General features: G+C 47.5%; 1 protein-coding gene and 1 non-coding gene across 3 annotated transcripts; one reads left to right on the top strand and one right to left on the bottom strand.

Moving 5' to 3' along the window:
- Window positions 1–9,312: 9,312 nt before the first annotated feature.
- LOC142870349 (small nucleolar RNA SNORD43) lies at window positions 9,313–9,375 on the top strand. The gene has a single exon (XR_012918760.1). It is a non-coding gene; the product is annotated as a small nucleolar RNA SNORD43 (small nucleolar RNA).
- A 3,699-nt stretch (window positions 9,376–13,074) lies between these two features.
- LBH (LBH regulator of Wnt signaling pathway) lies at window positions 13,075–52,506 on the bottom strand. 2 transcript variants are annotated; one of them, XM_076000644.1, is made up of 4 exons: window positions 52,395–52,506; window positions 44,922–45,042; window positions 33,314–33,416; window positions 13,075–13,405 (listed from the first exon to the last, which is right to left on the bottom strand). In XM_076000644.1, exons 3-4 carry the CDS (start codon window positions 33,389–33,391, stop codon window positions 13,217–13,219), a joined length of 267 nt encoding a protein of 88 aa, XP_075856759.1. In that variant the 5' UTR covers window positions 33,392–33,416; window positions 44,922–45,042; window positions 52,395–52,506; the 3' UTR covers window positions 13,075–13,216. The 2 variants fall into 2 exon arrangements, with proteins under 2 accessions (XP_075856759.1, XP_012643802.1); XM_012788348.3 differs by lacking the exons at window positions 44,922–45,042; window positions 52,395–52,506 and adding an exon at window positions 36,060–36,282.
- Window positions 52,507–71,166: the final 18,660 nt, after the last annotated feature.

Below are 71,166 nucleotides of genomic sequence, written 5' to 3'. Positions count from 1 at the left end.
GGGGACCGCTGAATCCTCCTACCTCTTCTCCTAAGTGTATTGATTCATTTTTAATCAAGCAAACTGTGATGGTCGAGCTGCTCTTTCATATCTGTGCAAAAACGCTGGCCCCACGTGACAGCAAAGTATCCTTGTTGACAGTGATTCCTCCTGATTCAGTTGGGCTTTGGGACGTGTGTAAACGACACACCCAAGTCACCAGTTCAGAACTGAGTGCAGCACGACTGGCCAGAAAGGAATGGCCCTCCAGTCCCCGCTGCCCCTTTACGAGCTTACTGTGGTCTGTCGTGAGCCCCCAAGCAGAGCTTTTGTCCAGGCCAGCAGATGCCGGGCAATGGCAGCTCTCGTGGCCCTGCACTTCCCTGTGCAGGGCAGAAACGTGGCAAGGAGAAGGATCATAATCAACGAGTAATTTAAAGGCTCTCCAGAGTGACTCAGACATTCCACTGGGACTTTTATTTTTTTTCTTTTTGTTGATGTGTGAGATGTAACTGTAGTCATCTTTTCCAGCAAGTTGATAAACAGTGATTATCCATGGCAGCTTGTGAGCTGGGACCATGAGAACCAGTCCATGTGCTGGTGTTTTCTCTCTCCCACCCCCAACACCTAAGATAACTTCCCCAATCCTGAGGTTGGAAGTTTCTTGATCCCAGGAATTCTAGCAAATGTGTAGGCTGCAAGTGGTTAGAGAGGCTGTCGGGGAAGGGTGGCTGTCTGGAGGTTGGAAGTTGTGAGCTCTGGCCCCCAGCCCCACCCCACACTGGTTTGCTACCTGGGATGAAGGTAAAGAAGTCACTTATTTGGCATCAGAAAAACGGTCATCAAGAAAGGGATGGAAGACAGTGTTTGGTGAGCACCTTCTATGGCCCAGGTGCTGTGCTAACCAACCCTTTCCACGGGTATCATTTCATGTAATCCTCACCATAGTAGAAAAGTGGATAAACCTGAGTGCAAACTCATACCTGATCTTCACAATAATTCCTCTAATGAGTTATTGCCTCCCCCAGTTCACAGATGAGAAAACTGAAGCACAGAGAATTAAATCACACGGTCAGTGAGTGACTGGCAGGGGAGTCAGGATTTGAACCCAGGTCTGTCTAATTCCCAAATCTGTTCTCTCACCCCCACATGAGGCTGCCTCCCATCAGAGATCTGGCCTCACTGGCCCCTATGACCCTGTGAGAAGAATGATCCTGTGTCCCCAGTTGTGGCAATGTGGTGGGACCCCCAGGCTGCGGAAGAGAACCTGCTTCCCCATGCACTGGCCGCTGGTTAACAGATGTGCTAGGGAATGACAGTGGACAAAGCCGGCTTGGAAGTCAGGCTGTGTGTCACTCTATGCAAGAAGACAGGAAGGCAGCTCCTTAGATTGTCATTGCCATTGTATTTGAGTTCTCCAGAGAGACAGAACCAATAGAGTACATTTAATACACACATACACACACACACACACACACATACACACACACACACACACACGCATGTATGAGCAGATTAGTGCAGGAACTGACTTATGTGGGTACGGGGGCCAAGACGTCCCACAGTCTGCCCTCTGCGAGCTGGGGAGCAGGTGTGATTTGGTGGTGTACCTCAGCCCCCAGCCTGAAGGCCTGAGGAGGCATTAATAGTGGTGAGAGATAGAAAGGGCTTTGGGGAAGAAAGTTTTGGTGAAGATTTGATGGGGCAGGGCAAGGAATCAGGGAAAGCAGAAGTGAACAAGAGATCGGAGGTGGAGATTAGAAACATGAAGGACCTTTTTCAATTAGGTTTGTGCTAAAGACTAGGTGGGGTTTGGACCTCCAGGCTAAAATTTTGATTAGATCCAAAAGAGATCCAAGAGCTTAATACAATTTTAAAAAGAGAGTGGAGTGAGTATGGGGCAGGTCATTAGTCAAAAGAGCCTTTGGAACCTTGGAGTTAGAACTGCCCCTAACACCACGGACCCGGAGCAACTGTTTCTCATCATTAATATGGAGTCCACAACTCCTGTAGGTTGTGGAGGACAATATTGGGCACATAGAAAGCACACGATCAGTCATTTTACCTTTTCTGGTCAAGGTGTGTAAATCTAAAATTATTTGTGTGGGTTGGGGAGCCTTATGTTTAAAAGACAAACTAAAAAATAAATCATTGCAAAATGTATTTATATGACGAAGAACTGTGACACAGGAAGAAAGGGATGGAATGGACACTGTATCTTTTCTGCTCAACGTTATCGTTCTTGGACAGGTAACATCAGCATCACCTGGAAGCTTGTTAGAAAGACAGAATTTCAGGCCCCACCCAGATCTGCTGAAACAGAATCTGTATTTTAACAAGAATCCCAGAAAAGCCACGTGCACTGTAAAGTTTAGGAAGTGCTTCTGCGTTACAAAGTTGGCTACGAATATTGCAGTTTTTACAAATGCTGCCACCTGGGTCTCATGCCCAGAGCTAGGGAGTTCTCTGGCCTGGGATAAGGCCTGGCATCCAGAGTTTCGTGAAGCTCCCTGATGATTTTAATGTGTAGCAAGGACTGGGAACTGCTCCTCTGTAGCTTTCTCAAGCTGAGGGGCAGAGGGAGAAGAGGAGACAGGGTGGCAAAAACCCCCTCGCCAGCAGAAGTCAGGCCTGGCTTTTGACCAGAGGGCACCTTGGGGCTAAGGGGAAGGAGGTTGCCCTGGGGTTCTGAGGTCTTGTCTCGATTCTGCCTCCCCGGCTGGCCCTGTGTCCCTGAGCTCAGTTAATGCGATCAAACGAAGGAAGGAGTAAGGGACCTGTCCCTCGCTGAGTCCTCAGTGTTCTCACTTGAAAACCAGGCAGGTTATTTCCTCCAGCCAAAACATCCTGTTTCCCCCACTTCTCTGTTCCTTTCCTGTGTCATGGTCCTGCTGAAGTGGAGTCACTGGCGGCTTCCTGTGGGTGTGCTCCTGAGGGTCCGCAGGGCGCACTTCCATTTGCCTGAAGGTCAGACGGGGCTCTGGCGGGGTCAGAGCAGTGGTGGTGACCTTTGGAGGAGGAGCTGAAAGTGAGACTTCTGGAACGTGACAGCATTCTGTGTCTTGACCTGGGTGTTGGTTTTATGGGTATATAAATGTTGGCTGAGCTAGTCACCAGGAATTGGGAATCGAGCACTTTGTGTAAATTAGACTTCGGTTATAAACAAATAGTGAGAAGTGCTCCGCAGGCCCCCAGGAGAGAGAAACGTCCCACAGCACTTGGCAGACAGGAGGTGGGGACACTGGCAAGTTTGGGAGCTTAAGCAGAAATTGGGTGGGTGGGGGGAGAGTGAGAGCCAGACAGAGACCCGGAGAGACAGGTGTGGACAGAGATGGAAAAGCAGATAGTGAAGGTGCTTATGGGAATAACTTGACCCAAATTCCAGGCAGTTGAATTAGTTCTAGATGAAAAGGGTCAGTTTGGCTTCCAAGTAGGGTGACTGACTGCACTGGTTTGCCCTGGGACAGTCCAGGGAAACCTCTAGGCCAAGGTAAGTGGGGGCCATTCAGCACCCTGCTCCCCGGCCTGGGGCTGTGGGTGGCATTGGACTGCTGGAGGGGCATGGAGTAGGCCCAGGGGGAAGCTGCTCCCCAGCCCCCAACAGGACCACAGAGCTGTTCAGGAGGGGCCCATGTCAGTTTAGGTGGATGGGCTCTCTCCTGTTGGGCCAGAGGTGGGCCGTGGACCCACAGAGAGTCTGAAATGGGGCAGTGACCCAGCTTCTTGGCCCTCCCATCCCCCTTCAGCCCTCCCAGGCTTCCCCAGCCACGCCATCCGTCCTGACGGTCTCTGCCTTCGCAGCACCCACAGGTTAGTGTGCACTTGCTTATTTGCTTGTGGGTGTTTCTGTCTTGCCCCAAGCCCCTGGGGGGCATGGTTGAGTCTCCCTCCTCTCTGCACACTGCAGGAGCTCTGCTCAGGGCCACAGCACCAGCTCCTCAGGGGACTCTTAACCTTTCTGTGTTATGAAGCTTTTTGGCGGGTGGAAGAAGTTTTGATTTCCTTCTCAGAATAGTGCTTTAAATGTGTAACATAAAACACAGAGGGTTGCAAAGAAGATCAAGTATGCTGAGATACAGCTATCAAAAGATTTTTTAAAAACACATTCGTAAAAAAAGTAATGTCTTTTTTTTTTTTTTTTTTGCGACAGTCTCGCTCAGTTGCTGGGCTAGAGTGCAGAGGTGTCATTGTAGCTCACCACAACCTCAAACTCCCGGCCCGAGCAATCCTCCTGCCTCAGCCACCAAGTAGCTAGGACCATAGATGCACCACCATGCCTGGCTAGTTTTTCTATTTTTTGTAGAGACGGGGTCTCGCTCTTGCTCAGGCTGGTCTTGAACTCCTGAACTCAAGCAATCCTCCCACCTCGGCCACCCAGAGTGCTGGGATTACAGGCGTGAGCCACTGCACCTGGCCAAAAATATCTTTTATTACAGCTTTGCCTAATGAGATCCAGCAGCAGGTGTACTTGTGAGGTCACCATGACCACAAATAATATTTCATGATACCTGCAACAATTGTACTGTGACAATGAAAATACCTATGATTTCTATTGGTGACAGATCTCAGGTGCTGCTGATACTACTGTGGTTTATTGCCTACATCCCTAATAATAGGAAATGCTAATTTCGCTTAGTAGTTAATGAAAATATGTAGATACAGTCCTATTCAATTTCACATGCTCCCCTGAATTCTAGGGACGTCAGGGTAAGAAATGCTGCATAAGTGAATGAAAGATAAGAAATGTGCTTTGCAAACTGCTGAGTGAAGTGTCCTTGTGAATACTCTTAGTCCTTGAGGGATGTGGGTGCTCTTGAGCTAGGTAAGAGAGGTTAAGAACAAGGTTCAAACTGCGTGAGAACCCTGTGCGAGACAATGCTTTGGGTGACAACTGCTGGGGCCCTCTTCTAAGATAAGGGTCCACCTGGGAGAGATGGTGCATTCAGACCTTAAGATCTTGGTATGAGTGACTTTCATATCACCCTGTGCAAGCAGGGGGAGCAGAAACCCTGCAGGCAAGTGGCCCCATTCCTGGCACCAGCCCCAGTGACCTTGGGCAGGAAAACTGCCCTCCAATTAGCAATCAGGAAATCAAGGCACAGCTCAGCGCCAAGCAGCATGACCCCAGCCCTAGCCTGGTAACTTTTCAGCCCTGTAGATGGCATGCCCTCACCCCTGCATGGCAAGGCTGAGACCTTGTGGTTTATTTTTATCTGATGGCACTGCTGTTGATTGTCTACTAGTTGCTGCAATGGGTTCCAGCACCAGCGAGCATGCAGTGAGGGTTTCCTGTGCAGCTTCCTCCTCCTTCTTGTGTGGTTCCCTCCCTTCTCTGGGGCTCAGATGGCAATCTGAGGGCTGCCTAGAGCCCACCCCTGGCCTTGGAAGAGACCACGGGCATAGTGGCCCTCCCAAGCTTGCCCCCTACACACCGGCCACACAGGCTCTGTCCGTGGGTGCCCTAGCGCCATTTCCTCTGCAGAGAGGCATCAAGCAACTTTTTCTAGTTGTTTCTCTCCCACCCCACAACTCTATGATGTAAAAGTACTGCTTTCTAGAAAGCTGATTCACAAGCTCAGTGGCTCTCAAACTGCCTTGACAGTGACCCACAGCAATAAAAATATTTTTTTTCATGACCCAGTACTCACACATTGAACCATATGTAGGGATGAAGAAAAATTGTAGGGAATAATATTTATTCTTCCTGTATCTGCTATACCCTATATATCTGCTGTTTTTTTCTGTTCTATTCCAGTCTTTCATAGTTTCTTTCTTTTTTTTTTTTTTTTTAATTCTGGTTGAAACCCACAAATAAATTGATTTCACAACCTAATAATGAGTCATGATTCAGTTTGAAAAATACTGTGCCAGATAACTTTCTGGAGCTATGTCTCTTTTCTAAATGAAGGAAAGGCACTCGAGTTTACAGAATCCCTCTGAACTAGGCACTGCTTTGTTTTCGAATTATACCCATTTTGCTGAAAAGGAAGCTGAGGCTCAGAGAAGCTGAGCCCATGTTCTCATAGCTTAGAAGTGGAGGATAGGGATTCTAGAGGTATGCTGGAACAGGCATATACTGGCTCCCATCTCATTCCAATTCCACAAAATCACCCATGGCGGGAGCATTTACACCATGGAAATTGCCAGATGCTACAAATCGTCAACCCCTCCCAAGAGCTGGTTGTTATGCATTTATCAGCACACCATTGATTCTAATTCTCTTTCTGGTTCCAAAGTCAGTATACTTTGAAGCCCTCTGACCCAGCTTCCCCATCTATAAAACAACATTAAAAATGCCCACTTCATAGGAAAAAATTATATTCATTGAGTGCATTCTGGTAAGTATAGAGAAAAACGCCTGGAAGAAAACCAAAATGCAAATAATTGATTTGCTATTGTGATGAGATTTGAAAGATGAAGTCCCCAAATTCCACCATCTTTGATAATTTCCATCCTTGCTAAATGTAGTTTATGCAAAAACAAAAACATCTTCTATATGAAAACCCACACATTGCAGAAGTCTTGTGAGAAATAGAAGAAATAGAGGTAAACCAGTGCTCTACAAATGGCAGCCAACAACATAAAAGAGTGAATTCACATTTTTCTGACTGGAAATGGCAAAGGAAATATTGCAAATGCATTGCATTTCAAAGTAGGACCTTCTGTTTATGTGAACAGATTTTGAAGGAAGTAGCCTAAAGAATATTCTGATTCAGAGACTATGCTGATGAATGTATCATACACGAATCAGTAGAATAAATGCTTTACAGCCTCAAATTTATCTGATCCCGGAGCAGAGGTGCGCCCTCCAACTGACAGATCGCCCTGCCTGTTGACACCCAGAGAAGACGCTGAGCCTTAGGAAGGAGTGGGTGCTGACTGCTGGCCCATGGCCTCCCCCCGCAGCCCCTTCCGTTCATTACCACCCTCGCAGAGGCCATGTGGACTAAGTCTGTGTCACCATTGTTAGCATAGTTATAATAGTGGCTGTGTTAGTTTCCTATCGTAGCTGGAACAAATTGCCACAAACTTAGTGGCTTAAAACAAATTTATTATCTTAAAGTTCAGGAGGTCAGAAGTCCAAAATGGGTGTCCCTAGGCCAAAGTCAAGGTGCTGGCAAGGCTGCGCTCCTTGTGGAGGCTCTGGAGAGTCATTCCCTTGCCTTTTCTAGCTCCCGGAGCTGCCTGCTTTCCCTGGCTGGCAGCCCCTTTCCCTGTCTTCAAAGTCAACGGCATTTCGTCTTCAAATCTCTGACTCTCACACTCACTCTCCTGCCTCCTCTATTACAAGGAGGCTTTGCCATTCAGTGGGGCTCTCCTGGATAATCCAGGCTCTCCCGGGGCCAGGGGCAGCTGATTAGCAACCTTAAATCCCCCTTGCTGGGTAACTTATAGTCAAAGGTCCCTAAGATTCAGACGTGGACATCTGTTGGGGGGTGGGGGAGCATTATTTTGTCTCCCACAATGGCTCACATTTCTTGAGCACTTATGTGGCTGGTACAGTTCTAAGCATGTTACTTGTAATGATACATTTAGATGTCACCACAACCCTATAAGGTAGGAACTCATTTTACAGATGAGGAAAGTGAGGGCAGCAAAGTCACTTGCCCAAGGTCACACAGGTAGCAAGAGAGGCAGGCTGAGCTACAGACCAGGAGTCCAGCCTCACAGCCATGCTCTTACCTACCATCACCCCTCAGGAATCTGAGGACAGAGGTACAAACTGAATTCTACCTAATTTAATCCCTCTCTGATGATCTAGAAGCCCCTTCAAGATGTGACAGGGCCTCAGGTCCATCCATACCGGCTGCCACACGCCCCCAGCCAGGCAACTCTGGAGGGGCTGGGATGTGTGGTGGGCAGTCGTGATTCTAAAACCCATCCTCCTCTCTAGGACCCACAAGGTATCTGGTCTCTGCTGCTTCTTTTTCTTTCTACTCTAGACATGCTAGCTTTGTAGACATTACTCAAAAAGGCTGAGCCAATGTCTACCACAGGGCCTTTGCACTTGCTCTCTCCCCGACCGGGAATCTCTTCCCAATCTACACAAAACTCAATCATCTTTTCAAATAGATCTCTACCCTAGGATCACCTCTTTAAAGAGGAGCCTGGCAGAGCTACCGTGTTTCCCAAAAATAAGACAGGGTCTTATATTTATTTTTCCTCAAGAAGACACCCTAGGGCTTATTTTCAGGGGATATGTTATTTTCCTCTCAAAGCCTCAGCTTGCCGCATGCACAGGATGGCTGGGACCTGACAGGGGAGGCTGCCTGCACCTTTCCAGTCACCTCTGGGAAAGTAGCTGTCACCAGGGGGCAGATAAAAAGGGCTGTTCGTCTTCTTTACCACTCTACTATAAAATGCTTGGGTTGTGCAGATACGCTGCGTAGCCACACCCATCACTAGGTCTTATTTTTGGGGTAGGGCTTATATTGCGCAAATGCTTAGAAATCCTGCTTGGGCTTATTTTATAGGTAGGAATTATTTTCGGGGAAACACGGTATATACCCATCTTGATGAGAGACATCTTTCTCTTCCCTTGCCAATAATTTGTTGGGCAGAAGGCATTAAAGTTCCCTTCTCCTTGCACTTCCTCTTTCAGGGTGAGCAAAAGGGGGTGACTAAGGGAGCTGCATTTGAGGGTAGGAGGAGGTCTTCACCTTGAAGCGACCTTTGAATCTGGTGTGTGCAAGGGACCTGGAGCAAAAAGCAGAGGGGCGAAGCAGAGGCTAGTTCCTAGTCCCTAGATCTTCAAGGGGGAGATAGAAAAAACCCTGACCTGTGAAGTCCCTACTGAGTGCTCAATCTTCACACCCCTATGCAGGAGGTACTAGTCTTGTCTCCATTTTACAGACAAGAACGCTGAGGATCCTGACATTGAGAAACTGGCTCCAACGCACAGGGATGCACAGGACTGGAATGCAAGTCAGTCTGAACAACACACCAGGGAAAGGGGAGGACTTGGAGTGAAGTGGGGCGGTATTGAAGCAATTGGCCAACCATGAAAAAGGTTGAAGGAATTCTTTTCCAAGCAAATAATTATTTTGTTTAGAAAGTCACACGGGGACAGTGGGAGACTAAAGTGAAGACTAGTGTTTCCATCCCCAGGGACTATTTGCCTATGGATATCCAGTTGTTCCAGGTCATTTGTTGGCAAGACTAACCTTTCTCCACTGAATTGCCTTGACAACTTTGTCAAAACTCAGTCAACCCCACATGTGGGCCTATTTCTGGACTCAATTCGTTCCATTGACCTATTTGTCTATGTTGATGCTAACACCATATTGTTTTGATTACTATAGCTTCATAATAAGTTTTAAAATTGAGAATTGCACAGGTGATGAACTTATTGATGGGTAGACAGAGACACTGTGCTGATTGTCAAGTTCTGACTCAGAAGAAAACAATAGGAAAAAAATTGAGAATTGCAAGCCCTTCATTTTTCTTTTTCAAACCTGTTTTGGCTGTTCTAGGTCCTTTTCATTTCAATACGCAGTTCAGCATCAGGTTATCAATGTCAACAAAAAAGCTTGCTGAGATTTTGATTGTGTTGAATCTATCAATCAATTTGGGGAGAACTGAAATCTTAACATCAGCAGGTTCAGATCCATGAACATGGTAGACCTCTCGTTTATGTGGGTTTTCTTTAATTTCTCTCAGCAGATTTTATAGTTTTCATGGAATAGATTCTATATGTCTTTTGTCAGATTTATTCCTAAGTAGTTTATATTTTTTGATGCTTGTGTAAGTGGTATTTTAAATTTCAATTTCCATTTGTTCATTACTAGTACATAGAAATATAATCAACTTTCAAATAATGAGCTTAGATCCTGCAACCATGCTAAACTCATATATTAGTTCTAGTAGTTTTGTGTGTGTGTGTGAAATTCTATTTCATAGAATTTTCTGCAAATAAGACTGTTTTCTGAGGGGCTGTGTTCGAGAAGGCTGCATTCTGGGAAACTCCATCCTCAGGCTGTTGCAGGGAAATAGAGGAACGACCTAACACGTGGTGGTCAAGTCCTGCCAGTTATCCTCAGCACAGCAGATCCATAGATCTAGTTGCTTCGCTAAAACAACTGTTAAAACGGACTGATATTCTATTAATATTGGGGGCCACCCTCAGCACAGACCACTTGATTTTCTACTCTCACCACAGTTAGACCCCAGATGAGGGCTGAGTGAAGGCAAAAATAAACAGCCTTGGGTTAGAAAGATGTCCCAAAATAACCTTCTACAAAGCACCACCTTCTCTCATGCTGACCTCAATGAAACCTCCTTCTTGGTCTCTGGGCTCTGTCTTGCCCCCCCTCCGTAGGAGTGGGGGGTGGCAGGCAAGTGTCATGAGATCCAGGACCACTGCCATTCTGTCTCCCCTGGCCTCTCACCAATGCCTGCCAAGTAGTGGGCGCTCATTAAATGCTTCAAGTGATGGCTTGAACTCTCTATGTGCCCAGTCATTGTCCCACAGCCTTTGTGAATGACCTTACAATGCCTCTCGGGTTTCTCTTCCTTTGAAAAGGCAGTTCAAACCTTGGCTGCAGGTTAAAATCTCCCCAGGTGATTCTAGAATACTAATGCCTGGACTGCACCCCAGATCCCCGAAATCCAAGTCTCTGGATCTAAGTCCCCAATGGCGGTGGTGTTTTGTTTTCAAAGCTCTGGAGGCGATTGTGATATGTATCCAGAATTGATAACCACTGACACAGAAGAAAAGAAAGGCTGCTTTCATCCAGCCAGGTGACCAAAAATCATGGACAGGCTCACCTTGAAGGGCCAGCAGGCAAGCCACATAAGGAAGCTCCCTTGGGACTGCCCCAGTGCAGCCCGGGCAAGAGTTCCCCAGGCTCCTCAGCTCACTCCATTCCAGTGGAGCTGGAAGAAAGGAAACCAGACCAGAGTGGAAAGCATTTTCAAACTTTATTTACAACTGTCACAGTGACAAAAAGTAGTTTGGAAAAAAAAAATGCTAGTTTCTCCCTGAGCCTCAAAAAAGAACAGATAGAAGTTACAGGAGGTTCATTTCACAACAGGCGTTTTTACTGAAATACTAGGATTTTTTTTTCAATACGATCAGTTAGAAATACACACAAATTACTTTAAAAAAAAAGAGGAGGCCAGATAGGAGCTCAGCCACTTATCCCAGAGCAGCTGGGTGCCCCCAGCAAGCTCAGCCTCGGGGGTTCCTGACTTGCGCGTCAGCCCCGGGCCTGCTCAGACTGCACACGGTCGTACAGAGGGGTCTAGTGACTGGCAAAAACAAACCACCCCATAAACATACATATACACAAAGTAGATTTGTTACGCGGTTTACAAGCACGTTCCCATCACACGGCAAGACCGGGACAGATGATCCAGGGAAGCAGATGAGGGGAGACACCGAAACACGGGAATTTGAAAGGCAAGCCCCCCCGTCCACGAAGGGGGCCGAGGGGATGAGAGTAAGGACCAACCACTCTCCGCAGCCAGGACAGAAGGGAGCGGGAGCCGAGAGAACCTCCCCTCGGCGCAGGCTGCAGGCCTCTCCCACTCCTGCGAGGAGCTGGAAGAAGTTATTGCCATCATCGGTGTGTGTCACACAGGCAGACAACAGAGGGAGGAAGCAGGGGTGAGGGCGACAGTCGTTCCCAGAACTGACTCCTGCTGACTGCTGACGCTGTGTGAACAGCACCCCTTGTCCCCCGCCCCAATCCGCCCCAGAGCCACACTGCCCTTGAGGTATTAGATACAGCTATACACACAAGTCCAAACTGGTGTCAACCGGACCAACTGGGGACCTGAGGGGTCGCAGTGGGTGCCCTGGCTGGCTCACGGCTCTAAATCCACCTCCTGGCCACACAGTCCCGCTTTGAGATGGACTTTAGATTTTTTCCTGCAACCTGCTGCTCCAGAAGGTTGTTAACTACAGTAAGAAGCTCTCAGTCCAAAGGCCAACGTTCGTGTCCAGCAGGTGGGAGGGGGAGGACCACCGTTCAGTGGGGACAGCAGGATCCCCTCGCCACACCTTCCTTAGAACACCAGTGGCCAGGAACAACATGGGGGCAGCGGGGGGAGGGGGGCTCGTGACACCCTTCAGTCTCAAACTTGATCCCAGGGCTGCTACACGAGCTTTGCCGCCCCCACGAAGTCACACTCAGGCCGCGCAGCTCTTGGGACCTGGGTGAAAGCTCACCTCCCCAACTAGAAACAGAAAAGGGCGCCTCCGCTTTCATAAGAAACACAGAGCAAGAACGGGCGGGAGCACAGCTGGCCAGGCTGGCGGGACTTACGGTGGGATCCATCTGCCTGGCTGCGGGCTGGGAAGCTGGGGGCACGGGGAAGGGAGGCGAGCCCGCCTGCTCCCAGCCTCCCTCTGACTCTCAGAGCAAGGCCTGGGCAGGCGCGATGGAGGGAGGGACCTCCACATGCAGGTGTCTGCCTTGGGGCCTCCAACAAGGGCAGGAAGTGCTCTGCTACTCCCCAGCGTGCAGGAGGCAAAAAGGACACGTCAGGGAGAAAAGCTCAAAAGCACTGCCTCTTACAAACCTCCTGATCTGGGGGCTGCTGAGCCCACCACAGCTGGGGGCAGAGAGGCCCTGGGGAGGGGCGGTGGCCTTTCTTTCCTGCACATCCCTCCAGCTGGCTGTGCGAGCAGCCAGTCGCTTGGCTGTCCTTCACCCTCCTCCCCAACGCAGACCAACACACCTGAAATAGGAGCAAAGGGTGGGTGGGTGAGACTGGAGAGAGATGAAGATGGTTATCCCATGGCCAGAGCGGGTGGTTGCTGAGCACTTCCTGGCTGCAGCTCTCTGCTCAATGTTTTCTTAAAACTGTGTATTTTCTCTTTTGCCTCGAGTTTGTTTTCTTATCCCAAATGTTCCTTGCTGGTTTTGTACCTCCCCCATACCCCCTGCCCCAGGGCCCACTGGAATCCCGCCACTGCCTCTGCCCGCTGGAGTTCAGATAATGATCTCAAAAACAGCACCCTCTCCCCCGTCCCCACCCCCAGCCCCAAGCAGCTCCCTTTCTCGGAAGGCCTTGCGAGTCGTCAGAGGGCTCCACTGCTCGGCAGATTTCAAGAAAAGACAAGCAAAGAAAAGAAAACCAACTCGGTGATTTGCAGGTGCAAAACGGAAGCCTCGTTTGACATTTTCAGAACTACTGTGGCTCACTCTCTTCTTCCACCATGATGGGAAAAACACAGTTCAGGAACAGATGCTGGCTGGTGTGACCCCACAGGGGCCTGTCCGCAGGGACTCTACTGCTCCTTGTTTTCTTTCGCTGTCTCTTCGCAGTTGTCTTGCTCATCCTCCTGGACCAAGAACTCCTCAGGGGGCCACCGGAGCTCCCCACTCTCCACCTCGCCCTCCGTGGGCTCCACCACTATGGAGGGCAGGCGGTCCTTCAGTTTGCAGCAGCGGTCAAAGTCTGACGGGTCGGGGAAGATCTGAAATAAAAGCAGAGCAGGCACCCAGTCACGCACCTATTTGAAAAGAGAAATTCAGTTTCTTCTTTTCACACCCATGTGGCATTCGGAGCACCCGCTGCATGGCAGGGACGGTGCCACGCTCTTGGAGTGCCGTGGGCTGGAAGGCAGGAGCCGGGCAGTCAGTTCTGGGGCAGCATGGGAAACCGTCCCTCAGTCAGACTTTGATTCCAATCCCGAAGCTGAAGGTTTTGGGGTAGCGCCTCTGAGTCTAAACATTCGTATGACTCTGTTTGTACTCTGTTTTGTTTTATTTTCAGGTAAAAGAATTCAAAGTCATGCCAGCCACACTAGGTCTCATCTCTTTCTGCAGTGAGCATTTTACACCAATGCAAAGCATACAGCAGGTGCCATAACATTAAGTTCCTCCCAGAGTAATCACTGGCACTGAGTACGAGCAGGCTCCCAGGTGCTTTATATACATAATTTCCAGCCCACACGGTCATGCTGAAAAGAAGGTGATGCTAACGCTATCTTAAAGAACCTCAGGCTTCGGGGGTAGGGGGGATAGGTTGTCCCAGACCAGACAGCCTGGAAATGAGTGAGGGGTGGAATGACATCCAAGCCCAGGTCTGTGCGACTCCCTGGCCCCAATGCCAGCCTACCCTCAAGCAGATGGGTCTGGATCCCTTTGCAACTGTAAAGTCAAAGCCAATTCCAAGTTGAAGGCCCACCGATGAAGCCTAGACAGGCTGGGAACAAAATCCAAGGCCCCTTCCTTTTTCACCTGTGGGCAATTCCTGGCTTCTCCCCAACTCTACACCTGGAGGAGTCCCCTTCTCTTCCCAGAGTCCTGTCAACGAGGCTTTGTTTTTTTAATGCCTACTGTGTGTCCTGCCCAGAGCTGGCAGAAACCCCAAGCCAGGCTATAAAATCAAGGGCCAAGCCTGGCTCTGTGGATTCCCTTCACACACACTGCCCTGTGACTACGGCTGACCCAATTCTTTGCCCAGCAGCTTAAGCACTTAATCCTCGGGACTGCTGGGTCCCTTGCCATTCACAGCCCTCCGTGATATGCCCGAGAGCCGGACTGAAGAGCCTCTGTCTGGGATGCTGGGACTCACGCAGTCATGACACTCAGCACCTACTCTTCCAACCTCTCCACTTGATAAATTCGGAAACGGAGGAGGCCCAGGGCGTAAGGAGACTTGCTCAAGTTCACACAGTTTGTTCCCAGCAAAAGAAAGGAAAGCAAACCCTGGAGCATGTGGAGACACATTTGAAGAGATCTTTGGGCCTGCCTGCTCCTGGTCCGGATGGACAGAGGCCCACAGCCACAGACAGGTGTCCTCCGTTCCTAGCAGGGAGAAGGAATGCCCTCCTATGAGCCCAGGCCTCCCCCACATCTGTGGTGCCCTGAGGGTGCATGTCCCACTGCACCCCAACCCCAGGCAGTGGGGCCCAGGCCACGTCACAGACCACGTGGGGCTCCCGGGGATCATGGGCCTCAGCGAAGCTGCCCCAATCCCTGCAGACAAGTGATTATTAGCCATTTATCCAATAAAGGCCTATTGCTGGGGATTAAGCCCTAAGCCAGCTGCACAACCAGGCATCATTAAAGACTTAACGAGGCTCATAAAAGGTACGGTAATGGCAGCAGGAGGAAAGTGAGTCGGGAGGGGCTGGGCCCTGTGGGTCAGGGCAGGCACAGGGAGCTGACCCCAACCCAGGCTCTTTTCCCGCCGTGGCCTGTCCTCCAGTTCTGCCCTTGGATGGTTCCGTGCACGGCTCACAGGTGCAGAGCAGGGAGTGGCTATCTGGGGCCTTCCTCACTTCTCATGAGGAGTTAGGGGTCCTCATGGGGTGGGGGGCAGGAGATGGGGCCCTCAGTGCCCACAAATCATGAGCTTTGGGAGTGGGCTGGGGGAACCCCAATGGGGGAAGCGTGCAACAGTTCACAGAGCTCTTTCAGACATCACCTTGTTAAGGTCTCGCTGCCGCTCTGGGAGAAGTAAGACCCCAGACTCTGTGGGTCAAATGGCAGAGCCAGGATTCAAATTTACATCTGCTGTTTTCATTGTCTGTGCCCTTTGAAATATGAACTAGGGTGCCATTGGGTCAACGCCCCATTTCACAGATGGAAAACTGACCATCTGTGGGAGGGTGAGCAAGACTCTGGGCCTTGCCTGTTCCGCCATGGGTGGGGCCCCTGCTCAGGCGCCAGGGATGACCACCACCTGGGCAGCCAGGTCCAGAAGATGAGCTTCCCAGTCCGGATGCTGTTCTAAGCCTTCAGGACCCGAGACAGAGCTGTGAGCTGTCAAAAGGAGATGGACAGCTGCCCCATGCAGAGCCCGCCCCCACCTCTACCCTGTGACCTCCCCGCCCAGGGCTGTGCCTACGGCACCCTGGCCACGCTCTCCCTGGAAGAGTGAACCGCCAACTCTAACCATGATTGCCCAAGCTAAGGAAGAGCAAGGGACCGCAAGCAGGGCAGGCCCATCAGGAGGAGGAGGAGGAGGAGGAAAGCAAGAGGGGAGTGAAGCATCACATTTCATTTCACCCTATTTGGGCTGGGATTAGATCTTTCACTAAAATGAGGGGAAAAAATGTCTAAATGATGATGATGATGGTGATGGATGACATTTTTTGCTGAGCAGAATCTCGTCTTCACAATAACCCTCTGAATTATGTAGTGGTATACAGCACTCTTCCCATCCATGATCTCAGTTACCTACAGTCAACCGTGGTCTGAAAATAGGTGAGTACAGTATAACAAGACATTGGAGAGAGAGATCACACTCACATAACTTTTATTACAGTATATTGTTGTTCTATTTTGTTATTCTTATTGTTAATATCTTACTGTATCTAATTTATAAATTAAGCTTCATGGGTATATATACATAGGAAAAAACAGCATATATAGGGTTTGCTGCTATCTGCGATTTCGGTCATCTACTGTGCCTCTTGGAACATATTCCCCGTGGATAAGTGGGGTTACGTGTGAGCTCTGTTTTATATGACAAAACTGAAGCACAGATAGAGCATGTGACTTGCTCATGGCCACATACCTAGGAAGTGGCTGAACTGGGACCCAAACCCATCAGGTGAAGTGTTCATGTGATGACATACTAGGTGAAGCTACGGGAGCCCAGGTGCTCACTATGTCCTTGCCATCAACTGTGTAACCCCAGAAGCCTCAGTTTCTCCTTTTAAAAAGTAGATTTATCTTTTTGTCTCACTAGATAGGTACAAGTTCTTGGCAAATGATAAAGATGATAAAATGCTTTGAGGACATAAGCTAAATTCAAATTGTAATGTCCTCTTTGGAGCAGTTTCAACAGGACTACAGTAAGTATCCAATCTCCAAGCAAGGGGCAGTAATACTAGCACAGTAATTAAAAATAATTCCAAACAATGCTGTTCATACCAAGAGCCGTACAATTAAGTCTTTTAATTCCTCGGGGGAAGTCTGAGCATTGAACTTCTGATACTGCTTAGCTGCCAGAGAACTTTGCTCCCTGAATTGCAAAAGCAGGCACCATTAAAAAAAGTTTTTTTTTTTTACAAAGCCTTTTAATTGGATTTTTAAAAATCACTTTAATAATTAATCTGACCCTTCCATCAGAGATTCTGTTTTATCATCAGATTATGCCAATGTGTCTCTGGAAATTGAGGCCCTCTCCAAAAACAAATAAAAAGTACCCAGAACCAAACAGCTTCTTGTTTCCTTACAGACAGACAAGAAAGCCTTGCAAAGCATTGCTGAGTATTTTCCAGCCAATCTTATCTCCGACAGCTGCTTAAGAGGCTGACCCCAAGGAGGTCAACATTTTTCCACTAAGTCATGCTTTTTAATCATCTAGGCAGCAGAAAAATGAGAGGTTGCAACTGCAATTTGATGGGGTGGGGAAGGCAGTGGAAAAAAGGACTCAAGTCAGACTTGCCAAGCACATGACAGGTAGGGCTGAGGTGGCAGGCTGGCCTGGCATGCGTTTGCCTGCAGGGACTGGCAGGAAATAAAGAACTGCCCCTGTTCCAGAAAGAAACTGTTTCTGGTTAAACCTCTTACCCCAAAGTTGGACTTCTCTCTGGACTGCAGACAGGCAAATAAATAAATAAATAAATAAAATCCTTTTCTCTCCTTCCCTCTGCAGCAAAGGCTCATCTCTAAGAGGGCAAGACAGAAAGCAGGGAATGCTCTCAGAGGCATTTCCCACCCTTACCCCAGGGCAGGGCTGGTCTAGGAGCCTCCATCTGCAGCCCTGATCTCCCAGCCCTGCACCTTCCTCCCTCCCGCCACCACTGGACTCCACGTCCAGTCACACCAGGCTGCCAAGGCCGATGGCTGGGATGAAATGAAGGGACACCAAGTTCTCTCCTTTGCAATGGGATGAAGTCCTGAGGATCACACACATCAAAGATGTCCTGCACGCCCCCCTGTGTAGGAATAGCCGGCATTCAAACTTGGTGACGGTGAATTTTATAGGAGATGGCTCTCCAGGGGCATCCTTTGCTAGGTGGGCTCTCATCCCAACAGGCCCCGACAGAACTTTTTGGAACTCAAATGGATTCACTTGAAAGGTCAAGGAAGCTTGACCTAGGAGGAAGAAACAGTCTGAGATGTGGCTTAGATGCCGATATACTGGAGTTCCTGGCTATACAGAGCAGCGCCATCCAAGAGAATGTCCTGCAACGATGGAAATGTTCTCTGTCTGCTGTCCAATACAGTGGCCACCTGCCAAATGTGGAAGTTGGGCACTTGAAAGGTATCTAAATGTTTATTTAATTTTTATTAATATACATTTATATGTAATACAAGAAAATATAAACATAAATTTAATAGAACGTTAAAGTTACATGTGGCTAGTGGCTGCTGCATTAGATAGATGATTAAGCACGAGGACAATAAAAGCAGGACCATCCAGGGACACTCAGGATGTTTGGTTGACCGTCCAACACAGGCGGCCTCAGAGCAGAGAACCATGGGCTCCAGCGCAAGCTGCTGGAGGTGGGGGATTAGCCCGCAGGCTTTTTGCTTGGGCGTGAGAGTGGCCAGCGAGGTGGCTCCCGTTTCACCCATAGAGGGGAACTGAAAGGCAACACCAGGGCTCCAAAGGCCTCAAATTTGGGGGCCTAGCTATCAACTGTCCGCCTCTAAGCCAGGTGACCTAAACCTGGCTGCCTCTGGGGTAGGGAGAGGAGAGAGATGTCTGGCACCTAACACGGAAAATGTGAGCAATTCTGGTCTGGTCGGAGCCGCCTCCCCTGTGTGTGTGCATCCCTCAGCCATCCTCTCTGACAAACAACCCGAGCTGGCCACAGAGAGGGTGGAGGGCTGGGCACAGAGCTGAGGGATGCTAATAGGGAAAGCGGACACCAGCAGGTGGAGGAGATGAAAGGTGGTTAACTGGACACAAAGGGCTAATTACCAGCTCTGCAAGCTGAGACCTCAGGAGCCTGGACATCCTGCTCCCTGTGCTTGGGTGGAACAGACGAAAGAGGAGTCCAGGGGGTAGGGAGGGTGGGGAGGGCAGAGAGCCTCAGATAATAACCAGGCTAGCTCCCTACTGCACTGTGGACAACACCACACCGCATGCCTCTATCCTCTCTACCTGCAGAGAGGGAAAATACACCAACCCAAACCTACTCTGGAAAATCACTATTCCCGTAGGCAGACCAGGAATCCAAAAGATCTGGTTTTTACCCTGCCCCTGTCTCTTATTATCTCTATGATCGTGGCCAAGTCATTTAACTTCTCTCAGCCTTAGTGTCCTCATGAGCAAAATGGGGACATCATTTCCACTCTACGATGTTGTTGGGATGGTCACACGACTGATCTGTAAATTTGGATTCATGCTCATTTTGATCTTAGAGGGCTTAGGGGGCGGGGATCAAATACAGGAACGTAAGAACGTGCTCTGGGAACCCTAGATTCCTAATGATGGTTCTTATTAGGCAAAGCTGGGGTTCCCTAGGAGCACTCAGAAGGACGGAGCTGTAGCCTGGGACAGCAGCAAAAGCGCAACCTCCTGGGCTTGTGCTCACCAATCCTAGGCTCTTTGGAGAGAGAAACAGTGGAGACTTCAACACTTCCCCACCCAGTGCCTCTGTTTCCCCAGGGCACGGGTTAGGCCAGCAGGAATGGAAACCATCTCCTTGTCCAGATCCTGCTCACTCAGTGGAAGGCCCTGCAGCTACGGGTCTTCCCATGAGGCACTTCCTGCCTCAGCCTACTCCAGGGCCCTGTCTCCTGAGCAAATCAGATCCCCCTCCCCATCCTGCCCCCGCTTCTCAAGTCTGGATTAATTATTTCTCCTGGAGAATGACAAGGAATTGGCGTGTGTGTTTACTCCTTCCTAGGAGGGGCTGGTTTATGACAATGGGCAGGTCTCTACCAGCATCCTGCTCTGCCATGGGCTGAATGAATGAACAGTAGATAATCCAACTGAAAAATACATCCTGCACTCTGCCCTCTGACAATATGTGAAGGCAAAGGAATAAGGTCTTTGAAATACTTGCCTCCTGCTATTTTATCATTATTATTATAATCCACATTTTACTGGCGTTTCGATGTGAAATATGGCTGGTAAGAACAGAAAGAGCTGCAGCAAAGGGGCGAGGGGTTGCCGACTAGATTCACGGGGTGAAGAACATTCTCCAAACTCCACTCAGAGGCTAGTCTGTCCCTGCCCATCTTTGAGACTCTCACCTCGCTCATACATCCTCCAGACTGGGGCTATGAAATATGCCCCTTACCCTGTCCTGCCCTTCCTTGGTGCCTCTAATCCTACAAAGGACTTGAGCAGAGATTTGGAGCTTTATGACAACTGCTGGACCTCCTTCCTTTGGATCAAAGATGCTTAAGCCTCCAGCCTTGAAACTTGAAAGAAAAGGAAATCCTTTGGATAAACACCATCTTTCATAAACATCTCTCAAACACACACCCATCCTGCAAGTCAGGAGTTCCAAATTCCAGTTAATTATCACTAATTGCTACTGATAACTCTGAGCCCAGCAAAATGATGAAGCTTTTGGAATGTTAGAGAATTTTCTCCAAGTCCTCTGAGAAAGGACTGCAGCTATCTGGCATAGATGACTTCAAATACCCGCATTTTACACCATATGGTCATTAGGCCTCTTGAAAGAAGACAGGCTCCCCAAGTCACCTCCAGGCCTCTAGGTGTGGCAGATCCCTCTCTATCCTCCTCCACTGGTACTACTGAGATGTCCTACGGCCATACCTTCTTTCTCTCAGAGAGCCTATACTGTCCTGTCTGCCATTTCTAACCATCTCCTCATTCTTTGTTTTGGATACAAAAATCTTGACTATTTAGCCTGGCCCCACAGCCTTCCTTCCCTTCCTTGTCTGGAGGTCCCTTCCTAACCTCTACCATGTGGCTTCCAAGCCCATCCCTGTATAGAAACAAGTCTCTAAGAACTTCCTTGCAGCCCTGCCCCAGGACTTTTGCTTGGCTTTCAGCCACTATCACTTCTACAGCACACTACCAGGATAACTCATCTTGTCCCCAAAGTGGGGTCATCAGCTAATTATCAATCTTTCTTCAAATTAAAAAAAAATTCCCCCAAACAAAAAGCCTTGCTTGATAGTAGCTCCTATAAAAGAGGTCTGAGGTTTTAGTTGATCACAATTCCAGCACTGACGTTAACAACTGAGGCAAACAGAGCCATCTTCTTAGAAGTACATGTATCTCAAGGAAGCCACCCAGAAGAGCTGACGGCTCCACTATCCTCTGCTCAGACACATTCTATTCAGTCTAAAGCAGATGTTTTCCAGGCTCAAATACCAAGGTCCTTTCAGGGAGGGAGTGTCCATGGAGGTAAAATATTTTCATCATAATATTAAGATATCATTGGCCTTTTCCATTGTGTTGACACTTGCACTAATGGTATAAAAAGCAACAATGGGTGAAAGTGCTGGCACCTTAGCAAGAATTAATGCAGTGGCAGCAAACTATACTTATCATTATATTGTTCACCACCTTGTATGATTAAATGAAAACAAAAAGAGAAGTTAATATCCTTCATGAAGGAATAATAATTAATTTTTGTTAAATACTGACTCTTAAATACATGTTTCAATATGCAGAGGGTGAAATGGAAAGTCATCCTAAAACATTTCTGCTGCTTACTGAAGTACAATGGTTATCCCTTGGAAAGCACTTGTATGATTGAGTTGCCAGCTGAACGAGCCATTTTTCCCATGGAACACTACTTCTACTTGAAAGAGTGACCAATGAACTACGGTTATTCCAACTTGGGTATTTGGTAGACATTTTTTTTTCAAAAATGCACAAAGGGAGCCTATTACTTCAAGAAAAATGACTGATAGTATTTGTCACCAATGGTAAAAGATGAGAAAATTAGAATTTTGGAAAACTTGTATCAGTCACCATGAGCTTGACATCTTCCTAATGCTTAAAGACTTTCTGATGAGACTAGTGGAGATATTAACAAATGTGATTTTTTGATATTGTGCAATGAAATATGTCAAAATTTGGAAGATTTGCATAACTCAGTGAAGCAATATTTTCCAAATGATCAGTGCATTGCATACACTAAAAAACCAAACATGGGTAAAAAGAGTCACTTGAAGTGTGAGATAGACTAATAAATTTTCATGTAAGAATACAAAAAGGTCATTGCTAAGGTTCCAGATACCACATTGCCACTAACATTTAAGAAACGACCACTTGTAGAGTTTTAGTAAAGTATCAAATGAACATCTGAAAAGACTATGAAAATATTTCTTTCTTTTCTGACTTCCACATCTGTATAGGCTACATTTTCTTCCTTTATTTCAACTAACACTTATTTCAACAACGATTGACTAGAGAAGTACATATGAGAGTCTAGCCACCTTCTATTAAACCAGACATTAAACAGACTTGCAAAAATACCTCTCTTCTCACTAAACTTCCTGTTTTGGAAAATACATATTTTTATTTTAAAATGTTATTTATATAATGTGTAATGGTTTTGTTGTTATTTAAAATGAATTAATAAGTAAACATTTTGAAAATTCTATTTTCACTTCTGAAACATTAAATATCAAAAGACATAATCTGAATAAACAAAAGCTCTTTGGGTGGTCCTAAATAATTTTTAAGAGTAAAAAAGGAACTGAGACCAAAAGGTTTGAGAACTGTTGGCCTGGAGAAATAATATCCTCAGGAAGATGACCACATAAAGTAGAAAGATAGCATATAGTTGAAACTGGAAAAGATTTGACAGGAACATAAAAGGTGCCTTCAAATATCCAAAAGGCTGATATAAGGAAAAGAGGACAGAGTTTTTAAACTCTGGTGCAGATCTAAAATCAGGATGGAGAATTTCACTTCAGTATCCAACTTTCTAACGAACACAATAATAGAGATTAACTTTCCCCTTATAGACGGGGAAATCAAGGCATAAAGAGGTGATGTGAGTTACCTGAGATGACACAGACAGCAGCAAAGCCAAGATTAGAAACCAGTTATCCAGATTTTTATTCCATAATCCCTCTGTGCTGAGGGATTCTGAGCTCTGTGTCACTGGCAGTGTCCAAAGAATACCTGGGTGACCCAATGTCATGCTACTGTGAGGACATCTGTTAACATGGTAGCTGGACCAATCTCAAAGCTGCCCTCCCACTCTTAGATCCTACAATGCCATAGCTTTGATTTCAAGGAGAGGGTATGTATCCACGGTTTCCAAACTTTTTGTTTGTATAGTCCCTAAAAGAATTTTGAACTATGTTTCCTTTCACATGTTATATAATTCCAGCCATATATTTTTACACTTTAAAATATAACTTTTATACCACTCTTTTAAATGTCCTCAATGGATTATAAATACCACAGCAATTTTATATCAACCATTACCTATTAAAAAACTCATGCTGGGCACGGTGGCTCATGCCTGTAATCCCAGCACTTTGGGAGGCCGAGACGGGAGGACTGCTCAGCTCAGGAGTTTGAGACCTGCTTGGGCAACACAATGAGACCCCATCTCTAAAAAAAAAATTTAAACATTTGCTGGGCGTGGTGGCATGCACCTGTAGCCTTAGCTATTCAGGAGGCTGAGGCGAGAGGATCACTTGAGCCCAGGAGTTTGGAGTTGCAGTGAGCTATAATCATGCCACTGCACTCAAGTCTGGGTGACAGAGTGAGACCTGTCTCTAAAATGAAACAAAATAGAACTCATTAACAAGCTCTTAAGTCAAATCTTATTTTTTTTCCTCTACATAAAACTATATTTCCATTCTACCTCTCCATAGAATTTTTTCTTAATATAGTATGTTTGAAAGTTTTTAGTCCTTATCTTTTCATAGTTCTATATAATAAAAAGATGTATATATGTATATAAATTAACATTTAAAATGTCCTGTGACCTTAAGTCTTTATTATAATAAAAAAATTCTGGATTGGCTTATTGCAGCTATTAGTATATAACTGATCAATTAACATATCACAAGTAATTATAAACACAAAGGTAAATTTTTATGGGATTTTTTTCTTACTGTGATAGATGGGTAAGATTTATGGGGTTTCCTAGACCAGTTACATTTTGAATGGTTCATTTGTTTAATGCCCCTATGGTTTCTTTTTATTTTATATTTATTTTATTTTTTTAGGCATCTGTCCTGTGATTTTGGGGGAGGGGGGTAGAAAAGAGGTCTCATTGTATTGCCCAGGCTGTTCTTGAACTCCTGGCCTTAAGCAATCCTCCTGTCTCGGCCTCCCAAAGTGCTAAGATTACAGGCGTGAGACACTGTGCCAGACTGTAGTTTCTATACCCTGGGAAAGGCACCTTAGAAGAGTCAGGAAGGTGAGCAGCAGGTCCTCCTCTTATAAACAGGGAGAGGGGCATTCTTTGCAGAAAGGTAGTCAAGTCTGGTGAAGCCTGTCTTCAGGAAATACAATTTGCAAAAAGCAGAGAAGGAGGCTGAAGTTTGTGGAAATGGATTTCCTAAAAACCCTCCCTGCTGTTATGTCCCTTGGAAAGTGTCTGTGAACCCAAGGGGCAGCTGTCTTCTCGTTTTAACATTCTGTTAAAATGTGAAGTAGTATATATACACAGAAACATGATTAGGAAGTAATTTGGCAAGAAAATCTCCAACACTCAAGTGCCAAGGAAAACAGCCAGGAAGGATCCCGATGCTTCAGCTGCCACATCCAAGGGGGCAAATGACAAAAAAAAAAAATACAGAAATCCAGAATTTGGTATCAGCTGATCTTTAAGAATGCTCCCATCTAAGAGGATACACTCAACTTCTGAAAAGAGAAAATTCCTTCATGGTAATAACAGTGATTTTAGGAGACCCTAAAAGAACTGTGCTTGGAATTTCAGACTCGTGTGAGCCGATATTTGCCAGCCTCCTGGTACCACCTCGCTCTTCCTGTTGGATCCATGTCCATGTTATAGTTTTCCTTTACTCATTTGCTTTAAACATATTTGTTTAAAAAGGAAACTCTATCACTATATAAATGGAAAACTAGTATTACATGCCATAGGTAATAAACATAACAATGCACTAACATATTCAAAGTTGTCTGTGTGATGCCTAAATTAACTTTGTAAATCATGAGGAGTAAGTGGACCCTACTGGAATACTAGCCTGGGCTATTTATATGCTCCAAAGCACCTGGAGCCTTGCAGAGTTTTAGGGAGATGGCCCTTGGGCACTGGATCCAAGACTTTCATTATGTTGAGAGCTACTTCTAAGACCTCAGCCCATCCTTAATTCCAGGGAAGCAATATTCCTCAATGATGAGCATTCCACAAGCCAGACCAAGGTTCCAGGGAAAGCAATATGGTTCAGGGGACTAAGCATGCATCTGGCCAACCTCTGTGTGTCTCCAGAACAATGAGATTTCACTGGTCTTCTTCAAGGTCATGTGATGCTCTAATGTCATTAATAAAATAAAAGAGAAAAGTAGAGCAATCGCCAACCCATATCCATTTGTAATTCAGAGAGTGTGTCTATATTCCTACTATGGGACAAGAACATGATCACCAGGTATTTTGCAATGCTGGCAAAATGTTACTTAAACATCATCACTTGTTATCACTGTGTTCAAAATAAGTAATTAACAAACTACAGGAAGATGTACAGCATCTCCTAAACACTTTAAAATAACTAAGCACCATTCTGACTCTATCCACAAAGCTCTGCCATGATCTCATCTCTATACATGACCTACCCCTGAAATTCTATTTGCTAGAGCTTTCAATGCTAGAAGCTTGGATTTTGGTCAACTCTTTTATCTATGTTTTCTGTTTTTTAGGTAATATACAATCAAGAGGCTTAATGATGTTGAATCTCTTTGAATCAATAATTCTACTTCCAGGAATTTATTCCAAGGAAACAAATCAGACCTGTACTGAGACTTATATAAAATGATGTTCAGTGCAGTGTTTTTTGAAAGAACAAAATATGCCACAATCTAAATATTCAGCTATAAGTGGTATAAAACAAAATTTTACAAAGAAAATCAAATGACAAGAGCATAATCATGATATAGTAAATGAAAAAGGATTCACTACAGAATATACAATATTATCTCCATTTTCTTCCTTAACTATAAATGTACAGAAAAATACTGAAAGTAAACATGCCAAAATGTTTCAATGACAGGACTATGAGTGCTTTTTTCCCCTCTTTGTAATTCTCCACATTTTCCTAAATTTCTATAAAGAATAAATATTACCTTTATAATGATTACATATACACACTTACACTTTTACCTTTTGACTTAGAAATCCTACTCCTAAGACTGTTTTCAAGAAAATTGTACAAATTTTGCACAAATATTTAAATATAAAATTATATATAAATTATCACATTATTTATAAGATAAAAAAATATGTGGCCTAAAAATTTCAACAATTGAAGAACGGCAAAATAAAGTATGTTTTACCTTTATGATATAATATACTGCAGTTATTAAAAATGATAGTTTTGGAGTATTTTTGAGATAAGTTGTAATGGCTTGATGCTGACGACTTAGATGCTATTCAGTAAAACTTCAGAACATACAACAACCTGTGATCTTGGCTACATAAAAATGTAAGTGCAGTGGAAAAGAATTCAAAAGATGCTATAATGTTAACAGTTGTGATTTATACATGGTGAAATTATGGTGACTAGAAAACAAAAAGTTTAAAGAAGAAAATAAAAATTCCATAATGGGTGTATGTTACTTTTAAAATTTGAAGAGTAAGCATAAAAATAATAAAATACAAGCTCTCAATAGAAAATATGAAACTACAAACAAAGGCTCAGCAAAGGAAAGGAAAAATGTCCTGTAATTACAACACTTTGATTTAAAACAACCACTATGAACGTTCTGCCGTCTGCCCTTTCAGTTGTGCGTGTGTGAATGTGGCTGAGTGTCACTGGCCACCCGATTCAGGGCTGACCCCGGTGCTGCTGACACATCCTGGGTGAATGGCCACCTACTAATCGAGAGCTTATATATGGGGCAGTGTCTGGAGCAAGTGTTTAGGAATTTGGGAAAGCTAAGGATGCCTCTCAAATCCAGGTTGGACAAGGGCTTGAAACTCTCCAAAGTAAAGGCAGAAGATGAATTCAAGGTACATTTCAAATTCTGTCTGGGAACCACCTCACATCAAATTAGGAGAAAGCCAGGCCTGGAGACCAACCACCTCTGGACTGAAGATTGTGAATGCCCCCTTTGCTCAGGCCAGTCCTGCTGTATGTGAGAGATCCATCCAGACCTTCCTTCCCTTTGGCTCCAGTGAAATTTCTGGCCGAGAAGCAAGGAGACCTTGCAGTTTCAGCTACGTGCCAGGGCCTCTTCTGCACAGTTTATCTAAGATGAGCTCCTGCTAGTGCAGAGCAATTGGGTCCAGTGGGGAGGGGCCTGAGGGGGCTCCTCAACTTTTCCTGAAGTCAAAATGCTAGCTTGATAAAGGTTTGGAGAAACTTTGGGCACATTTCAAGTTTTTTCAAGCGGAGTCTGTACAATAAGGAGCCCTCTCCCAGCCAGAGAGTGAAGCAGCAGACATAGGATTTGGCTTACTGATAAGGACTCTTTCCTGAGTGGGCTTGGGGACAAGGCAAGGGCAGGTGGCGAGGGGAGGGCAGGCAGAGAGAGGTGGCACAGTGGCTACTGGACTGGGCAGGCATGAAGCCCCAGCAAGGCTAAGCCCTGTGTGAATGAGGGCCTGTCTTCATATCCGCTGAGGATTATTTCAGGACTCAGCCCTGCAAGATCATTTCAGGACATTCACTAGACACCCAGGAATAGCTCTTGGCTATAGTCACAAGATTCGCCACCCAAACTCATCCCTTTCCCGAAGAGTACAATCCTCCTTTCTCTTCCACGTGGGAGAGTGGGTCTACTTAGAGAAAATGCTGATCCTGTAAAAATCTACTTCATGGGACTGCCACGGTAAAGGGATAGTTGTCAGTGCAGGCAAGGGAGGGAGGAAGGGCGAGTCAGTCATTCAGTGCTCTTTAAGCAACTGTTTGTAGGACACCGTGCCCAGTGCTGTAGGAACAAAGAGCAGTCTGAGATACAGCCCCCGGCTCTGCAGAGTGACGAACACACAGCCACTTGGAGAGACAGGCGTCAGGCCCAACACAGGCCCCTTGAGAGCAGGCCGGGCTGTATAGCCCTAGTGTGCAACGTTGGCTGGGAAAGTGAAGAAGGCTTGTTCTCGCCCTGGCCATGCCACAGACTCACTGTTGTGACCACGGGGTGGATGGGGGAAGGGAGAAACCCCCATGGGAGTAATTCCAGCCCTCTGCAGGCCTGAGCCCAGGGGCCTTCCAAAGTAGTGAATGTGACATTCGTGTCGAGGCTCTGGGCATACGAGGGAAGGTGCTGGATGTTCATACAAAGTAGACCGGACCTGAACAAGGTGGATAATGACTCAGAGGCAGAATGTGCAGGCGCAGGCCCGGCGCTCCTCGGAGAAACGCTCTCTCTGCTTCTGAAACAGGTGGCCCTGGCTGCCTGCGTTATATCCCATTAGTAGGATTCCTACCAAGCGGGGGGCATAAAGGGAGTAGGGGCAGCAGAGGGAAAACTTCCTGCAATTCCAGAAACATGTTGTGTCCATGGCTGAACGTCTCCTGCCAAGTGTTTTGGAATTTAGCTCTTACATTTCTCCAGGGACACTTGAGGTCTTTCAAGGCTGATGTCCTGAGAGATGGTTTCCTAATGACCATGGGACTTGCGTGTGGCTGCAGCGAGCAGGACCTCCCAAACTCTGGAGGACCTGTGGGGTACTACGGCTGGGGGTAACCAACACGCCAGGGTAGTGAGGAGCAGGGGACAATCGTCAAATGTCATGGATATGTAGTGCCCAGAATGGCCTCGAAAGTAGGGGCAGGGGCTGGGGCGGGTGGAGGCGCCACGCTGGGCAGGAGCCACAACCCGACACCGACTTCAACACGTGCGTTCTGCGCAGGCAGAGGCAGAGCCAGGCCAGGCTCAGGCCTTCGTAGCGAGAGGTGAGCAAAGAGAAAGTATTCCTGAGCTGCGCCTGCCTTATTCCTGAGCTGCGCCTGCCTTGGGGATCAAACTGAGCCTGCTCTGCTGCCTCTGATAAACAGTGGGGAGGAGAGGGAGGAAGGAGTTTGCCGCTGTGGGGCTGAGAGATAAAAGGGCAGGAGATGGTGTTCCCGAGAGAGGCTGTTCTTGGTCCCGCTGGCCCTGCAGACCCTGCCTCAGCACCGAGCTGCAGGAGGGAATACTAGGGTCCAGGCAAGAAAGCTCAGCCACCCACCTCCTCAAGTGCCAGGATCCCCCTCCCTCCTGTCTTGGGGAATGAAGGGGCAGCTGCAGGGAGCTCTCGGCTCTGCAAAGCAAAGGGGACGCACAGGGCACGGGGCACAGGGCCCCGCGTGTGTGAAAAAATCGCTCCTTCTGGCCGAGGAGCATCCTCCCTCGCTTCCCTGAGAGGCCCAGGCTTGCCTGACTGACAGGTGGATGTCAGATGGCAAGAGTACGTGACCAAGAATGATGCACAAAGGGCAGCCAGGAGGGGACGTGTGCTGATTAGAGAGGAATTTAAAGAGCCTAGGGAAGGATAAAGTGATCAGGTCTCCGTCCAGATGCTTTGGAAGGGACAGTTTTAAATGAAAACCAAGGAGCCACATCTATATCTAGACCTCAGCAATGAAACTGCGGAAGCCTCAGCACAGTGTGCTGGGGGACATCAGGCAGCAAGGCCAGGGTCCCAGTGCCCTGGGCTGCAGCGGCATCAGTGTTCACAGGGGGACTTCCAGGACCCTCCTTCAGACGAGCCCGGGCCAACTCGGGCACAGCGTGGAAGGAGACCCAGTGCGAGAGGCATCACGACACCACATTCTCAGAGTCCCTGGGGCCAAGGAAGAGCAGGCTGCACCTTGCAGCCACTGACTCGCTTCCCTGAACGAGAGAGAGGAAGAAGAAGGCACGGGGCAGATGTTCCCGGCCTGCAGGCTGGATGCTGGGAGTCCCACGGACGCAGCGTGGGAGGGAGCCAGGGACAAACACGTCCTCCTGGAGACCCTCCCATTCAGCTGGTGAGCTGGCTGCCGCCCACAGCCTGCCCGAATGTGCTCAGACTTTCTAGTAATCATTTACTCACCCACCCCATGGGTGTCACAGTTCACATTAAGTGATTGTGCAGACGTGGATTTCACTGACTGGACGACTAACTCTCCAAATGAATGTCAACACAAAACAAGGCGCCACTCCAGTCGATTTTTATACACACTCATAAAATGGCACTAACTGCCCCAGGACAATAGGGCTTACCTGAATCTGTCAGGGGCTAAAAGGGCATCTCGCTGAAGCCTTGACAGGCAGGGCCCGAGCAGGCCCTTTACAGAGGCCACGGCAGAAGGGAAGGTGGCAGCTTTAGAGTCAGGAGACTCAGCTCCAGGGAAACAACCACTGTCCCCTTAGCAGGTGCCCCACGAAGGCACTGAGCATGGCGGCAGCTTGGATAGGGCAGGCGTACAAAGATGATAGCAGGTCCTGCCCGGCCCTCAAGGACCTGAGCGAGACAGCAAAGCAGGCCCTGTATCCTCGAAGCCCCAAACAACATCACTGGAAAGTACAAAATGCCACAGGCGTTGAAAGAAAGGTCACATCTGGTACAGAGAAATCAGGAAAGCTTCATTCTCGGTACGTCTGGGAAGCGGGGGAGTGACTGACAAAGTCCACGGTGCCACTTATTTGATGACTTTGTTTCAAGGTCAAATCACAAGCCTGAGATTCTATTTCATCTGCCAAGTCTGGATTGATGTCTCCTTCCCACTCTCGGTTCCTTAGAAAAGCAGGTCTTGGTAAAAGCCGCGTACTATTATTATCCTCAGGAGGAACGCCAAGAACAAAGCTCAGAGATCCCCCGCCCCCAGTGCCCAGCCTGCCCAAGCGCGCACAGCTGACGGGCTCCGGCCAAGTGCCAGTCCCCGCCAATCCCCAGATCTGTGGCGGGACCGTGAGCCATGGGATGGCACTAGCTCTGAGTGGGCCCTGAGACTGCGCGTCACGGGACCATCATCAGACCCACTCCCTGCCGGGCCCCACACCTGGCTTAAGCTGGGGTGGGGTGTCTGAAGATGCGACAAAATCACCTTAGAGATGGCGCCGCCCTCTCAAAGTCCTCATTTTCTTTCAAAGCCCTGCTCCAGTCTGATCTCCCCCTTCCAAGCCCTTTTTAGATTCTGTCAGGCAGATTTCACCATTGCTGCCAATACCTGATTGACCACAGCTTCTGTAGCGCCATACCTGGACTGACCACACTGCCTGTGTTCCAGATGCTCACGTACATGCTGGTTTCTCACACAGGCCCTGGACCAGCCCAGCAGGGTGCACACAGAAAGTGCCCAATAAATGCTGCTTGGTTAAATGCTCCAACCTCTCCCCTTTCTCTTCATCAGGCAACCAAGAGATCCTTCTGAAGTCAGAAAAATTGTGAAAAGCTGTGACAAGAATGCTTTGATGTGCCAGGTAAGACACTTTAGAACTGGGCAGTGGTCTCCGCCTAGGTATCGGTGACAGATGTTCTGAGGGGCCCTGAGAATTGGGCCCTCGGTCCAGCACCACAAGGGGAGATTGGAGGATCCTTTCCTCAGGCAGCACTGAGCTATCTCAGGAGCCCAGAGGGGAGTTCATTCTCCTCCTGCCAACCCAGCCCTCCCCATGGCGTGGCAGCCCCTGCCTCCCTCCCATCGCCCCAGCACTCAGGCCCAGCGGAGTGGCCTGAAGGACTCAAAGGGTTGAGAAAACTGCCCTGTGGGGTCTGGCTCTTTATCTGGAGACGTGTTTAAAAAGAGAATACACAAAGCACACAGAAGACGGAACGATGACTGAGTTTGGAAAGGTTCTGTGATGGAAATCTAAGACCCAGAACTGAAAGAAAACCTCACCTGTAACCACGAAGACATTCAGTCTGACTCAGTGGCTTGGAAACTGGTATCCAAAACCACCCCAGCTGGTGGGCCAGGAAATTTCTACACCTCCCACCAGGCTGTGAGGCCCTCAACTGTCTTCCTCGGACCCGCTCTAGGGGAGAGGGCATAAAACCAACCCAGGAAAGAGTGTTCCCCCTCAAGCCCAGAGCCCCCTCACGCTAATGTCACATTTATTTCCAGTCAGCAAAAGGGCCTGACTATATTGACACAAAACAAAGGGCCTCCTTGGACCTCCCAAGCGTGTCTGAACTTACGTCACCCGATCTGAGCTTCCATCTTGACTCTCTTTGGTCCTTCTCTCTCCATTACACCCACCTCACCTTTCTATTTGTTTCTTTCTTTACAAAATAAATGCCCCTGGAATGGTTCTGAGGACTGGCCAGCCAGATTACATCTAGACTCTAGCCAGAACCAACCCCCGGTGCAGACAGACAATACCTCAGAAGAACAAGGCTCTGGGGTTCCCTCAGCTGAGGCAGGGTGAGCATTCCCACCTGGCAGAGAGCCGGCAAGGTGACGTCTGTAAATGGCTTGGCCTGCAGCAGGCACACACTTCATGTCTGTTGCATGGACTCACCACACCCCATTTGACCCCCTGGGCCGGCCACCCTACACAACTTTAACCTTCACCCTAACCCTAACCCCAAAGCTTTCCTTTGAAAGCAGACACCTTCCTCCCCACAATTCAACAACTTAGGAACTTTCCTGGCAAATCCCAAACCAGCTCTCTGCCTCACAGAGCGAGGTGATCTGTCACGTTCCTGTCATCTGCCCAGGGGCAGTGAAAAAACAGCAAGGCGGGCCAGAAAGAGGGCTAGGATGAGAGTCCGGAGGGATCACTCTGGTCCTTTGTGTGGTCTTTATGCATTTTGGATCCAGCAGACATGCTGATCTCTAAGCTAGATCCCAGCAATAGCATCCCAGAGATAGCTTCTTCCCTTTTGGGGAAGTGTCTCTTCCACTCTAAGTAGTTTGAATGTCAACCCTGCATTAGCAGGTCGATTGTCAACCTGAGAACAGAGCAGCATTGGACACGGCTATCCCCCACCAGAACACCCTTCCCCAGAAGCCACCCCTCATTGCAATGCCTCTATGCCCAAGGCATGCTTAGGAAGGGAAGTTCTGGTCTGAATCGACTGCACAAGTCACTTCCTCCTTTGCTGTTGTGAATGGGAGAGTACACAGAGCCAGGATGACTACTTAGTAACAATGGCTAATGCTTGCTGACTCTTCTGTGTCCCAGGTACTAGGAATGCCTTACACGCATCCATTCACTATGTTGAATCTTCACGATCCTATCAGGTAAGGACTACTGTTGCTCCAGTTTACAGATGAAGAAACTGAGGCTTACTGGCATTAGGGGACTTTCCCGAGGTTACACAGCTCTTGCAAGTGGCAGTGGGCTGCAAAACCACACCCGTCTCCAGCCCCAGCAAGAGCCACCAGGCTCTGAGGGGTCTAGGGGAAGCCAGTAGTTAACTCACCTGATAGGAAAGGCCATCCTTTCGGGGGTTGAGGCCAATCTCCTCCATGGATGGGGTGCTCATCATCACCTCAGTCATCTCGGCTGATCTCAGATAGTCGGGGCTGCCAAGAAACCCAGACCAAAAGTCAACAAACACCGCTTTCACATTCCTGCTCTCCATGCATTCGCTGCTGCTGCCGCCCGCCCGTGGGATCAGGGGACTGTCTGGAGACAGGATGAAAGGTGTTCAAAACAGAACTCGCAGAAAAACAAGCTCACACCCTGAGGAAGTGCTTTGCAAGCCCACAGCACCAGGGCTCTAAACCCCAACCAACAAAGCCCATTGTATGCACCTCCCCAGCAAACCTCTTCCCTTCTTTCTTGTACACTACTCCCCCTGGCACAGAGTGACCCTGAATTTTCTTTTAAATGACAGAACTAGAAAAAACCAAAACAGTAGGTTGCAGAGTCCATCTGTCTATATTAAAACCAATTCAACCATGGATCCTTTCACCCCTCCAACTAAGAATAAAAATAATCTATGTGAGTTTTCTAAAGGGGAACTGCATGCTTTTATTACATAATAACAATAACAGGTCAACCTCAGGGAAACAAAGTCCAATCATGCTGCTTCCTAAATCTCTCTGCCTCTCTGGTGCTCTTTTTGGCAAAATGCCCCACTTCAAGCCCCAAGGGGTCAGCTCTGCTGCAAGTTTCACATCTGTCAGCCAAGCCCCTTCTCTAGCCCCAGCCACAGCAGCTGCAAACTCACAGCTTGAAAAACATCCCCTGGATTAAAAGCCTTAAGGATACCGGACTCTGATTGCAAAGGAAATTTCCAGAGGGGCCAAGCTGGCCCACCAATGGCTGACATGTGAAAGTGCTTTGTACTCTCTAAGCAGGATACAAATGTTCCATTATCCTTGCACAAGCTATGGGCAAACACAAGATCCCATCAACATAATGCCAAATACACATACCAAATCTAAGCACCCACTACACAACACCCAATATCCTCACCATCGTGCCTGTGCATGTGGTTTAAAAAGGGGGAAAAGGGGTGGAACAGGCTTTCCAGGGCCTGTATCTAACAAAACAGGGGTGCAGGACTCTTCTTCATTTTGCAGTTGCTACATAGTTAAGATGACACTGGAGTTGGAAAGAGAAGCAATAGGTTCTGGTCTCTGCTCTGCCACTCACCAGCTGTGTGATCTTCAACAAGTCCTACAACCTCTCTGAGCCACAAGTGCCCTGTTTGTCTGTTACTATGATGCGAATAATGCCTATCTCATAGTTACGTTAAGGGCTAATGTCTGCAAAAAAGTGTTGCAAACTGTGAAGTGCTAATCAATAAAATAACCTTAAACCATAATTTCTCATAATATTCCTGATGAGCCCTAACACCCACCTTGGGAAATTTTGAGCAGCCAGAGGCAAAAAGCCTCCAAAAACCTCAGCCATGAGGCACCTGGCTGCTCACACACCACAGGGGAGGGAGGGGAGGACACCCAGAAGGAGAGGGGTACACAAGCCTCAGGTGTGAAGGAATTTTTACTTTGTTCTACAAGTTCAGTCCCCTCTCCAAACAGAGCCAAGCTGGGGTGGGGGAGGGGAGGCTAAGAGAAGATGCTGGGCTTCAGGGCACGCTTAGGTTCAGGTGCTGGGACCTCCTAAGGCTTTCTTCCCAGGTCATGGAAAGGACTGGACTCCCAAAGAAATGCACAGAGCGACCCTGAATTTTCGTTTAAATGACAGAACTAGGAAAAAACAAAACAGAAGATTCCCTACAGGGCTCTTCCCTCTGTCCTCGCTCAGGGCTGTGGGTCGGGCCGAAAAGTTGAAGAGAGAAGCATGAACTTTCTGGTTTCTGGGCCAGGCAGGCCGGGCCAAGGCTTGCGCTCCGCCGCCCCTCGCCAGGCGCCAGCCCCCGACCCGGGCCGGGCTCCTCACACCCGCACCTGAGAGCGCGCTCCCGGCCGCCAGCGCTCTCCCCCCACGGCCGCTCCTCCTCTGACCCAGCGCAGGAAGGAAGGAGCGCAAGTCCCAGCAGCCAGGGGCCTCTCTCCTCATCCCTCCCGGCCGGGGTCCGCCGCCGGGGGCAAACCTCCACCACCCCTGGCCCAGCCCCGGCTCCTTCCAGCTCCGCACTGCTGGGGCGGCTCCTCCCAGCCCTGGGCCCCACCAGGGTGCGTTGGTCTGTGGGGGCTGTGGAGAGGTCAAGGGTCGAGAGGATGCAGCGTGTGCCCTGCTGCTGATGGCTTCGGTTGTGTTACGTGTGGGGAGAGCGTGTTTCCTCCACCCCCCCGGAACTCTGCAAACGCCGCGGCTGCACCAGCTCAGCCCCACTGCAGCCGGCCTCGACACCGAGACTTGCATGCAAACAAAAAGAAAAAGGGGAGGGGCCGGGCAGAGCAAGAGCCCCCTGCGCCAGTCAGGGCGCGCGCCTCCCGCAGCCCCGCACAGGGGGTGTCACTGGGGGGATTCAGACGTGACCCCTGGCTCCCCCAACCCCCATACAAGCCCTACATTCGTCACTTAAGTGAGGGCTCCGAGTTCACTTCCTTTGTCTGGATGCTCTCAGCACTACCTCCCCCCACCCCCACCTTTGCAACCTTGAGGTTGACTCCTGCACCGGCTTGGGCAGCGGGTTAGCGCCCCGCGTCAGAGACGCCGGCTGTCCTCGCACCCGGAGCCCAAGAGTCGGCGCCCGGGCCCCGCAGCCACGGCAGCGAGACTGCCGCCCGCCGCAGACACGGGGTACTCACCAGTGAATGGGGAAATATACAGACATGAAGTCCTAGAGAGGCTGCCCCACGCCCTTGTGATTTAAAAACGGTCCCTGCGTCCCGAGCGAGGATGACACGGGCGCACACGGGCGCTCGCCGTCCGCCTTCCCGGGACAGCCCCGCGGCCAGCGGCGTCGGCAAAACAGCCGGAGCTCCCTGCTCTCCACCGAGCTCCTGGCCCCACAAAGAGCCCGGGAAGCTGTATTTATAGGGGCGGGGGCGGGGCTTGGCTCCGAGAGGCCCCGCCCCCTCGCCCACTCCTGGAATAACGTCACCCAAATCATGAATGGCTTCAGCGCTCGCAGCTCGCGCGGGCGGCGGCTCGGGGGCGCTGGGCTCCGCTCCCGAGGGCTTGGGCTCGCGGCGGCTCCCGGCCCGCGGCTCGCACACACGCGCGCACGCACCGGGCTGGAGCTCGCAGTCAGCGCCGCTTCCCGCCCGCAAGCCCGCCCGCGCCCGCAGCCCCCGCCCGCGCACGGCGGGGGGTTCCGGGGCGGCGGAGCTGGACTTGGGGGCGCGGGAGGCAGCGCCGGACGTGACCGCTCGGCGGCCGCGCTGAGCCGCGGGAGGGCGCCACCCTGAACGCCTGGGGCTAGTGCCCTTTCTTGCACCCACTGGCCGCCCCCAGCCCACACTTCGGGACCCCTCTTCAGCGCTCATTCCCCCAAAATAGGCCCCTCCCTGGTATCCCGGCCCGCGGCACCGCAGAGGCGCGTCCCTTCCATCCCTGCCAGCTGTGCGGAGGTGCCAGCGCCGCCAAAACGCAGTGGGAAGGTGGGGAGGGCGCGGAGCTGGAGGACCGAGCGCCCGCTGGAAGCGGGTTGGCTTGCGGGGGACTGGTCTGCAACCCTGAGATCCGTGGAGCGTTGTATTTGTGGGAGAAAGGATATGCTGTGGACCCAGGGTTTTTTCACTGGACACGGACGCACACGGCCGGCGGCGGGGCTGGGGGTGCGGGTGGGCGGCGCGCAAGCACACCCCTCATCGGACCTCGGCTCCCAGAGCTGCTCGGAGGGGGGTCGCTCTGTGACAGCAGAAACAAAGAGCTTGAGCCCCACGCCTCCCACACTGCCCAGGAATTGCAGCTGGGGGGGCTGTCCAGGTGGTCCAGCCGCGCTGACCCTGGAGCTGGGGCGCTGCAGGTCTGACTCGGGACTCAGCGCTGCCGCTCTGTGGCCTCTGCTTCAATTATGCCTGGAAAATGGCTTTGTAACCCTAACCTATGTGTACACAACGGCTGGAGAAAGGGAGTGAAAGGTATCAAAAATATAAGCAAAATTAAATCTGCTTTGAAGTCAGCTCTTTGAAAGAAAGGTAGTGAATATACTGAATCCATGGACTACTATATGTGCTTAACAATGGAAATATTAATACATAAACTTATCTGACATAAAAGGATGGGATTAATGGTGAGATTTAGTAGGGACAAGACTGTGAGGAGGATGAGAGAGGGGGCCCTCATAACTTCATCATCCACCCCCAAATCCAGCCCAGATAAAAATAATAAGAATTGACAAGAACAATTTAATTAAAAATACCTTTGCTATTTTCAATCATTCATATATATAACCTAAGTAAAAATAATGTGCTTCGTATGAAAACACAGCTGGTGACAAGCTCCTAACTGTCCCCTCCAACCAGAGAAATTCAGGAGTCTGTCTCCTCACCCCACCCCCCAAGCTAAATCAGAAATGGATTTGGGCTGCAAAGTGTCACCTAATTCTGCTTCTCTGGAGTGGTGTCCTGACAGGGGACATGCTTTCATGAACAGGAGATAATGGGAGATGGGCAGGTGTGAAATGACTGCTAATAGAGGGGCTGTTTGTGCTGGCTGGGTGTGGCACATTGCCATCTAGGTCTCCAAAGAAGAAGCCAATGCTTGGAGAGCTGGTTTCCAGGCACTCAGAGAAGAGTGTCTGGGCTAGGCCTTGGGGTGAGTGTGAAGGAACCTTCTGCCATTCTCCCTTGTAGCAATCCCTGGCAAGGCCTGAGATGAAAGACTGTCATACCACTTTTATGACAACAGACACACTTTACATATTTGTGATTACTCCCATGTGAAACTTTCCAAACTCAGAAATCGATTGCCTCTCCCACCACACACAAGGTAAGTGTCAAAATGGCCTCATTCTGGAGAAGAGTGTGGAGAACAAGGCCTCCACCAGCAGCTATCTGGCCTCTGGAACAATTCCTTACATTGGAGAACACCAAAGTAATTATCCGATGCCCACTCTTTGGGAAACTTCGTTTTAGTGCCCATTTTAACTAAATTTCACTTTAGTCAGTAAGTTAAAATAGAAAACAAGCCTTCGGTTGTGATCCCAAATCTGTACTTTCTGTCTCTCCTCTGGCCCCACAGTGACACATTCATTCATTTGAATTTATGGGAGGCATGGTGCTAAACTTCAATATGACCATAGCAAGTATGCCATTTCTCAGTAATACTGCTTTATATAGTGTCTTGCAGTTTTTCAAAGCATTTCACTATCATGGCTTTCAAAAGAATGTGATAAGATTAACATAGCATAGCTTACATTCCCCAGTTTACAGGTATGTAAACTGAGGCTGAAATAAATTAGAGGACTTGGCAAAGATCATACAGGTAGAAAGTGGTTGGGCTGGGCCTGGAACTCAGAGGTTGCAGGCATACTCAGTTGATCACTCTGTTACATAACTCTTGCTCTGGGTCACTGCATTTCCTTCATATCTCTAAAGTGACAGGGTATTTTAACATGCACACTGATCATTTCTTCCCAATACCCTATGAGACAGGTTTCTATCCTACTGCCTTTGAATAAATGAAGAAACAGAAACATAAGCGAATGAAGTTACTTAGAGCCCCAGAACCTTAGAGCTGAAAGAGACCTTCCAAATCACCTATTCCAGTCTCCTCATTTTACAGTGAGAAGACACTTAAGAGATTAAATGGCATGTCCAAGGTCGCCAGGCTATTAAGTGGTGTAGATGGAACTTGAATGCAGGTTTCAGACCGCTAGTCAAATGTTCTTTCCGCTATAACACTGTGTCTTGCACTGCATTTGCCAAGAAGTCAGCAGCAAAGGTCAAACCCAAGATCTGAGCTCTCTAAAATGCCTCAGTCCATCACCAACATTTATTGAGCATCTACTATATGCAGATCAGTGAACTAAACATACAATCAGAGCCCTCTGCACTCCCTCCTTCCCTTCTCCTTTGTTGCAATAAGTCCCCAGGGACTATGGGACTAATTACAATTCTGCTTCAATAAAAATCCACATGTAATCACAATTGCCTTGCTTTTCAACATTTACATAAGTCCAGTTTCCCTGCTCCTTCCTAAAATAAAAATTCAAAAAAGAATAAAGGCAGTGAACTTAAAATCTTATTAGAGTTACCTCAGTTGCAACTGTGCCATATGTGCAGGACATGTAGCTAATTATTCATCCAGTTTGAAAAAAAAATGGCCAGGCATGGTGGCTCAAGTCTGTAATCCCAGCACTTTGGGAGGCCAAGGCCAGAGGATTGCTTGAGGCTAGTAGTTCAAGACTAGTCTGGGTAACATAGTGAGACCCCATCTCTAAAAAAAAAATTTTAAACTTAGCTGAGCATTGAGATGCACACCTGTAATCCTAGCTACTCAGGAGGCTGAGGCAGGAGGATCACTTGATTCCAGGAATTTGAGGTTGTATGAACCATGATCATGCCACTGCACTCCAGCCTCGGCAACAGAGCAAGACCCTTTCAAAAAAAAAAAGTCTCCATCTAAATTCATTTGGCAATATATTCCCACATTTTTTTTCTCTCTCTCTCTGGCTTGCAAAAAGACAGTATTGTGTTTAATCTGCCTCAGAGTGGTGAGGCTGGCACTTTGGTTAGCCATGAGGGACTTTATGATGTAGCCATTTCACCTTGGGGAAGAAAATAGAAGAAAGAAATAGGCTGAGCATGGTGGCTCATGCCTGTAAGGCCGAGGTGGGCAGCGGATTGTTTGAGCTCATGAGTTCGAGACCAGCCTGAGCAAGAGCGAGACCCCATCTCTACTAAAAATAGAAAGAAATCAATTGGCCAACTAAAAATATATATAAAAAATTAGCCGGGCATGGTGGCACATGCCTGTAGTCCCAGCTACTTGGGAGGCTGAGGCAGGAGGATTGCTTGAGCCCAGGAGTTTGAGGTTGCTATGAGCTAGGCTGACACCACGGCACTCTGTCTCAAAAAAGAAAGAAAGAAAGAAAGAAAGAAAGAAAGAAAGAAAGAAAGAAAGAAAGAAAGAAAGAAAGAAAGAAAGAAAGAAAGAAAGAAAGAAAGAAAGAAAGAAAGAAAGAAAGAAAGAAAGAAAGAAAGAAAGAAAGAAAGAAAGATAGATTTGCTAAAGTACATTCATAACTCTTGCCACATTTATGTCTCACAACAACCTTAGACCTACGCACTATTGCTCCATTTTGCAGATGAAGAAACAGAGACTCTGAGAAGTTAAGTAACTTGGCCATGTGGTTCTCAAATGGTTGAACAAAAATGTGACTCAGGGGCTTGCTGTTTCCAAAGCCTATGTTTTCCCCACTTATCATGCCTTTGTGAATACAAAAGGCATAATACAACTGAATACAAAAGTGTTGGTTCCAATAGCAAAGCCCAGGACCACTGGCATCCACCCAGCAGGGCAAGGCTGGCAGAATAAACAAATTTCTCACCCTGGGAATCTGGGAGCTTCTTAAAGATATCAGTCAAACGCTTGGGTTTAAAAAAAAAAGTGAGTAGGAGAAGGGAAGTTTCTAGCCAATTTTTCGGTGAAACTCATTTGAGTACGTAAGAAATCTGAAAGGCAAGAATGTGTGTGGGTTGAAGTGAGAATGAAATGAGATAATGTTATGAAAACACTCGGTAAATTGGAAAGCGCTGAGCAGACGCAGGGCTTGTTTTTGAGGTGTTTTGGGGGAAAGAGAGGGTTCAGCAGAGTTGATTGCATCTGCTTCAGGTTCTCACCCAGTGCAATCACGGACTGCCCCATTTTCCTCCTGGAGTGCCTTGATTGACATATCCAGCTCTTGGGGGCAAGAACTGATGCTCTGCCTGGTGGTCACTACTGTCCCAGCATCTCCTCTCCCCTCCACAAGTTCCTCCTGTCTTTGGTGCCTCTGAGGAAGTGCCAGCTGGGCACTGGTCACGTGACAACGGGACAAGGCCTGAGAGTGTGAGCATCCCCCCACCTCAGCCATTAGGACATTGGCAGTTACCAACACAAAGCAACCCAAACCCACCAAACTCATCGAGCCTTTGATTGACTTTGCTGTAAGTCCTCAAGCAAGTGGCTTGACTTCTCTGTGTCTCAGACTCCTAAGGCAATAAATGCAGGCAATAGAAGTCTCTTTTTTAGGTCTCAGGGCATTAATAAGGCTGAGAGAAATTGCTCGTATAAATGCACAAGAGAATAGCGCTTGTGTCCTTTTGATCAGAGCATTCTTCCCGGTGTAAAGCCTGTGCCTCCCCTTGCCATGTATCAGCTCAAGAGAAGCTTCCAGAATCCCCTCACCCCCAAAAGAAGCCTGGGGGCCAGCAGCTCATAAACTCTTGCCTTCCCAAATATCAAAGAGATTCAGTCCTGGCTTTTTCTTTATCGCTACCAAGGGGCCTTTGAAGCAAAGGGATTTTTCTGAGAAAGAAAACTCTATGGAATCTTTAGGGTCCAGGCCCTAAAAGAAAACTCTCAAACTGGAATCAGTTCAAGACTCTCGTGTCCAATTAAGGAAACACTCACATTCCTGTCCTACCTCTGGCTCTGTCTTGCTTTCTCTCTTTCCACATCTGCACAGGAATGCACTTCCACGGCCAGAAAAGAGACGTTCCTATCACCAGGACGCAGATCATATAGCAGCGTGTTCCTTGCAGCGTGCTGATACTTTCCCTGAGTTAGACAAAGAGTGTGGACCACAGAACAGTCCAAACTCGCTTCATACCACTCTGCTCACATCTCTCCCTGTTTTATCCCCAACTCTGGACTAGGGAAACTCCATCGTACCTGGGGACTTATAAAAAAAAAGGAAACACTTACAACAGTTACTTGCGAAGAAAAGCACTTTCAGTTTTCTTTTCGAGTATACAGGATGTCAGCTAGCTTCCTCCGGGGGCAGCTGTGTCCCTGCTGATTTCACACTCACTGCTTCTCCTTGGAAGAGCTAGTAGCATGTTATGCACCAGAGAGCAGTTCCTCCCGAGCACTCTGCCAACTCCCTGCCCGTAACCTGAGCTAACACTAGCTGGCTGGAGTCCCTGGTGTACTTCACACCCACATGGCACCGGCCTTGGGATCAGATAGCTGGGTCCACATTATACCTTCCTGCTCTCTTAGCAACAATTCTAACAGGCATTATCACCTACTATGTGCCAGGCAGGTGGTGGTGTTTCCAAGGAATTGCTTTAGGAGACCTTTAGTTCTCTTCCATCCCCATCACCCCCCCCCACACACACACACACACCAAACCATCCCAGATAAACAGACGCTCTGCGTGATGAGAGTGTGCCTGCCAGGACAATGCAGCTGGAAGACAAATTCCCTAAATTCCAAAAGAATCATAAAGCTCAGTAGAAACAGCACACATGCTGTGCAGGTAAAGTTTGCAGCAGGTCTCCTAGCCTTGCCTTTCCTATGGGATTTGCTACCCCTGACTTCCTTTTATAAAGAAATAAGTGTCTGCCTCTGGTGCATGGCATGGTGTCAGGCACTGGGGAGACAGGACCGAGGGGCCACTCTCTCTAATACCGGATGGTAACTGTTGCATGCAATAGTCACGTGAGCGTGGGTATTGATGTGAGTAGTTCCGCCCTGGGCAGGGGGTTAGCAAGAGAGGTGCTGACCACCAGAAGAGAGCTCTCAAGGGTGGGGACTGGCTCTGTTTTGTGTGTTGCTGTATCGCCACCACCTGGAAGGGGGCCTGGAACCTCATTTAGCACTCAGTAAATGTCTCCTGAAGGAATGGTAGCAGGAATAGCTAAAAGGAAAGGATGGCAACCCAGCTGGCCTCAAAGGATGGGGAGAAGCGAGAGAAGGGCAGTCCTGCCGACAGGCGGCATCGGCAGAGGCTCGTGCCAGGAGCGAGGAGACAGCATGGAAGTACCCAGACTTTGGGAGGAGGCACTGGAGCCCCCCAGGCCTCTAAGTCTACGGGCTAAATGGAAGAACTACTTCCATTAGTAAAGGGCCTCGTGCTCTGCAGAAGGGACCATGCACAAGATTTCTAGCAGTAAAAAAGTCTGTTACTGCTATTAGCCAACGCGGTCTAGTTCCCAGCACCCCCACGATATTGGAGCTAATGTCAGCGTTTCTCTTCCAGCCAGGGGGGCCTCAGCAGAAGTGTTAAGTAGATCACATTACATATATGCGAAATGCGTCTCTTGAGACTTCCCCTTTCTACCCTCTCTTTTCACACTTCTCTTCCACCTACCCCAGGCATCCACCTGCTGACGTCAGGAAGCCCAATGCTCCCTTAGTAACAGCCTACCAAGGTCCCAAACCCCTCCTTTCCTTTCCATCGAAACTTCCATCCTACAGCTCTCTGAGCCCAGGCAGCTGTCAGGCAAGAGAACTTGATCTGGCACTATTGTGGGAAGGACATACGGGTACGACCTCAAAGGCCACCGTCTCACAGTGACATTGCACAGGGGGCAAGTGGACAACAGGGAAGATCCCTCTGGTCCAGGGGGCAGAATGAGGTTGATGGTAGAAGCCCGAGAGGAAACCACGCCATGGTGAGGGGGGAAAGAAGGAAATGGCGTGGAAGGGCTGGGGTGGGTGCGTCCAGCGGGCATGGGCTTTGGATGGCTTCTCCTGTCAGTCAGTCCTTCTGGAGAGATCTGACTGCAACCCTCGCCTCACATGTGGCCACAGCACTTTAGTGGATTAACTCTCATGAGCAATGGAAGGAGGAAAAAAAAAGTCTGGGCAGACAATTTGCTTCCTTCGTTCCTTCTTCCTAATCAGGGACAGAGCTTTAGACCAAAAGAAACTTCTCCCTTCAGGCCCGTGGGTGCCCAGCGCGCCTGCCCAGGTGCGCACCAGCAGAAGTCCTGCATGAGTGAGCCCGAGTGAAAGCCAGGACAAGTCACGATGGCAACAGGGCAAGTGTCTTTTCCTGTCCTCCATAAACCTCAGGAGTGCCAGAGGCTCACACACAGGGTTTTAGAGCCCAGAGAGCAGCCGTGTGGCACATTTGGGGCTTGGGTAGAGCCAGTGACACTACTGTCCCCAGCTGCTGAGGATGGTGGGGCAGCTGGCCACCCACACCTCCTGCCCTTACCAGGGGCACTTACCCTCTGGGGATGAATTCAGAGGCAGTGCCAGTGCCCAGGCAAAAGCCTTGCCTTGCACCCCCTGCTGCCCTGCTTGCACGCCTGGCTTTCTTGTTTGTTCTCCTCCAGGCTCCTCTTTGGAAAGGAAAACCAGGAAGCGGGAAGGTGATGCTCCTGAGCTGTTTTCCAACCTCATTCTGACGTGCCCCATGTAATTGCTGCAAAGGGCCGGAGTGCTCTGTGTGTTCGGGTCTTCCTGGGGGGCGGGGCAGGGAGTGCTCACCACTCCTAGCCACCTGCTCATCTTGTCTTTGGGGTTGCAGAGTGTGCCAGTGAAACCACTGACCCACTTTGCTTCCAGTGCCACCCTACAGAGGATCCCCAGCGTTATTCTCACTCGATTGACTTTGCCTAATCTTCCATGATGTTTACAAAGAAGAAATTGTGGTTTTTCACAACATTTACAAAGAAGAAACTATAAAGACAAATGGGTTACACACAGATACGACGTTGCCTGGCATTCTTCTTAATAAGAGCAACGAACAGTTCCCATTACTTGCCAGGGCTCAGTTTACTCACCCGTACGATGGGCCTTATTAGTGCCTTCCCCTCAGCTCACAATGCAGTCAGGGTGCAATAGTGACAGGCACTCAGCTTCTGACAGAAAGGTGCAGTATTAAATTTTCCTCTATTGGGCCTGCTTAAAGATGAACAGTAAAAAAGAAAGGAAAGTGAAACCTACATTGATTATTTTATTTTGTTGCTTTTTAACAGGAAAACATAGCCAAGGCAGCAAAACCCTTTTTTGGTTTCTGAGAGAGGCCAAGCCAGTTCTCTTAGAAGAGAATGATGCCAAATGTCATAGTTAATGTCCCTTCTCTCCCTCTTCCCCAGCACCTTTTTTGGAGGATTGGCTCTGGGTCTCACACTTGCTGACACCTTGGCTACAATCACGCAGGTCTGTGAGCTGGTCCGTTTGTGTGGCCAAGCATGAGGTTGTACTGGCCCTCCTTGGCCTGGTACATACAGTCCCCAACCTCACAGCCTGCCTCTCGTACACAGGGCATGGGCATTTCCTCCAGCATCTTCTAGCTATTTGCTCACCAGAAACATTGAGAAATACCCTGGTATCGACTGCCAGCAAGTAGCCCAGCTCTTCTTTGTTCCTGGGACCTCCACATGTCCACACAAGCACATACGCTATGTGCCAGGGGCATCTCATCAGGTGAACAGTGCTCTGTTCTCTAGGTCTAAGTGAGGGAAACAACACTGACCTCAACCCAAACAGAAACAGAAGCTTCTCATCCAATTCACATTGTTTTACCACCTTTTGTTTGTGTTTGGGTATTTCCCACAAGCAGCAACGAACACCTCCCAGTGACTTCGGGGAAACAGGTGTGAGGGATGAGTATGACTTCAGTGTTTTATTCTCTTCCTTCTGTGGAGCAATGGCCTGAGTGATGGGGGCCTTCAGGGGGATCACAGTGTCAGTACCCTGCACCACAGATGAGCTTCTGATGGCAAGGAGGGAGGGGGTCCTCATGGGGCTACTGCAATGGCCCAAGAGGGAGGTGGTGTCTGCATAGATAGAGCTTCAAAACGTAGTAGCTGTCTGGATATGGGAGCAGAAGGAAGAGGGAGCTGGGAAATGCTTGGAGTTCCTGAGCTTGGGTGGCTGGAAAACTGGCATCAGCAGCTGGAAAAGCAAAGTCAAGAGGGGGCTGATTTGGGGAGAAGATGGTCATGTCTGTTTTCCATGCAGTGACTGTCTATTGAGGAGCAGCTGTGGCCACCAGTGCTGTCAGCCCATCCATGCTGGTTGCTTTGGTAGCTCTTGGGTCCACAGAGCCTGAGGTTTCCATTCTAAATGTCACGTGCTTGGCAGATTGAGTTCTTCAGAAGCAGATGCTGAGACAGGGTTTGGGACTAATGCTTATGCAAGGAAGGGGGAAGAGGCAACCTTGGGTAGAGAAAGAAGTCTAATTGAGACGCAGGCTTTACAAATCTTGGCCCACCCTGTGGGGAGCTTTGGCGCCAATCCAGGTAGTCAGAGGGACATGCACTGGCACAGAATGCCTGGGCCTTTACTCTCCTGCTGTGCCCAGTCTGCATTGTGTGTGTCGTGGGAGGGCATGATCCTGGGTGAGGCAGCTCTCTGCAGCTGGGCAGCAGATCCTCCCTAGAAGGGACCTGGGGGCACATTTCATATCTAGCACAGACCCCAACACTTGCCACCAGCCCCCGACGTTGCCTCTCTTGAGTGTGCCATGCACTGCACAGCTCTGTCACAGAGAATCCTCCGGGAAAGCACAGAGTAGGTGCGAGCCTGACTTCTACATTTTGCAGGTGACATAGCCAAGGCCCACGGGAGAGGAAGTGGCTTTGCTAAGTTCCAACAGTCAGTGAACAGTGAACCCAGGACCAACACTTGGCCCCTCAGGCTCCTTGGCTTTTCCTTGACCCGAGAGGAGACTGCTCTGTGCCAAAAGGTGGTGGTGGGCAGACTCTGCTGTGCGCCTGATTGGATGCCTGCAGCCTTGCTGGGAGCCCTAGGGACTCGCTCCCCAAAGCCTTGAGCGGGGCTGGAACAAGACCTGGGGAGAAGACTGAATTCAGACTCCCAGAGAGGCAGGGCCTGTCACATTCCAGAAGCAGTTCCTTTCTTCTGATCTTTGTCCTGGGATTAAGCTAGCTCAGCAGGGGTCATTCTGGAGTCTTCCATAATTGCTGTTGCTGGACCGGGCATTGGTATGGTCATTACCCTGCACTGGTGTGTTACAGGAAAGATCCCAGGACGCTCCCCATGGGTTATGTGGGGCTGTTATTGGAGGCGCTCTTCATGGCATTCTGTGTGTCTTTAGCTTCTTCCTCTGAGGCCCCTGGGGCACCTCAGCAGCAGGAATAGATGCACTTCTCTGAGGCAGCTGCCGGCTTTTTCACATCATGGATGCGGCAAGTGCTGTATGTGCTTTTCCTGAACCTTTGCTTTGTAGGTTAGGAAGGCAGAGCTTGATCTGAGAATGCCTTAGTCCAAGTGTACAGGCCCTACAGTACGCAGTGAGGTAGTGACCGCACTGGGCTTTGTCCTCTTTTGCCTTCCCTTCCTCTGTATTTGCTCTTTTTTTTTTAAACTTTGCTCTATCTTATGTGGGTTTTGTAAATCCCAACACTCTCTGGAAAGATGTGATATGTAAATAACAGAATTAAATATGCCTTCTTTAGGGAAGTTCAGTTTGTCCTGAGGTTTGCCACTCTGAGTGTCGTCTGCAGAGCAGCCTCCCAGGGATGTGGTCAGTTGCTGTGGGCTTCCAGGGAGCCGGAACCTGGATTCGTACTCGCCCTGCAGTACAAATCATGCTCACGTCTCAGAACCACTATGGATAAGGTCAGGGTGTTAACGGAGTCCTGGAGCAGCCCAGCTTGCTGAGTGGTCACCAACATTCAGGTCTTCCAAGGGGCTGGAGGGAGAGTCTCATCTCACACACTTTTCCCTGAGTGTAGCACGTGGCCAGGATCAGCCTATCATGCTTGCCTTGCTCCGTGTGATCCAGACACGACGCAAGTTTATACCCAGAAGCCGCCTTGGTTTTGCAAGGGCGCATGATAGTTCCTTGAGGTATTTCAGTATCTCCAGGCAGGTCAATCTGGTCATAATTGCCTTTCCTTACTTTGGTGTTTCCACAAGCTGGGGCCTTTTGCTGTTGTCCTGCAGTCCTGAATGGCCCTTGCGAGGCATTTTTTCCAAGCTGACACATCAAAGCACTCCTTCTGGTATTAAGAATTCTCTCCAACTGCATGTCCTAGGAGTGAACACATCAGCAGCAGAGGGATCTGAAAACCAGACTTGTCCACCTTTTTGAGCAACTGTTTCCTTCTAAGCCAGGGCTTTCTAGGCCAAGCGTTGATACGAGGATTCCTAAGTTCCTGTGCTTGGCCCTGCCGGGGTACAGACAGAATTACTCACACCCAGGTGTCGAGAGGGCCCATCCCGCAAGCAGACAACGCCCGTCTCCACCACAGGGTGTTTATTATCCTTTGTCTTTGGGTTATTTCAGATCACTGAGAAGGTAGCAATGAAATCTCTTGGAAATTACACATATAACGCATGAATGAACCTCTCTTAGCTTCCATTTCCTTGCCTGCCAAGGAGGGGGCGGGGATAATAACACCCACCTTGCAGAGTTGTGTAGTTACAAGAGGTGGATGATAGAAAACATCTGGTGCCGCACCTGTAACCTGGCTTGATGCTCCTTAAATGGTAACTAGTCTGTGTAAAATGCATACAGTCCTCTGAACTTGAGACTTTGCTAATTCAGAGACCACAAACCAGCACCATCAGCTCACCAGAAATTTGTTAGGAAGGCAATTTCTCTGCCATCCCAACCGGCTGAATCAGAATCTGCATTTTAATGAGATTTCCCAGGTGACCATATGCACATTACAGTTTGGGTATCCTCTATTTAAAGGACAGGAATTTTACCTTTGAATATGGTGGTGAATATGTTGGTGATGGCATTTCTCTTGGCAACCAACAGATAGTAAATGAGTCCACAAATCAAATTAAGGCAATATTTACTTAACACAGCTTGCTCTGGGGCCAGGCTGCCTCTGCCGTGGCCCTGGACAGCCCGAGGCTTGCTCTTCTCACCTGTTCTGCTCACCTGCCTCTGTGGTCACCTGCTCAGTGGCCAAGGCCCCAGGGAGATTGTGGGCTCCTTGTTTATCGGGCAAGCACAGATAAGGTTTCTCACAGCCCCACCTGAGCACCCGTGCCAAGGTAAACTTGCTCTCCAGAATCGCTCCCTGACTGGAAAATGTGTCAGTCTATTTATTTCTCACTCCCACTGGAAAAAAGGTGGGGTGGGGGGAGTGGTTGGTCATGATGTCATTCTTTCCACGGAACTTCTCAAAGGCATTGCATTTCACGGTGACTTGCTGCTTGCGTTTCTGTGCACAGTCAGGAGCAGAACTGGCCTAGAGCACAACTTTCTCTTCCTTCTTCCACTGCGCCACCCCTCCCCCACCCCTTGCTGGGCTTTTGCTCAAGGGAGGGCCTTGCAGTCACCCTGAAAAGGAACCTGGGAGCCAAGGGGTGTAGGAAAGTTTTTTTGAGGTTTTCTCCCAAGGTGAACTGCAGCTATCATTAGGGAAGGAGGGCCAGTGCTGGCCCTCTAGGGGCAGGGTGGGATCCCCTGGCGGCAATCCCCCTGAGAGGAGTCAGAGATTGGGAACAACAGGTGGAATGATCTTTCTAAAAGCCGTACAAAGAGTCAGCACCAGTTGCATTCTTCAAAACTTCTGCTTACATTTCTCTGGAGAAGAGCTAAGGTTTCTCCTTGGGTTCCTGGCTCCCCTGTTGATGGGTGATGCTGTAGGCTGGGGACAGTGTGGGGTGGGGGAATCTGGACTCATGCTGGGAGGGTGAGCCCATCTTTCATTCCCCTTATCAAGATGCTCCTGTAGTTCCACGTTGCTTCCCTCCCAAGTTGGAAGTACTTATTGAGAAAACCAAAGTTAATAAAATACAAAAGAGGTCTTCTATAAGCCAGGACAGAGAATGTGCGAGGAATGAAGAATTAGGATTAACCTCCAATCTAAAAAGTGTTTAAAATTGTTTTTTGGGGGGTAATATTTCAACATGTTGATAAAATCAGAGACTGATTTCTCAGCTAGTTCAGCCAGGGCAGGCTAGGTTGTGCCGCAGTAACAACCAACCCCCAAGCCCCAGTGGCTGAGAGCACCAGAAGCTCCTTTCTCACTCCTCCAGTCCTCCGTGGGTTTCCTTGGAGTCACGCTTGCTCAGGGACAGGGGAGGAGAGAAGCTTTGCCTCTGGGATGCCATGGTGGCCAAAGCTTTTGTGCATTTCTTCATGAGGCCAGAACCACAGGTCACTTCCACTCACATGTCACTGGCCAAAACAAGCCTCTAACCCCCCACAAACTTCAAAATGCATCGATGGGGAAATGCAATCATACTGTAGATCTGAAAGGCAGAGAGCCAGAAACATTATATGTGGTGGGCAGCAGTAATGATGGCCACATCAATTTTAGCAAATATTAACATGTTACCTTGTGTATGTCATGTCTTTTTTCTTCCAAGAGAGTAAGCACTAGAGATACAACTGAGCTCTCCTCTGTCTTCCTCCTCACCCCATTTCCCCCTCATTTCCCAGAGATAAGCACTGTTTTGAGATCTGTGTTAATCATCTTCATGTGTGTTTTTACATTTGTACTACATTTTTATGTATCGCAAACATTAGTGTTATTGTGCAGGCTTTTAAACTCTCTATAGTATATAATAATCTGTATTATAGTATTATAGTCTTCTGCGGTGTGTATGTCTCCCTTAGCGTTATGATTGTGAGATTTTTATCGGTGTTGACACATGCTGTATTGTATTCCATTGTATAACTAGGATACATTTTAGTTATCCATTCTCCTGTTGACAGATATTTAGGTTGTCTCCCATGCTGCACTGAACATCTTAATTCATGTCTTCTTGACTGTATGCGTAGGAGTGAAATTTCTGGACATGTTCACCTTCTACTTTCCTAGTTGTTGCCAAATTGCTCTCCAGTGTGTTGGATCGACTTACACTCCCACTAGTAGTGAATGAGACTCCATGCTTTCACAGCTCTTTCCCAACACTTGGCATTGGCCAACACATTTTTGCAGATCTGGTGGGTGTGAATGGTATCTCATCATTGTTTTGATTTGTATTTCTTTGATTAATAGTGAGAGTGAGTGTCTTGTTATATTTTTATTGATCTTCTGGGGTTCTTCTTCCATGAATTGATAGTTTATATTCTTTGCCCATTTCCAACATGTTGTCTTTTTCTTATTAATTTGAGATATTTCTATACATGTTATATTCATTGCAAATATCTTCTCCAAGGCTACTGTTTGTTTTCCACATGGTTATGGCAGCCTTTGTTGTACAGAAGTTAATTTTAATGCTGTAGTAAAAGTATCACTTTTTTATGGTTCCTATTTTCTGTGTGTGTGTTTCACTTTCTTTCTTTCTTTCTTTTTATTTTTTTGAGGCAGAGTCTCACTTTGTTGCCCAGGCTAGAGTGAGTGCTGTGGCCTCCACCTAGCTCACAGCAACCTTAAACTCCTGGGCTCAGCAATCCTCCTGCCTCAGCCTCCCCAGTAGCTGGGACTACAAGCATGTGCCACCATGCCTGGCTAATTTTTTCTATATATATTAATTGGCCAATTAATTTCTTTCTATTTACAGTAGAGACAGGGTCTCACTCTTGCTCAGGCTGGTTTCGAACTCCTGACCTTGAGCAATCCACCTGCCTCAGCCTCCCAGAGTGCTAAGATTACAGGCGTGAGCCACCACGCCCGGCCCGTGTGTGTGTGTGTGTGTGTGTGTGTGTGTGTTTAAATGAAATCTTTATTTATGTTAAGATCATGAAGAATTTTTCTATCTTTTCATCTCATGTTTTAAATTCTGCCTTTTTTTTTAAAGTTTTGTTTTTAATCCACCTGGGATCGATCTAACCTAGAAATCAACTTTGTATTCTCTATATGGTTAAAAGTCATTCCTAGCCCTCATTCAATCAAATAGACCACCCTTTCCACACTGAGGTGTAATGTCATCTCTGCCCTATCTTGTTTCCAAACACGGGGGCCAGGGCTGGTCTCTTGATTCTGCTGCCTTAGTTTGTCCTTGTGCCCAAACTGTACTGTCTTCTTTATTAAATATTTTGATAATAAATCTTGAAATCTGGTAGGGCAAGTTCTTCCACCTTGAACTTTTTTCAAAATTGTTTCTCAGTTATTCTTGGCCCTTTGTTCTTCCAAGGGAATTTTGGGATCAGATTGCCTAGTTCAAAACAAAACAAAAACCAAACCAAACCAAACAAAAAACCCTATTGTACTTCAATTGAAATTCTAGAGATAAATTTGGGAGGAATTGATAACTTTATGATTTTGAATCTTCCTTTTTATTCATTATCTGGCATCTGGCATGTGCTTATGATCTCCAAGCCCCACACTGGGACCCCTAATTTCTCCTCCTCTCCCCTCTCCGACCCTTCTTACTTCAATTCAAGCATCATGTACTTCCTACTTCTTGGTGTAGTTTCAGCACCTGTCCTTGTAGAACCACCATCTCTTTCAGAGTCTCCTGATTCTTCCAGCTCTTCTCGCTATGCACACATCACAATGGTGGGAGGGGCAGGGAGAGAGTTCTGGTAGTCTCCTGTGAAGAGACAGGGAGGCATCATTCCAGATGCGGTGGGAGGATTGTCCCAAAGGTCCAATAAGTTTGTGAGCTTTGGGACATGGTATGTGCATTGGTTAACAGCCCAGTGTGCTCATCCTGAATTCCTGAACATTCATTTACCAGCTCTGGGCAGATTTGGGCAAATTACTTAAGTGTGCAGTGCCTCAGTTTCCCCTTCTGTAATGTAGAAATGAAAATGGTGATTATCTCATTGTATAATTGTGAGAAATAAATGTGTTCATGTATGTAAAGTACGTGGGACAATGCCCAGCATTGTCAGGCATTCTAGGTGCCTGATATGCATTATTTATTACTGTTATTACTGAGATAGGATGTCCAAGGCACACTGGGAACATGGTTAGCTTGAATGTTCAAATTAGATAATGTCAGAGTAGCTCACGAATCTTAACACCAGACAAAGAACTTGCTGGTTAGCGTTGTATGTTCTCATTAAGCACAGGGGCACCATCCGTAGAGTTGAAGGTTTAATCATTAGTGATTCCCAGTGGTGTTAGTTTAGCGTTAACCATGTTGCAAATTTTGCAAAATCGATGAATTCACGAATGGTGCCCAAGATAATCTAATCCAATTTCCTACCTCGTGCTTGAAACCTCTTCCAATAAAGCTTCTATAGAAAAGGCTGATTTTTATGAGACAAGAATCAGAAAGGCAGGAATATTGGAAGAACATCAGACCTACTTGAAAAATAAAACTAAAGAGATGGTAGAAAATAGCGAAAATTGATAAAGGTTCAAAGGTTGCTGGGAGTAGCCATTACGAGAGACTGAAAGTGAGGGTCTGTTTCTAGAGAGCAGACAGCCTAGGTCCAGGAGAGAGTCTATCCAGGAAACCAGGGAGCATTTCTTAAGATTCTACATTACTGCAGAAGTGGGCCACCTGGGGCCTTAGAACGTCTCTCTCCCCCTTCCTGCCACCAGGCTGCCTGGGCTCCTGATATTTTTGCCCCCTTTGGGTTAAGACTTTGGATGCCCCTATTGAAAGGAAATACACGTATAACTTATGAGAAGTGAGCCCACATCACCTAGGAGACCCTCAGATTGAGGGTCTCCTTGGCCTGGGCCTAGCTGAGAGCAGGTTATAGGGTACAGATATAGCAAAGGCAGCTCTGCTGGCAGAGGGGAAGCGAAATGCTCAGGGTGTGGGGCCCTGTTACAGGCAGGGAAGGCCAGGCAGTCGCTCAATGAAACCAGAGGAGGGGACGGTAGGGGATGGGGTGGGGGAAATACAGTCTCAGGGTGTGGGTGAGGGTGTGGGAGGGGACGGCTAAAGAGTGCATGGAACCACCAACATCGAGTTACTTCTCCATCTGGCTGAAAGCTGGCTCTGGCCCCCAGAAGTTCTTTTCCAATGACCTAAGCAGCCACAGACCTGCGGGGAATCTTCCCCCAACCCTAAGCAAACAGGATTAAATCCAGGACTTCACATCACCATGTGGGATTTCCCTCAGAGGCTCAGACTCCAGAATTAGAGATTCTTACATGGTATATCCCTGATAATAGCAGCACTTCATTGTGTGCAGCTCTCCATGTTTATAGAGCACTTAACCATCTCTTTTGCCCCTCCTCATACCCCTGGGGGCTAGACAGGGCAGTATTATATTCCCCAAGCTCTGAAAATAGCTGAGGGTCAAAGAAGAGAGCAAGAGGTCACACTGATCTTACATTGGGGTCCCCACAGCTGTAGGAATGTAGCATCAGGCCAGGGGGTGAGTTGGTGGAGAACAAGGCAGTCCCTCACCCCAGGCCATTATATTGGGGTGGGGCAGCCAGGGCTCACTCCCACAGGGAGGGGCTGCTAAGGGGGCTGTCACCCCTGGGAGAGGTCACGTGCCTGGGTGTGGGCACACAGCACAGCCATGAGCTCACTTCCCGCCCTGGATATAAAATTCTGGGTTTGAAGTTCTTTTCCAACAACACTTTAAAATATTACTTCATTATCTTCTTGTAACCAGTTTTGTTATCAAGATTTTATGTCAGTCTGATTCTTTTCCTTTTTAGTTGATCTATTTTTTCTTTATAAATATTTTGGGAAGTTTCTCTTTGTTATTAATGTCATTAAATTTCACTATTGTATATTTAGGTGTGAGTTCCTTTTTAGATCTGTCTTGTTTAATATTAGGAATCCTTTCAATCTGAAGTTTTATATTTTCTTTATTTCTAAAAAATTCTCAGCTATATATCTTCAAATATAGCCTCCCTCTGTTATTTGCTTTCCCCTTCTGGCTCCAAAGCCAGTGCCCATAACCACTACCCTGACCCCCCTCTCTGAAAAGTGCACCTCTCTGTGTAGGCCCTGACTCCTCTACCACGCTGGGAAAGGCAAGGATAGAGTCCTATTTTGTCTTTGTACTCCTGATGCATCAGTGCCTGCTGTGTGCTGAACGAACGAATGAATGAATGAATGAACTAAGAAATTGGAGGGGTGGAGGTGGCCACAGGGCTGGAACAGGAGGTGCTGTGGGTGGAGCAGGACCTAAACAGACACAGGGATAGATGACCCGAGGTCAAGATGTCCCATGGTCAAAGATGGATGTCCCAGCCACATGGGGGGTGTGACTTCCCTTGTCCTCCCCACTACCCAGCACTATGTGCTAGCGAGAGACTTAGAGGGAGCAGCCTTCAAACCCACCTCGACTAACCTGTATGCACTTTAGAGTATGCAAAGGGATTTTCTCCTAATTATTCCCATACTCCTGCAAGCAGGTGTTGTCACCTTCCATTCACGCATGCAGAAGCAGGTGCGGAGAGGGAATGTGGTCACAGGCTAGAAACACTGGATTGAGGAGTCCCTGGATTGCTCATATTCAAACCCTGTGCATGTGTCTTTCGCTGCCTCTAGGTGTTGGAGTGGAGATGCCTGTGCATGTAGGTTTTGAAAAAGATTTCTCCAGACAGAAATTAGGATAGAAAGAAAAGGTATATTACTTTTCCATGGGGGGGAAGGGGGAAAAAGGCCCAGCACAGAGCTGGAAAGAGGAAGAATGTGCTGGCCCCGAAAAAACAAGCTATCGGGGCTTTTTAAAGGAGGTTGTAAAAATGGCAGGTACAGTTGAGAAACTGCTGCATCTGCTCCTTTCTTTCTTCTTGGCAGCAGGTAGATAACAAAAACTGCAAGGACGTCAAAGTCCAAGAGTTGGCTCTCCTGCCTTTCCTTGGAGAAGGGATTATCACAGGAGATGTGGTTGAGGCTTGGCGCTTGCACCCCGCTGTTCACTCAGGAACTGTTTGGCTGTTAAAAGTAGGTTCTCAAAAACAAAACAAAACAAAAAAACCTCAAAATTTCGAAAGAGAGAGATTTACATCTCTTTTCCCTTCATTCAGCTCTTTTCAGAAGTTGTGCAAAACAGAACTCCTGGCCTGTTAGTGTGAGAACTCATGGGATTGACCTTTAACCGTCACTGGGGAATTGTGGGATTAGGTATTTTCCTGGTGTGTTTGCAGGGCCGCCCCTTTCGCTAGGCCTCCCGCCTTCTGGGTGCAGGCCATAGAGGAGAAGCCTCTCCTTTAGATGTACCCTGTTGTCACCTGCCCTGAACCGGCCTTCACACAGTCCGCACTGGCTCTTTTCTGCGCTTTTCTTGAGTTTTCTCTCAAGGAAAAGGTAGGTCTCTCCACACCAAGTCCCAGTCCTGCATGGCCTTTAAAAGGATGTATCTATTAATAGGATGGTGGACTTCTGCCCCCTCCTGGTGACTCGTGGGCATTGCCCCCACAGCTAATCCAGCCATCAAACTCCACCAAATCCGTTTCTTCTTTGAGATCATTTTCTGTCTTGAAGGTAAGTATTCTGAGGAATTTTTTTTTTTTTTTGCAGTTCTTACTGTGTCCGAACAGAATAAAAATCATGATATCATACCATGAACATCAGACTAAAAGTCAGGAAACCTGGACGGGATCCATTTGTGTTTTGTGAGATAATGGGCAACTCTTTCAGCTTCTTCAAGCCTCAGCTTTCTTATTTGTAAAATGGTTATAATAATTTTACAAAGTATGGAGGGACAGGAAATATTAGAGAATGTCATAGAACTGTGACCGAGGAAAGTCTCCGTTAAATATTTATTAATACTCATGGCTTTGTAGGGGTGTCACTGTTCTTCCACCTACAGGAAATCTCCTGAATTCAGCTCAAATATTTCAAAGAATGGTAGAATTGGAAGGCAGTTAAAAGCAGGCCACAAAGTGGTTGTAAGAGGTTCCTTATAAGGTATGTTAAAAGTAGTCAACACTCCATCTAGTGCTTGAAACCTCACAAAAGGCTTCAGGCGGGACACTGGCCATTTTGGGAAGCAGCCCATCCCCTCTTGGCGGGGTCTGCCTGGAGCAGGCTCTGTCTCCCTCACGGACCACACCTGCTGTGGCCAGGGTGAGGTCAAGGGGCAGGCTTGGGCATATGCTATTAATATTTTCTGCCAAAATTCATCAAGTTTACTCTTCAGGGGATTGATTTAGATTGGGGGCTGCCTGATTTTGCATTTATTAAAATATCTCATTCATGAATTCCCTCACTTTGAAGTTTCTTTTGGAGGAATAGGTGCCATAACCATGCAGGTGTTATGCGTCTCTCTTGCTCTTTCCATCCCTGCTCTGTATGAAGTCCAGCCCAGCTGACCGACACCTGCAGCACGGAGGTCAGAACCAAGACCAGCGAGAGGCAACTTGGGGGCAGGTGAGCTTGGGTGGGGTAAGGACTTAGGGAAGGGGCCAGCTGAGGGCATCTGGGAGGAGGGACACACAAAGCAGGCAGCTGGAGAAGCAAGCAGGAAGGGAGGAGGAGGGTGACTGTAGTTACCTGACAGTTTTTTGGCGGAGGAGCTGCTGAAAATCATCTCACACTTGCCACTTGTGGGGCAGGCTTTGCATTCCTGCATTAGGAAGTCATCCAGTCTGGAAGGGTACGCCCCTCAGCCATGCCCATTCAATTCAAATCTGAGAACCAAGTGACTGCCAGGCAGCTCCTTGTGTTCCTGTTTAATCCACGTACTGTGCCCTCTGGAGGAAGGGAGGGGATACACAACAATGGGGTCACATGGGCAGGTCCCCCTTTCCCTCTTCTCCTTTTATTTCTATGTATAGAGGCAACATTTCTCTGTTTCACAATTTGTGGGGCCTCTAGATAGAATTAATTCTGCTTATTTTATTTAATTAATTAATTTATTTAGAGACCAAGTCTTGGTCTGTTGCCCTGGGTAGAGTGCCGTGGCATCAGCCTAGCTCACAGCAACCTCAAACTCCTGGGCTCACACAATCCTCCTGCCTCAGCCTCCCGAGTAGCTGGGACTACAGGCATGTGCTGCCATGCCCGGCTAATTTTTCCGTAGAGACGTCTCACTCTTGCTCAGGCTGGTCTCAAACTCCTGAACTCAAGCAAATCTTCCGCCTTGGCCTCCCAGAGTGCTAGGATTACAGGCGTGAGCTACCACTCCCATCCTAATTCTGCTTTATAAAAATCTCCCCTGCTAGACTATGTGTACCTTGAAGGCAAGAAGTGCAACTGATCTGCTCATTCTCTGGAGCCTCACACAGTGTCTGGCATATGACAGGTGCTTAAAAATGTGTGTTGAATTTAAATGAACAGCAAGGCATCTGAATAGTTTAAAGTTGGAAACCTGACATCATTTAGTCTAGTGGTTTTCAAACTGGAGTGTACATTAGAATCATCTTGAGAGCTTTTAGAAAAACGTATTAGTGCCCTAGTCCCTCTTTAGACCAATTAAGTCAGAATCTCTGATAGTCAGTTTTTCATGGTTAAATGCCCAGAAAGAGCTCATTCCTTGAAGGCATGCTGCAGTTGGAATCCTGTTCAAACCAGAAATCACTTTGTAATGCCCAATACGTATCCATTGTACTATGTTCGAGTTATCATATAATGAATTTTAAGTTGAGCCCACATGCACAAGATATATAGAACTTGAGTTTGGTTTGTTTTTTTTTTTTCAAGTGGTTGGGAGCTATAGAAAGAAAAAGGTAATTTTCACTGAGTATTCAGAAGCTAGCCCATGTGTGGAATGGCAAAAGATTCACCGCAACATCATAATGGTTGATATGTCATACTAAAGAAGACAAATAAGCCAAAGAAGATAGAACAGGGTGAGAGAAGGAAGCCCCCCCACCTCTGCCAACTCCCACCCCTCACCCAAGAGTCTTGTTGTGCTGCCGCCTTTGGAAATCTATATATAGCTGAAAGTCTTTCTGTTTAAATGGATCAAGAGTGATAAAAAAAATCTCTGTGGGTTTTAATTAGATTACAGTGTCTGCTAAGAGAAGCTTGCTTGGCCTGCATCTTGCCTGCAAAGACCCAGCTGCATGCAGATGTCAGGGAGAGCTTAGATCACAGGCCCCAGGATGGGGTGGGGATGGTGAGGGAGAACCCACACCTGACTGTAGCCCCTGGCCAGCAGTGTGGACCCTGTCTGGGAGCTCATTTGACCTACTGAATCTGAATTTGCATCACAGCAAGATCCTGGATGATTTACAAGCACACCAAAGGTTAAAAACACTGCCTTACCCAAACCAGCCGCTGTCGGATGATTGCCATGAGCTTTATATGGAGAGGATAGATCTTTTCTTTCTCACCGCAGTAGCCAGTCTATAACTCTTCCAATATTTTCAAAACTTTCTGAGCCCTCCTGACCTTTTCTCTTTATAGGGAAAAGAAAAAAGAAATGAAATAGCTGTCATCAGTGATTCGAGGCCCCAAGGGAGAGAGGAAGAGATCAAAAGTCAACATCTGTGATTCTGCAAATAGAAAATGAAATGTTTCCCAGGCAGAAGTGGTTCTAGGTTGCTTGGCTGGTCCCCAGTGATACCATTTGAGATGGCTGTGCTCAATCCAGAGCCTTTAAAGGGCACCCCAGAGCTGGCTGGCATTGGGAAGCAGGAGTGCTGAGCCAGCCTCCCAGGGAAAACTAACGTATGTGTGGAAAAGCCTGGGGAACAGTGGAGCCAGGCACAGAGAGTCCTCTGCTCCCTTGGAGACCTTAAGGAGGAGCAGGTTGAAATATCACCTTCCATGGGACAGTTTGTACAGGTAACTTTCCAGTTACCCCCCCTGCCCCCAGCTCTGAGCCAGGGCCTTGTCGTTCCTGTATCTGGGGACTGGGTCTATCTGGGATGCAGGAAATAATTTAGAGTCCTGAACCTTCTTGCTGGGGTTCCTGTCAAGTTGTTTCTTAGCCAGAAAAGCCAGAGTGTTGTGGAGGAATCAAGCAGTCAGCATGCTGGGGTGGGTAGGCATGTGGTAGGCACGGTGTGTGGGCATTAGTTCCAGAGACTGAGGTCTCCTAGAAACCCCTGTGACCAAGAGGCTGCAACTGGCTTCAGTGAGCTCCTCCTGTGGACCAAGCAGGACATGAGAGCCTTTGCAAGCTTCCTTCCTGCCGCTCCCATGAGGAACCCTGCAAGGTAGGCAGTTGCCCATTTTACAGAAGAGGATGCTGAAGCTCAGAGGGGATGAGTACCATCCCCAAGTTCAGACAATTAACAATAGGCAGAGCTTGGAGAGATCCCAAGGTCAGTGATCTTTTCCCCACTATTTCTGCCTCTGTATCCAGGGACTGGAAGCACCCAGTTCTAGTCCTAGCTCTTTAATTAATTAGCCCATAACCTTAAACAAGGCCCTTAGTTTCTCATAGCTTTGGTTTACTCATTTTAGAAAATGGAAATATTAATAAACTTCTGTTGTAAAGTGCTTAGCATGTAGCAAATCCTCAATGGATACTAGTTTTCTTTCTTCTTCGTTTTAAAATAAAGGAACTGGCCTTGGCATTGAGTTGTAAGTCATGATTTAAGGCTGTTTCTGGCCCTGGAGTAGACTGACCAATCTCGGGCCAGGGCCAGGCTGCAGTGATTGCCAGGAACCTCAGCAGAGCACCTGCACCAATCAGTGGCCATTGCTCTCCACCCCTGAATGCAGCTCCTCACCATCATACATGGCTCTCAGGTCTGCATGCCCTTCTCCTCCACTTAGCCAGAAGACCTTCAAGGAGACAGGATCACCTTGGCCCAGATGCAGTCTACTTTTTCCTGCTCTGAATTCCAGCCAAGAGCAAAAATCAGATGTACCAGCCTTGGGAACATTGGTTCCTCAGCCCCCTGGCAGCACTCCCAGCCTGGAGGGATGTAAAACCCCTGGGAGGAGGGAACCAGGTCAGAAAGGTCCCTGGACCCTGCCATGATGTGTCCTCTCCAGCCTGCATCTCCTCTCTATGGCCAGGAGAACACACACCTAGAGTGGCCAGGATCTAAGCAAGACTGTAAATATTAATGTACTATTATCTGTGGATTATTTAATTATGGTTTAATTTGTTTCTTTGTTTAATATTTTCTGTTTCCCATGTTTTCTTGTCAGAATTAAAACCATTTATTTGTTAGGAGAGAAAAGTCAGTTTGTATGAAAGGGAACTTATTAAACTCCATCCAATCAGTGCCCATCATGAAGGGTCCTAGGTGGCTCCATCAGTTTGCAGAAAGAGCTCTGAATAGGGAACTAAGAGCCCAGGGTATCAGGCAGACTCAAAAATACAGCCTTTACTGTCTCCCTCTGTATCTGCCTTTGCTGCATAACAAACCACCCTCGAAATCTAGCGACTGAAAACTACAATAATGTCTTTAGCTCGTGATTCTGGGCCCAATTGGGAAGTCCTTCTGGCCTGGGCTAAGTTTGGCTGTTCCCACCTGGACACACTCAGATCTGGGGCCTCAGCTGGAGTGCTCTGGGCTGTCCCTCCACTTGGCCTCTCTTCCTTTAGGCTTATCCTGGGACTAGCAGGACTAGGTTCTAAGACAGACCTGAAGCTACAAGGTCTCTGGAGGCCTGGGTGCAGAACTGGCAAGCTGCCACTTCACTGCATGCCAAAGCAAGTCACAGGCAGCCCAGATCCAAGGGGTGAGAAATAGACCCTGCCTCTTGACAGGAGAAGCTGAAAAGTGCTGTGACCACATTTGTAGTCTACAATATTCATGTTCAATGAAATTACCATTTCTGTGAAAATAGCCAAGGATAATATGGGGATTTAAAAAAAATATATACTTTTGTTGAATTTTGAAAAAGATCTGTGGGAATGTCTACCTAAACAGTATTAGTCCAGCAGGGCCTTGTCCATTAGCACTGATGGAATTATTATATAAGTTAAACATGGTATATATATAAAATATTTATAACAGTGCCTGGCATATACTAAGCACTGTCTAAATATTAGTTATCTTGGTTATTGTTGATGTTTTATATATTCTGTGGTGAGCTCAAATCCTAAACCATGTTTGTGGAAGAGAGGGGCTATTTCTGCCACCTGCAAGGACTGCATCCCAATACCCTTGCTCTCAGCCACGATTGGAGAACACTCAGATGTCTACGTGCACTCTTGGCCCCATCCCTTCCCACAGGGGTCAGGTTCTTGCTGAAAATACAAGTCTATCCTCAAAGGGATTTGTGTCTGTACCAAGAAAGCCCTTGACCAGGAGCCCTGGACTTTTACCCACACGGGCACACACTTGGACCCTAAAAGCAGGGAAAGACATGAGCAGTGGACCTAAGGAGACCCAAGGGACTCTGACCCTGGCTGTACACCTGTATTAGCTTGGCCACATGCCCAAGGGAAAGGTCATCCTTGGGAGGGTTAGACGAGTTTGGAGACTATGTATTATGCCACTTTAGCTAAAACACTAAGGAATTTTCAGAATTCTCTTTCTTGTACTGTTCTAAGTCAGGGTAGCCACAAGAGAAATTCGTCAGATTTGAAAGTGGTAGTGAAATAGCCATTTCTCTGCTCTGCAGGTTGATGTGGCTCATACGCGCTGTTTCTGATCTTCCGGCTCACCTCGTACATGTGCAGCAGCTGACTCCACGCTCCTCATTGCTTTTGTGGAATCTTCTTCTGCTTCTCCAAATGCCAGGCCAGCTCATGTGTGGCTCTGCAGCGAATTAACTAATCCTGCAGGTCACCTGCACCATGGAAAGGGAGTGAGACACATGTGAGTTCCAATTTGTCTGTGAGGGTCCCATTGTCTCTGTGGACTGTGGCTTGTTCTTGCTGTTCCCCATGTAAGATCCCCCTTCCCTTCCCAGCTGCCAGCCCTGCTGACTCAGGCCCAACACTGGACATGGAAACAGCTGCCTATGTACATTGCTTAATCAGCTCCCACAGTCGCACCCCCTTCCCTAAATGTCTTCATTCTACATCACGTAAGTGGTTCTGTGATTTTGATCAAATGCCAATTGATTGGTGGGAAGCCCAGTGACATACAGTGACGAGAGCTGGGCTGTGATCTCAAGACACACTGCAAAACCCTACCTTCTTCCATGACAGCGCTTCCATGCCCTGCTCTTTTTAATCTTTGACACTCACGGTAACTTGTTCTATAGGAAAATTGGCTCAGCTTCTGCAGTAAGTCAATAGGATGGAGAAAAATAGGGGTGAAGAATAGAGGAGGGTGAACTTCTAGATTACCAGAGAATTAACAGACACAATAACCAAATACAACATGAGGACCCTGTTCAGACCCTAATTAGAATAAATCATCTTTAAAGAGACATTTTTGAGATGACTGGGAAAAGCTGATTAGAGATTAGATATTGGATAATATTAAAAAATTACTGCTCATTTTTGATAGGTGTGACAATGACACTGGGGTTCTTTAGGAAAATTTCTCATTTTTGAGATGCATACTGAAATGACAATGCTTTAAAACAGTTCAGCAAAGAAAAAAGGGATAAATGAAGTATCTTTGTCCATTTGAGGTGCTATAGAAAAACACCATACATTGAGTGGCTTTTAAACAATAAACATTTATTTCTAACAGTCTGGAGGCTGGAAGTCCAAGATCAAGGTGTCAGCAAAGTTGATGTCTGATGAGGGCCTGTTTCCTGGTGCCTTCTGGCTGTGTCCTCATGTGGTACTAAGAGCAAGGTAACTCTCTGGGGTTTCTTTTTTAGGGGCACTAATCCCATTCATGAGGGTGGATAACCCTCATGACTTAATCACCTCCCAAAGGCCCCACCTCCCAATGCCATCACCTTGGGGATTAGGATTTCAAAATATGAATTTGGTAGGGGTGACACACAAACTTTCAGACCATAGCAGGAAGCAATGTGGATGCTTTTTGATAGTTGTTGAATCTAAGTAATGGATAATGAAGCTTCTTTTACAACTTGCTGTATTCTTGTGTGTTTAAATCAAGTCATTCCCACAGTGTGGTTCTCTCTGGCATGTGGTTGGATTTGGGTGTAAGACTTTAAGCATCTCCAGTTGATTCCCTGCCTGAAAACGGATCAGGGAAATGCAAAGTCCTTGATGCTCAAGGTTGCTTTTCCCAGCTGCATCTTGCTCTACGTCTCCAGATACTTCTCTCTGCTCATGGCTCAGAGAAATTTGGCTTATGGTGTGCGCCCTGCCCTGAGGCCCTCAACCATGTTGCCTATGTGCCCCCTCCATGAAGAGGAGGCTGAATGTGCTGCTCCTGGCTGAGCTGGTGAGACGAGTATGTAGGGATTTCTGTGGTCCATGCAGAGCTGCAGCCTCCCCTCCCCCAGCCTTCAGAGAAGCCAGTCGCTCAGAGTCTTGACATGCAAATTCAATTTGTGTGGGTTTAAATGGGCAAAGACCTAGGTTTCTCAGACCTAGAGTCTGTGAATTCTATGGCTATGTGGTAGAACCATTGCAATGGGGGTGGTGGGGCAGGGGGAGGAGGCAGTGCCAGGACTCTGAGGGACTCTTCTTCATGTAAGGGTGAGGAGAAACTTCCCCTTTCCCCCAAAAGTTCTCTGAAAGATCAACTCACAATAAAGGCAGATTAAGAAGAGAAAGATTTATTTAGGTAGATTAATAAGCAAAAGGTTTGTTTACCATGTGCATGGGGAGAATCACAGAGTGATTACTCAATATCCCAGTGGAATTCAGATATTTTTATACAAGCCTTTTAGACAGGAGGGGGAGATGAGCAGTATAGGTAGTTCTGTTTAGGGGCAATAAATGGTTGCTAGGGAGGATGAATAGATGGGGGACAAAGATTAACTTGTAAATGATTCTCTTAGCAAATTAAATCAACCTGAGAGGCAAGTATTATATTTACAATGATTTGGGCCAGGTCTGGTTGCATTCTTGATCTTCTTTCCTGCGATATATTGAGATAACAGGGAGGATAAGGGAAGTCCGGCACAGGTGCACACAGAGAAGGCAGATGCTGTAGAAATGCAGTGGCGACAGAAAGACCATTCGTGATAGCCCCTGGGGGGAAAAGTGTCTTTTTTGGTTTTTTTAATTGAATATCTTCCATAAGGGCTAAATGATGGATTTTTTGGGGTTTTTTTTTTTTTTTGGTTTTTTTGAGACACAGTCTCACTCCGTTGCCCAGGCTAGAGTGCCGTGGCATCTGCCTAGCTCCCAGCAACCTCAAACTCCTGGGCTCAAGTGATCCTCCTGCCTCAGCCTCCCAGAGAGCTAGGATTACAGGCATGAACCACCACACCCGGCCTGTTTGTTTTTTTAACAAAAAGCTCTATTTGATTTTTGGTCCCAGTAGACCGTCATTTGACATTCAAAACTACATCAGTATCATAAAAAGGAACCTATAGATGCTTGTAAGTAAACATTTTTGTGGAGCTGTAAAAATATTTTCTGTTGGTGAACATTTTTTGTAATCCTAGTCTAAATTAGAGTACCTGCAAGAATATAAATTTGTGATATTTCCTTCCTTTTGTAAACATCAACTTAAAATATGGAAGTAATCTTTTTTTTAAAAAAAGTCTTGCCTATATTTATCATGAACTATTTTCATTTTGTTGTTTATAAATGCCTTGTCATTTGATGGATGTATAATGACATGTATCTGCCATGATGGTGCCAGAATAGTTTCATGGCCTGAAATGCTCTGCTCAGCCTAGTCATCTCTCCCTCCCTCCCCCAAACCCCCAGCAACCTCTGATCTTTTCACTGTCTCCACCGCCTGCCTGTTCTGCCACCAGCTCTATGAGCTAAGGGGCAGGGGACTGATGGCTCTGCAGGGGCATCTGCTGTGCTGAAGACAGCACAGTGCAGCACAGGCCTGGCTCTCAGGCTCGGCCCCCTGACCTCAAGCACCTAAGCTCTCTGCTCCTCGGTTTCCCAAAGTGCAAAATGGGAATGATTTAACCCTCACAGACAGTTGCTGGGCATTGTAAATGAAACAAGATGGGGAGTGTGTCACAGTGCAGGCACAAAGGCTGACTTGGAAGAGACAGTCAAATGGTAGCTCTCTATGAAGTCCCTGAAATCCCCCCAAACCCTCCCAATGCAAGAGGCACGTGTCATCATTGGCTGCTAGCCCAGGCAGGAAGGCAGGAGGCCTGGGGGAAGAGGAGCAAGAGTCTCACCCTGGTCCATTCCGCCCTCTTGAATCCTGGGTTGCCTCCCTGACCCCACACTCAGTAACTGGGGCAGGAAGGAGCTCACACCTCACACCTCGCGTGGGCCTCCGAGGGTATGAGAGATAGGCTCGGGGTCCCACTGCTCATAAGAGGTGTGGGGTCATCTTCAGACGCGAAGTCCCAAAGTAAGAAGTACAAGTGAACAGCGTGGCACAGCTCCCCACATGACATCTAGGGCAGATGGGGTGGCAGGAGCCAGAAGGCCCCCTCCGCGCTGCTGCTCAAGGCGCAGGGCTGTCGAGGCCACCGCGACAGCTTGCCTGCCTCATCGCTATCCGTCCACAGCCCAGCCCCACAGCCCTGGGATTACTGGCCCTTCTGTCCTCAGCAGGGGGCTCTGTGGCCATGTGTGCACTTCCCTTGCAGGGTGACGTCGCCCCACACATGGGCTCATATATGTTCACGCTCCCAGGACAGAGGCGCGTGCTCAGACTCGAGCGCGCCCCCTGCCGACCTGCGTCAAAGAGCCCCCTGGGAGGGCACCTGTGCTGTGGCATAACCAGCACCGTGGCAGCCAGCCTCACTTCCCCTTTCTCCAGCTGCCATCTCTTTCCCTGCACCTGACACTCAGTGGAATCCCACCCGCTGGTCACTGTTAGCAGGAAACAGTTTGGTGACCAGAGAGGGAAGGGCTAGAACAGGCATTTTGCATCAAGAGCTGTGGGTTGGGCATGGTGGCTCATGCCTGTCATCCTAGGACTCCGGGGAGGTTGAGGTGGGAGGATTGTTTGAGGTCAGGAGTTTGAGACCAGCCTGAGCAAGAGTGAGACCCTATCTCTCCAAAAAAATAAACAAACATGCAAAAATTAGCCGGGCATGGTGGCTCGTACCTGTTGTCCCAGCTACTCAGGAGGCTGAGGCAGGAGGATTGCTTGAGCCTAGGAGTTTGAGGTGAGCTATGATGAAGAAGCCACTGCACTCTAACCTGGTTGACAGAGACTCTGTCTACTCTGTATAGAAAGAAAGAAAGAAAGAAAGAAAGAAAGAAAGAAAGAAAGAAAGGAAGGAAGGAAGGAAGGAAGGAAGGAAGGAAGGAAGGAAGGAAGGAAGGAAGGAAGGAAGGAAGGAAGGAAGGAAGGAAGGAAGGAAGGAAGGAAGGAAGGAAGGAAAAGAGATGTGCACTGGCATTTTATTTTTTCTTAAATAAACTTTAATTTTTAGAGCATTTTTAGGCTCACAACAAAATTGAGTGGAAAGTAGAGAGTTCTCACATACCCTCAGCCCCTGCATATGCACAACCTCTAACATTATAAACATCCCCCACCAGGGTGGTACCTTTGTTACAATCAACGAGCCTACACTGACACATCATTATCACCCAAAGCCCACCGTTTATATTAGGCTTCATTCTTGGTGTTGTACATTCTGTGGGTTTGGACAAATGTATATTCACACATATCCACCATTAGATTGTCATACAGAATAGTTTCACTGTCTTAAGATTCTGCTATGATATATGTAACCTTAACATTTGTATCCCCGTAATAGGCTGAAATAAAAAAAAAAAAAAAGAATCTGCTAGGACTACCTATTCATCCCTTCCTACATCCCCTCAAGTCCCTGGCAACCACTGATCTATTTACTGTCTCCATAGTTTTGCCTTTTCCAGAATATCATGTAGTTGGGATCACACTGCATGTAGCTTTTTCAGATTGGCTTCTTTCAATACTATTCCATTGACTGTATTTCTCCCTTCATCCACTGAAGGATATCTTGGTTGCTTCCAAGTTGTAGCAATTCTAAATAACGCTGCTATAAACACTCATGTACAGGATTTTGTGCAGAATAAGTTTTCAAGGCACCTAATTTTTAAGAAGGTACAAGGCAAAGAAGGAGATAAAGAATTTTTCGCACATTGTGAAATAAATTGGATTCCATGATTTCTGATACCGTTTTTTGAAGGCTTGCAACCAGAATCACTTTTTACAACTGGCAATGGAGAGATGACACAGGATTTCCTCCTCTGAGAGGCTTTGCCTGATCCAAGTCTTTCTTGCCAGGGCCATAGCTTCTGACTACTCTTGTGGCCCTTACAACTCTGCCTTCCTCATCAGATTGTGAGGCCTTGAGGACAGGGAACCGCATCTTATTCACCTTTGTGTCCTTGGATTCTAGCAACTGTTCAAAAAAGTTTCAATGGATGTGTGTAGGAAGGACAGAATTTCATCTTCCCCTACTCCAGATGTTAAATCTGAATTTACATCTGTATCTATAGTTGACTCTGTGTTTTGGCAACTCTGCTCCATTACTCAAAGGGCTTTTAAAAACTCATCCAAAATGAGTGCTTTGTGAAACAGAGGGTGGTGTTATTCTTACTGGGATGCAAATTCCAAGGTCACAGAGCAAGTGCCCAAGCCAGGAATAGAACCTGGATCTTTGGTCTCAAACCAACTCCCTCTCTTAACAGGGTCAGTCCAGTTTTCTGGAGCATCACTTTCTAGACCATTATGTTGTCACTAACTTCAGGGAGGGATAAGCTTTAGCCGCTAGCATCGTTACTCTACAACATGCCAGCCATTACTGTGAGTTCATTTCAGCTAAAAAGATAAAGATTGTCCAGCCCTGCTCCACATGGCTGTAAGATCCAGAGGAAGAGGAACTCAGTGCCCACTGTCTTCCCCCAGCCCAGCCTGGTTCATTTCCTTTCCCAGACTTCAGCAGAGGGTTAGGAGCTAGGTGCTGTACATGAATTACCTTGTTTCACCCTCATAGCAGGTGAGGTGCTGCTATTATCCCTCTTTTACAGATAATGAATCTAAGGATCAGAGAAGTTTGTTGACTTGCCTAAGATAGTCCATCTTGTAAATAACAAAAACAAGATTTTTGCCCCAGCTCTAACAAACTCCAAGCCATGTATGTTAGTTTCCTAGTTTCACCATCACAAAGTCCTACAAACTGGGGTGGTAGAAATATATTCCCTCTCAGTTCAGAAACCAAATCAAGGTGTTACAGGGCCATCTCCTTCCAAAGGCTCTAGAGAAGAATCCTTCCTTGCCTCGTTTAGCTTCTGGTGGCTGCTGACAGTCCTTGGTGCTCCTTGGCTTCTAGACACACCACTCAGTCTCTGCCTCCATCTTCATGTAGACTTCTCTCCTGTGTGTCTGTGTCTCTGTGTCCAAGTTTCCTTCTTCTGTTAAGGACATCAGTCATGTTGGATTTAGCAACCACCCTAATCCTCCTAATCCAGCATGACCCCCTCTTAACTTTATCACATAGGCAAAGACTCTATTTTAAAATCTGGTCACTTTTGCAGGTTCCAGAGGTTAAAGCTTGAATATATCTTTTTGGAGGAGACAATTCAACCCATAGTAGTGTGTTTTCTCTGTTATATTTGCTGCTTGGATGAAAGATAACTAAAATGTCAAATGCTTCACCTTCAGACATTATTTGTTCTCAGTTTTGGTCCAATACTTTATAACATGGTGAGCAGAAACAAGACTGGTTCTTGAGCTGCAGGCTATGGCCCCAGCTCTGCTATACAGTAGAAGTGACTAATCTCATTTATTTTCTCAGGGCCTCAGTTTCCACATATAGAGTATATGGAAGATAGACTAGATAGGTGATAAGGTCCCTTTCCAGCCTTAGAGACTGATGTGATGGGCTACAAAGATTATAAACACAAAATCTCAGACAGCACCCCTCCCGGTCCAAATTAAAGCTATTTTAATCCAATTCAATAAGTATTTAAGCATCTCTATGTGTCTATCTGTAATTATATTTCTCTTTCCACTATGGGGTATACTCCTTAGGGGCAGTGGTCATGGCCAGCACCTAGAGTGAACTAATGAAAGGCTTGTTAAATAAACAGCATGATAGAGTGGTAGGAACTCAGGGGACAGGGAATTGGAATGCCAAATTATGACGACTTATTCACTGGGTGCTGCTTGTGTTTGCCTTGTTTCCACAAAGGGAATGTAAGCTTCCGGCCAACAGAGCAGTCCTCTGTTCCTTACAATGTCTGAGGTAGGGCTGGAGACAGTAGAGGTGCGATATGTAGTTTAATTCCCCACTTGCTTATTCATTTTTACATAAACACATAAATGTGATCTTATCATTCCTGCTGGCTGTCTTTTGTTGTTTTCTTTTGTTTGGTTGCACATTTCTTCCTTCCTCTACCCTCTTCAGCCCCAGGTCTGAAAATTCCCAAAATTCTGCCAGGCAGTTGATGCTAACAACCTGGTATGTTTCTTCCCACATTTTTCTCCCTACATGTAGATTCATATACAGGCAACAAATACATGCACATAAGTGCTCAGGTACATCAATGGGGGGAGGGGCTGTTTGTCATTGTTTTATACAATAGGATCATATTATAGATGCTTTAAAAGCTAAATAATCTTGCTTTTCTCAATCAATAATACCTAGTGGAAATCCATTCAAGCCCATTGGTAAAACTGGAATTTGTACTTTTAAAAGGATGTACTTTTAAAAGGATAGTTGATGGTGTGGGTGTACTGTAATTCATTCAGCGACTCTCTATCAGATAGGCGGTGTTTGATTTATTGATCACTTGTTCTTGACAAAGAGAATTACTGAGAATCCTCTGATCTTACTGCCAAAGAACATTTCTTGTCCCCATTTTACAGCCTTCCCCTCCCCCACAACCCAGGTGACCACACAAGCCTGCTGGTACTCCGAGTTCTGATCTCTCCCATGGAATCTAAATCCACATGGTTCTCAATATTTCATCTTAATGGGATCTGAGGCTTTTAAAAATGAAATCCAGACTTTCTGGGCTGTTTCCAAAGGAGATGACTTTTTACTTAATGGCATTAACCCCACCAATCTTGTCTGAAATCTAATCAACACATCAGACAGGAGGAGAATATGCTGTTTTTTGAGTGAAATAGAAGGAGCCTTCTACAATAAGATGTTCCTCCTCTTGATTAGGAGCCCTGAAAGGAGCAGGACAGGGAGGAACAACTTCCCAGAGTCCCCTTCCTTGCAGGGAGAGAGAGCAGAGCCAGTGGCAGAACCTGGCCTTTGAGTTAGTCCTCAGACCTGCAGCCACGCCACCTGGGGGCCTGCCCAGGGCCTCAAATCTTCAGCAGCATCAATAGAGCAACTACTTCTAAGTTCCTTGTTTTGTTGCTTTTAACACTTTTAAATTGTAAAACATAACACATATTCATAAAAGCACAGTTTTTGTGTTAGATGATTTCATTACTG

This window comes from Microcebus murinus, chromosome 3, assembly GCF_040939455.1.
Source record: "Microcebus murinus isolate Inina chromosome 3, M.murinus_Inina_mat1.0, whole genome shotgun sequence".
Classification (NCBI taxonomy): Eukaryota; Metazoa; Chordata; class Mammalia; order Primates; family Cheirogaleidae; genus Microcebus; species Microcebus murinus.
Note: the sequence above shows the minus strand (reverse complement) of the source record. Positions and strands in the feature narration are given on the sequence as shown.

What these genes read in the sequence shown, in the direction of transcription:
- LBH (XM_012788348.3), bottom strand. Translation starts at nt 36,085, where the DNA reads ATGTCTGTATATTTCCCCATTCACTG. An exon ending in GTATATTTCCCCATTCACTG is followed by an intron (nt 33,417 to 36,059) that starts GTGAGTACCCCG and finishes GTTTCTTGGCAG; the next exon opens with CCCCGACTATCTGAGATCAG. An exon ending in AGGATGGCCTTTCCTATCAG is followed by an intron (nt 13,406 to 33,313) that starts GTGAGTTAACTA and finishes CTTTTATTTCAG; the next exon opens with ATCTTCCCCGACCCGTCAGA.